The sequence below is a fragment of the Hemibagrus wyckioides genome, linkage group LG04 (assembly GCF_019097595.1).
Source record: "Hemibagrus wyckioides isolate EC202008001 linkage group LG04, SWU_Hwy_1.0, whole genome shotgun sequence".
Lineage (NCBI taxonomy): Eukaryota > Metazoa > Chordata > Actinopteri > Siluriformes > Bagridae > Hemibagrus > Hemibagrus wyckioides.
This window is the reverse complement of record NC_080713.1, coordinates 7,450,032-7,521,298: the sequence shown is the minus strand read 5'-3', so window position 1 is coordinate 7,521,298 and position 71,267 is coordinate 7,450,032. Positions and strand designations below refer to the sequence as shown.

The 71,267-nt window shown below is 40.3% G+C and overlaps 4 protein-coding genes across 10 annotated transcripts in view; all 4 read right to left on the bottom strand.

Annotated features, from left to right (window-relative positions):
• Window positions 1-2,402: 2,402 nt before the first annotated feature.
• Window positions 2,403-27,265, bottom strand: capn12 (calpain 12). Of its 2 annotated transcripts, XM_058387025.1 has the most exons (21): window positions 26,920-27,265; window positions 25,673-25,742; window positions 23,754-23,872; window positions 20,327-20,460; window positions 19,780-19,951; window positions 18,089-18,172; window positions 17,912-17,997; window positions 17,733-17,810; window positions 16,311-16,477; window positions 15,692-15,945; window positions 15,309-15,320; window positions 15,018-15,226; window positions 13,023-13,059; window positions 12,862-12,936; window positions 12,733-12,778; window positions 11,116-11,177; window positions 8,820-8,888; window positions 8,408-8,486; window positions 8,113-8,229; window positions 6,332-6,384; window positions 2,414-4,368 (listed from the first exon to the last, which is right to left on the bottom strand). In XM_058387025.1, exons 1-21 carry the CDS (start codon window positions 27,115-27,117, stop codon window positions 4,342-4,344), a joined length of 2,148 nt encoding a protein of 715 aa, XP_058243008.1. In that variant the 5' UTR covers window positions 27,118-27,265; the 3' UTR covers window positions 2,414-4,341. The 2 variants fall into 2 exon arrangements, with proteins under 2 accessions (XP_058243009.1, XP_058243008.1); XM_058387026.1 differs by lacking the exons at window positions 23,754-23,872; window positions 25,673-25,742; window positions 26,920-27,265 and adding an exon at window positions 20,560-23,673 and having other exon boundaries at window positions 2,403-4,368.
• An 11,738-nt stretch (window positions 27,266-39,003) lies between these two features.
• znf296 (zinc finger protein 296) lies at window positions 39,004-50,529 on the bottom strand. Of its 2 annotated transcripts, XM_058388176.1 has the most exons (4): window positions 50,242-50,529; window positions 47,982-48,070; window positions 46,617-46,934; window positions 39,004-42,143 (listed from the first exon to the last, which is right to left on the bottom strand). In XM_058388176.1, the coding sequence occupies exons 2-4, from the start codon at window positions 48,019-48,021 to the stop codon at window positions 40,588-40,590; spliced, it is 1,914 nt and encodes a 637-aa protein (XP_058244159.1). In that variant the 5' UTR covers window positions 48,022-48,070; window positions 50,242-50,529; the 3' UTR covers window positions 39,004-40,587. The 2 variants fall into 2 exon arrangements, with proteins under 2 accessions (XP_058244159.1, XP_058244158.1); XM_058388175.1 differs by lacking the exon at window positions 47,982-48,070 and having other exon boundaries at window positions 50,242-50,528.
• Window positions 50,530-51,669: 1,140 nt separating this feature from the next.
• clasrp (CLK4-associating serine/arginine rich protein) lies at window positions 51,670-64,863 on the bottom strand. Of its 5 annotated transcripts, none has more exons than XM_058387855.1 (21): window positions 64,704-64,863; window positions 63,470-63,612; window positions 62,333-62,430; window positions 61,614-61,715; window positions 59,652-59,731; window positions 59,463-59,547; window positions 59,207-59,346; window positions 58,605-58,701; window positions 58,295-58,373; window positions 58,086-58,159; window positions 57,949-57,990; window positions 57,672-57,854; window positions 56,518-56,808; window positions 55,706-55,885; window positions 55,506-55,545; window positions 54,575-54,680; window positions 53,415-53,473; window positions 53,282-53,328; window positions 52,546-52,634; window positions 52,436-52,460; window positions 51,670-52,344 (listed from the first exon to the last, which is right to left on the bottom strand). In XM_058387855.1, the coding sequence occupies exons 2-21, from the start codon at window positions 63,566-63,568 to the stop codon at window positions 52,302-52,304; spliced, it is 1,959 nt and encodes a 652-aa protein (XP_058243838.1). In that variant the 5' UTR covers window positions 63,569-63,612; window positions 64,704-64,863; the 3' UTR covers window positions 51,670-52,301. The 5 variants fall into 5 exon arrangements, 3 of the variants coding, with proteins under 3 accessions (XP_058243838.1, XP_058243840.1, XP_058243839.1); XM_058387857.1 differs by having other exon boundaries at window positions 54,575-54,635; XM_058387856.1 differs by having other exon boundaries at window positions 63,470-63,609; window positions 64,704-64,853.
• A 3,850-nt stretch (window positions 64,864-68,713) lies between these two features.
• siae (sialic acid acetylesterase) overlaps window positions 68,714-71,267 on the bottom strand; it is a 7,571-nt gene continuing 5,017 nt past the window's right edge. Inside the window, exons 8-10 of the mRNA XM_058388364.1 lie at window positions 70,912-71,063; window positions 70,218-70,404; window positions 68,714-70,056 (exon numbers count right to left, since the gene is read on the bottom strand). Of these exons, the coding sequence (XP_058244347.1) occupies window positions 69,811-70,056; window positions 70,218-70,404; window positions 70,912-71,063 (585 nt within the window). The 3' untranslated portion in view covers window positions 68,714-69,810. The remainder of the gene's footprint in view (window positions 70,057-70,217; window positions 70,405-70,911; window positions 71,064-71,267) is intronic.

Genomic DNA, 71,267 nt, shown 5'->3' with positions numbered 1-71,267 from the left:
ATTAAGGGGATTTGTAGTTTGTGTGTGACATTGGTCTTAGTAACCTCAGTCATGTACTTTCCTCAGAACAGCATGCCTTTCTTAGCTTTTATGCAGAATAATAAGACAATAATTAGCTGAATATCTAGGGGCAGGTGTAAACCATTCAGAAAGAGTTGCTAGCATTGATCAGAGAGGCATAAGTGAAATGATTATGAAGTATTAACATGGGAGCTCTGAATACTTTATTATATGTAGTCTAATTGCAGTGTAGTTACAGAGTTGACGTAAACTGTTCACAAATGCAGCCGAACATTCAGTGTGGGGGCAAATTGAATTGGAGTGATGCATTAGTCAGTAAGTGATGCCTTCACACCCAAAAAGCTGACATTTTACCCATATTGTTGTTCTCGTTCGTAAGCGCTGACTCCCATACACCCTCTAATGAAAGAGGTCATTTATAGAAAACCGCTACGGGTTTGAGTGACTGCGCTGACTGGTAAATAGCTCCGAGTGTGATGCAAGTTTACGGCACGTAGAGGCGTCGGGTGCATTTCCAGCATCCTTCGTCAAAATATCATGTTATTACCATTCTTGTAAATACATTAAGCCTTGCATCTTTAAATACACCCTGCTGACGACTTGACTAGTATTGTGTTCATCAACATCAACATGCCAGCTCGAGCTATATTTGCATTTGGCAGATTCTTTACACAACTTTCCCCCCCTCCTCCTTAGCTTCTGGTCCCTCTGGATGTATGACTTCCACAGCCCCCCCCCTCCTTTCCCCTCCCTTCAAGGCTGATGAATACACCCCCACACGCTGCACTACAAATCTGGCTCTATTCCTGGAGCCGCCCCCGGTGGAACAGCGCCGAATTACTCTCGCTGGCAGGAACAGGCGCAGTGCCATGTCACTGCGGCCCAGCAACGGCTATGATAAAGGGGGAAAACGGAGTGGGTGGAGGGACAGGAGGATGAGAGAGGGACAAGGAGGACACAGATGGAGGGAGGTGGTTTGGAGGAATCTATTTATTCCCCCCCAGAACGTCTGAATCAGTGAACACCGCAGAAACTCCAGTCCTGCAAAGCTGCAGCGCGGTCGGCTTTCGTAAGGAGAAACGTGGTTTCAAAATAATTAAGGCTTCCTGATTTGGTGTTTTATGGTACATAACATTCAGTATATCACATATATGTATATAATGCTCACTGCACATACATTTGTCAAACACATAGTTAATCTTCCAGCCACAAGAAGCTTCGTCATGCTATGTTAAAGGGCAGTACTAACTTCTGTAAAGGTAAGAACAGACATCTGGCATTCAGATTAATTGCTTAGGAGCTCAGCTATGATTAATGCAAAAGATTAAAACTACTTTAATTAAGTTTCACTTTTCATCTTTCAAGCAACAGCCGGGAGCCAGGATAACTGCAGCAAAGAGTACAGAAAAAGAGTGCAGAACGATTCCGTCAGCCAAAAATGTAACTTCCACAGTTATCACCTTACCTCGAATGTAGTGAATTGAGTGGCTTGAGGCTAATCGAGCTAACAAGTAATGGATGCTAGCATGACTATGCGAACCATGACTGAATCATTACAGTCACTTTAAATCACACTAAGCTGTCTCAGAGTTGCTTATGTGGTTTCCGACAGTGTATGACACACTCCTATCCAGAAACCTACACAAAAGGACATCACAGAGTACGAAAACAGCTGTAGCTGACATCTTAAAGATGAGAATGTTTTCCCCCAGAAAACATGTCAATCTAAGCAAATGTCAGGCTTGGATAGGCGGTGTATCTTTTAGAGATCCAAAGACTGAATTGATATCGATGTAGGATATTTTAGATCACAATATATTTCCACTTTGATTACCTTGGATATTAATGTATTCTGCCCTTTTTTTTTGCTTATTTATGTGCTCATTCTTTTGAGGTGTTGATTTAAGTCAGGAATGTATCCAATCTTATCTTTAAAAGGCTGGTGAGCAAGTTGCTAAATCATAGGCTTAGCTTCCATTAATAACATTAGCCTGGTGGCTCAAGTACAAAACAAAACAATCAGGGAAACAATTACTGTGTTAGATTCCCTCGTTGATATGTTGGGTGGAAAATAGTGAGTGAGAAAAGAAACTCTTACCCTTTTGTTTCAAAGAAGCCAATACCGAAACCTGATCATTATCCCTTATGATTGAAATTCTCCTATTAAACTCCACTGCAACAAGTAATAACAATGTCACCCTATGACATGAGTGCAGCACACAACCACTAACTTCTCACAGGAATAACGGCAACACAGCACCGAACAACAGATTAACAGCAGTCTTTAATGTGTTTCGGGGTGAACAACGGAAATTCTCACATTTCTCTCATGTTTGTGACACACTGATTCACTTCATCTGCTGAAAGCCATTATTTTCCTTCATCTGGCTGGAGTATACAAAACCAGTCTGAATCATCTGAGGTTTTGCAGCTGAATGTAGCTTAAATAGATTTACAGTGCATTTGGTTATATTATATATTTTGTTTATAATACAACAGAATTAGGTTGTTAGTAGTACCTGGCATAAAAGTAAAGATTTGTCAAGGTCACTTAAAGGTGGTGGTGTAGCTAGGGCTTTCGTGTGTGTGTGTGTGTGTGTGTGTGTGTGTGTGTGTGAGAGAGAGAGAGAGAGAGAGACGTTCACTTGTCAGACCCATGCTGGTTGTACAGACTCTGCTGGGGTGTAAGTGTGATGGTATGACCATGGTTTAGAGAGATTTGATCCTGCTCTGTGGGAGGTGTATGTCCCAGGAGATGACAGGAAGTTCCTCAGTGTGTGGCCTGACAACTGAGTAGTGTACAGCTAGACACAGCTTAACTCAAGCCAGATCCACAGACCACAGAGAGAGAGAGCGAGGGTGAGAGAGAGAGAGAGAAAAGGAAGATCCACATGCACATAGATGGACTCAAAAGCGCCTTAAGCTATACGAATAAAAGGATGAAGAAAAAGAAGAGTAAGGGAAGATGCCAAGATGGAGACAGCTGTTTCCAGACTGACAGGTGTTCCTTTCCAGAAATGCTTGGCCTGTTGCCGGGGGCAACCTCTGCTCCGTCTTGCATAAATACACTTCTATAAATAGGGGTTCAGGAAAAAGGACGAGCGTGTATAAAAAGGGTGCGAGTGAGCATGTGCGGCTGTGTGTGAGAGAGAGGGAGAGAGCGAGAGAGGAAAGGGAACAAGGGGAGGAGGCAGCAGATCGAGCCAGTTACTAGAGAGAGCTGGAGGGAGGGAGAGAGGGAGAACGTAGCGGAGGAGGGAGCGATGGCGTGATGACGCGGTACGTGGCGTCAGAGCGACAAGAATAGAGGCGATGCGTGCAGCGCTGCTGAGACATCGCTTTTAATACCAGCAGTCACTCTCACTCCCCTAGACCTTGTGTGTGTGTGTGTATGTGTGTATGTGGAGGTGTATGTATACGTATCCACTATGAAAAGAAAGATCCAGGTTTATATATGGATACTTAGATTTATTTGAAAGATCATTGATTCCCATGCCCACTGGAAGAAAGAACAAAAAGACAAGATGAGGAAAGACACATCTTCATGCTCAGATACCGTTAATAAATTCAGACTGAGGCCTCAGACCAAATAACTGCATTCCAACAGAACATAAGTATTTAATACATAAAATATTTGATAAATGTTCAAAGCAAAATGAATATTATTTCATGCTAATCCCAGGCTTTTGGAGCATTATTTTTGTTGCATTCTTCTCTCTAGATCATTTTGGATGTTTGTATTTTGGTTTTAGTATCTAGAGGATTTGATCTAGTGTCTAATTTGGCAGAACTTGGAAGTGATAATAAACTCTTATGCTTATTTCTGTAGTGTTCTTAACACTGGAATATTTATGATCATTTTTGATATATTTATCCAGTTTATATTATCAGTTAAGAGAGAAGTGTTTAACTGGATAGAATAAAAATATGATAAACATCGCATCAAGCAAATAAACCAAACTTAACTATTAGATAATATATCAGACAGATAGTACAAAAGATAGTATGGTTATTACAAAATATAGTTATCCAGAATATTGGCCTTATTAAGCTTCTATTTTGAAACACAGGGAACAGGGAGCGTGTCTGGACCATAATCAGGAATGACCCATATGACCTGCGTCACATAGAGGGATAGAGGGATGGAGAGACGGAGGGATGGGTGGGTGGAAGCAATCGGAACAAGGCCGAGATAGTGTGATATAAATGAAATGGAACAGGTAGAGTGAGAGAGAGAAATAACGCAAATCCAGGTGGATGACGTCTGCATAGTCCTGGCCGTACAGGTCTGTCCTGCTGAGGTGTCACATCTGAGCGCGCTCACACAGCCAGCAGCCTGAGCAGCCACTGCAGAAAAGGCCAGAGACACGAACCATTACACAGCGTACAGCTATTAATAACCAGCAGCTTCAGAAATATCACAGTTAATATCACCATCCGCTCTGCATTCACCCAAAACGAGGAACAGAATAAATACTACTTTGAGTTCTAATTAAAAATACTATATATCTTTACCTATATAGGCTACAGCATGCTTTACATCAGGGTGAAAAATACTTGAGTAACTGTGCTTCATCCATCCATCCATTTTCTATACCCGCTTTATTGCTAATTAGGGTCACGGGGTTCTCCTGGAACCTATCCCAGCACACATTGTGCCAAAGGCAGGGGTACACCCTGGACGGGTCACTGTCCTTCATTACTTTTCTTAAAATTCATTTTGGCAAATTTATATTTTACTTGAATATTACTGAAAAACTACTTATATATGTAAGTACTCATAACAATTCAAATGTTCATTCAGCCAATAACTGGGTGTTTTATATCAAACAAATGCTCAGTTTACCATCCACCCCCCCCCCCCAGCATCAAACCTAGCTCAATAAAATATTACAATACGTAAAGACTCATGAATAAAGTGGTGTTTCTTTTGCCTTGCTAGAAGACCTGAACTTCATCTAATCTGAAATAAGTATGCTGAGGTCAATTTTGCTTAGTTATCTTTAACTAAGCTTGTTTAGTTGCTAATGCTAGTCAGACTAGCAGAAATGAGCTAGGCAGAAAGTCAAATTCAAAGTAAACACTGGTTATTTACATGATATTTTATTTCCTTTTTTGCTTTACTACATTGTAGAGGTTTCAGACAAAACTACAACGTTGCTTTAAAACAAAATCATCTTCTAACAGTTTTTAGAAAAGTTATTAAAGCTACTTTACACATGGAAACAAGTTGATATCATCACTCAACCACATTAACGTTTTTCTCCTGCTTTTTGACTACACTTGAGTAAATTTCCTAAACATCCTAAATCAAGTCAAGAAGCTTTTATTAACATTTTAAACCATACATAGCTGACGCAGCGAAATGAGACAACATTTCTCCAGGACAATGGTGCTATATAAAACAACACAGAGCTACAAAACAACACAGAGTTAAGGAGGGATGGATACTTACTTTTTTTGGCTGGATACTTACTTCTCTTTTAATCTGAATATCATTCTGACACATTATCAATCCTTTACTGAAGTATAATTTCTCAGTACTCTTTCCCCATCCATGTCGATACATACAAATAAATTCATTATCTATATTATTAACGTTATACAAACTATGTATAGAAGTAGGCACTTCCCAGGCTTACTCTTTTAGCACTGGAATCAGATCCCAAAGCAGGTTCTACGTTATAAACCGGAGTGTTTCACTTTTGAAATCTGAGCATTTGAGCTGCTTTAAATGCTGGTGTAAAATCCTTATTATATAAACACACCTTTTAAACCAATAAAACATTAGACGTCTGTTTTTTAAAAAAAAATCCTCAATCTTTACCTTTTACTTTGCTTAACAGGCTTGATTACATGAGAGAATTATTTACAATTATAATTAAAGATTATTTTTTGAATACTGGATTTTCTCATTTTTTATCATATGAGGTCTGTTTTGTGTTGTGCCTAAGACCACTGTGATAAAATCACTGTAATCCAAACCCTCTCGTGGCTTTTAACATTGTTTCACATGGAAATCTTCTTGACCCGAAGTGAACGAGGGTTAAAAATGAATCAGCCTGGATTCTCTGAGAATTCTGCCTGAGAGTCATTCGGGAAAAATCTCCTCTTTGCTCTTAAAATAACCTAAAACCACGAGCAACCGATTAGAGTTGTACAATACAAAGCTACAATACGAAGTACAATACGAAGCTGTACAATACAAACCATAAAAGTCTAGCCTTCATTTCTTTAGGTCCGGAAGAACTAGAGAAGTAGAAACAGACGAGACGAGCTGAAGAAGAAGAAGAACGAGATCTGAGCTTACCGTGTCTATGCCTCTGCTCTTCACCTCTGGGCTGCTTTCTGACTCAAACAGAGCTGTGGAGAAGTGTGTAACAGTGTGACTCCTTCAATATCTCCAATTAGCACCTCAACACTCGTACATCTGTGTTAATCACGTAAAAGCTATGCAATACCTGATCCTGTTACACTAATTCTCAACAGGTGTATTGACAGCATTACAAAGATCCCAAAATTCATTAACACAACCTTCCTAAGATAGAACTGTTAAATATCTTCGACAAATCTATCTCCACAAACAAGTTTAAATAACTTTCAGTAAAATAAGCTTTTGCTTCATACACCGATCAGCCATAACATTATGATCACCTGCCTAATATTGTGTTGGTCCCAAAACAGCCCTGACTCGTCGAGGAATGGACTCCACTAGATCACTGAAGGTGTGCTGTGGTATCTGGCACCAAGATTTTAGCAGCAGATCCTTTAAGTCCTGTAAGTTATGAGGTGGAGCCTCCATGGATCGGACGTGTTTGTCCAGCACATCCCACAGATGCTCGATTGGACTGAGATCTGGGTCACTTATAACTTTTGATAGATACTGACCACTGCAGACCGGGAACACCCCACAAGAGCTGCAGTTTTGGAGATGCTCTGATCCAGTCGTCTAGCCATCACAATATGGCCCTTCGTCAAACTCGCTCAAATCCTTACGCTTGCCCATTTTTCCTGCTTCTAACACATCAACTTTGAGGACAAAATGTTCACTTGGTGCCTAATATATCCCACCCACTAACAGGTGCCATGATGAGGAGATCATCAGTCTTATTCACTTCACCTCTCAGTGCTCATAATGTTATGGCTGATCGGTTTAAATATATCTAATTAACGTATTAAGAGAGAGAGAGAGAGAAAAAAGGAGAGGCTCGTCAGGCAATGACTGTTTCTAAACAGCTGCTAAAATGAAAGTAGTAACAGGAACTTGTTTCAAGGATGTTAAATGTAACTATAAACAGATAAAAAGTGTGACGTTATGGTAATGCATCACACCACTTTATAAATGATTGGTAAGGGTTTTTTTTTCTATAATGGATAACAGTGTTGTGTTTTATTCCTTCTATAGTGAGTAGAAAGATATCTGGGATGCATCCTGATTGGGGTTTGGGGGATTAAAGACAAATATCCCTACATGAAGACATATTTGAAATGGCACATTATTAGATAGATAGATAGATAGATAGATAGATAGATAGATAGATAGATAGATAGATAGATAGATAGATAGATAGATAGATAGATAGATAGATAGATAGATAGATAAATTGGCAAACAGACAGACAGACAGACAGACAGATAGATAGATAGATAGATAGATAGATAGATAGATAGATAGATAGATAGATAGATAGATAGATAGATAGATAGATAGATAGATTGGCAAACAGACAGACAGACAGACAGACAGACAGATAGATAGATAGATAGATAGATAGATAGATAGATAGATAGATAGATAGATAGATAGATAGATAGATCTCAGTAATACACAACTCAATAATACATCTACTAATACATGTCCACCATTTAGAGTTACACAAGTCCAGGGTCTGTGCTTTTTTTAACTTACATTTTATATCTTTACATCTTACAGCTTATATATGTACAGTATGTATCTAAATTATCTACTGAAAGGTACAGTTAGATTCATACTGTGTGTGTGTGTGTGTGTGTGTGTGCGTGTGTGTGTGTGTGTGTTTAGACTGTGTAATGTAATGCATGTGGGGATTCTGCTGTAATGGAGTTGCTTACCAAAGAGGACTTGAAGTCTGGTAACACATGACACGAAGATGTAGAAAGGCAGCTGCTGCTCTCCAGAGCCGAAGCGCTCCCACAGCATGTGTAGTATGTTATTATCACACTGCACACCTAAGGGATGGGGGGGGGGAAGGAGGGGGAGAGAGAGAGAGAGAGAGCGAGAGAGAGAGGAGGAATGTGGGAATTCATGTTCTGTTAATTTATGGTATCCCCTCGAGTCTTGTACAGGTGTTTGTGTACATTTTTATGTCGTGTGTGTGTTGTGTGTGTGTGTTTTCAAAGCCCATACCTGCTGCTTTAAGAGCTTGACTGAGCTCAAAAGGACTAATGGATCCAGATGAATCCTCGTCATACTCAAGAAAGATTGACTTGAACACAGAAAAAAAGTAAGGTTTGAGAACTGGATATTTACATGTTCAGTAAACAGCAGAACCACAGGAACGAGGAACGGAATGTAAGTCATTCACTACACGCTAGCGCTGGTTTCCAGCTGTGCAGAACAGCAGGTTTGGAGTGTGGATTAACCAAACATACTTTATTAAGCCCGAAAGAATTCAGTTCAGAGAGAGGACAGGGAAACAGAAATATGACAACAATTTCCCCCAAAACTACACCAGCGTCATCTTTATCTGCGGTATTTCTGCTATTTAAGATGTTTACGTTGCCATAGCAAATGAGTTTAGGAGAGGAGGCTCGGGTACCTGCAGACTGCGCAGAGAGGAGAGGAGATTATCGGCTTGATCACGACTCAGCCTGCCTCTACCTTCAGTCTACACATATCCACGAGTCAGGATACAAACCAGCAGAGGTGAAGAAAAAAACAAATACAAAAAAGGACAGGAGGGGGGGTAAAGGAAAACAGAGGAAACAAACGTGGGAAAGAAAGAAAGAAAGAAAGAAAGAAAGAAAGAAAGAAAGAAAGAAAGAAAGAAAGAAAGAAAGAAAGAAAGAAAGAAAGAAAGAAAGAAAGAAAGAAAGAAAGAAAGAAAGAAAGAAAGAAAGAAAAAGAAAGGAGGAATGAAGGAGGGAAGAAAAAGAAAAATAGGAAATAAAGAAAAAAGATGGAGAAATCACATGCAGAATACATAATTAGTGAAAGAAAGAAAGAAAGAAAGAAAGAAAGAAAGAAAGAAAGAAAGAAAGAAAGAAAGAAAGAAAGGAAAACACATTTGCATAAGATATAATTAGAGAAGAGAAGAATAAAACATAATTAGAGAAAGAAAGAAAGAAAGAAAGAAAGGAAAACACATTTGCATAAGATATAATTAGAGAAGAGAAGAGAAGAGAAGAATAAAACATAATTAGAGAAAGAAAGAAAGAAAGAAAGAAAGAAAGAAAGAAAGAAAGAAAGAAAGAAAGAAAGAAAGAAAGAAAGAAAGAAAGAAAGAAAGAAAGGAAAACACATTTGCATAAGATATAATTAGAGAAGAGAAGAGAAGAGAAGAGAAGAGAAGAGAAGAGAAGAGAAGAGAAGAGAAAACAATTAGAGAAAGAAAGAAAGAAAGAAAGAAAGAAAGAAAGAAAGAAAGAAAGAAAGAAAGAACATTGAAGAGAAGAGAAGAATAAAACATAATTAGAGAAAGAAAGAAAGAAAGAAAGAAAGAAAGAAAGAAAGAAAGAAAGAAAGAAAGAAAGAAAGAAAGAAAGAAAGAAAGAAAGGAGGAATGAAGGAGGGAAGAAAAAGAAAAATAGGAAATAAAGAAAAAAGATGGAGAAATCACATGCAGAATACATAATTAGTGAAAGAAAGAAAGAAAGAAAGAAAGAAAGAAAGAAAGAAAGAAAGAAAGAAAGAAAGAAAGAAAGAAAGAAAGAAAGGAAAACACATTTGCATAAGATATAATTAGAGAAGAGAAGAGAAGAGAAGAGAAGAGAAGAGAAGAGAAGAGAAAACAATTAGAGAAAGAAAGAAAGAAAGAAAGAAAGAAAGAACATTGAAGAGAAGAGAAGAATAAAACATAATTAGAGAAAGAAAGAAAGAAAGAAAGAAAGAAAGAAAGAAAGAAAGAAAGAAAGAAAGAAAGAAAGAAAGAAAGAAAGGAAAAAACACTTGCATAAGATATAATTAGAGAAGAGAAGAGAAGAGAAGAGAAGAGAAGAGAAGAGAAGAGAAAACAATTAGAGAAAGAAAGAAAGAAAGAAAGAAAGAAAGAAAGAAAGAAAGAAAGAAAGAAAGAAAGGAAAAAACACTTGCATAAGATATAATTAGAGAAGAGAAGAAAGAGAAGAGAAGAGAAGAGAAGAGAAGAAGAAGAGAAGAGAAGAGAAAGAGAGAAAGAAAGAAAGAAAGAAAGAAAGAAAGAAAGAAAGAAAGAAAGAAAGAAAGAAAGAAAGGAAAAAACACTTGCATAAGATATAATTAGAGAAGAGAAGAGAAGAGAAGAGAAGAGAAGAGAAGAGAAGAGAAGAGAAGAGAAAACAATTAGAGAAAGAAAGAAAGAAAGAAAGAAAGAAAGAAAGAAAGAAAGAAAGAAAGAAAGAAAGAAAGAAAGAAAGAAAGAAAGAAAGAAAGAACATTGAAGAGAAGAGAAGAATAAAACATAATTAGAGAAAGAAAGAAAGAAAGAAAGAAAGAAAGGAAAACACATTTGCATAAGATATAATTAGAGAAGAGAAGAGAAGAGAAGAGAAGAGAAGAGAAGAGAAGAGAAGAGAAAACAATTAGAGAAAGAAAGAAAGAAAGAAAGAAAGAAAGAAAGAAAGAAAGAAAGAAAGAAAGAAAGAACATTGAAGAGAAGAGAAGAATAAAACATAATTAGAGAAAGAAAGAAAGAAAGAAAGAAAGAAAGAACATTGAAGAGAAGAATAAAACATAATTAGAGAAAGAAAGAAAGAAAGAAAGAAAGAAAGAACTTTTTTGGACACATTTTAGAAAAAAAAACACTGTACACACTCTTTACTTTATTATAAGAGAAGAGGAAGACTAACAGGAAGAAAGAGGAAGAGGAGGGGAAATGTGTTGGACTGAGAGAGGAGACATGTCCAGATGAAGGATACGTTTTGTGTGAAAATGAGCTGTCTGCATGTCTCCAGAGGAACATGGTAGTCCTTCTCCAGCACTGCAGGACAAAGAGAGCGTGTGAGGCTTAGTGCGAACACACACACACACACACACACACCACACACACACACACACACACACCACACACACACACACACACACACACCACACACACACACACACACACACCACACACACACACACACCACACACACACACACACACACACCACACACACACACACACACACACACACACACACTCACACACACACCACACACACACACACTCACACACACCACACACACACACACACACACACACACACACACAGCGCTGTGCTGTGTTACAGAGCATGTGCTTGTAATAAGGGAAGTGAGGTTGTTTCAGTTCATGAACCGGCATCTTACACAGAGCAGCTCTGGGTCTGAACACCACCGCCACCTGGTGGACATTACTGGTACTACATTAACCTCATGTCCAAAAAAATATAATCCACGGACCCTCAGAATCTATTTATTTTATAAACATGACTCATTTTTAATGTACAACATTACACACCTATTTATTACAACTATACAGCTTTAAGAAAAATATTTAATATAATTAGAGAAAAGGAAACCCTGAACTAAATCACTCTGCATTGCTCTAATGTGTAACAGTGTAATAATGGAATTTTTTTAGAAAAAAAGAAAGAAAGAAAGAAAGAAAGAAAGAAAACACATGCAGAAGAAAGAAAGAAAGAAAGAAAGAAAGAAAGAAAGAAAACACATGCAGAAGAAAGAAAGAAAGAAAGAAAGAAAGAAAGAAAGTAAGAAAGAAAGAAAGAAAGAAAGAAAGAAACACATGCAGAAGAAAGAAAGAAAGAAAGAAAGAAAGAAAGAAAACATGCAGAAGAAAGAAAGAAAGAAAGAAAACACATGCAGAAGAAAGAAAGAAAGAAAGAAAGAAAGAAAGAAAGAAAGAAAGAAAGAAAGAAAGAAAGAAAGAAAGAAAGAAAGAAAGAAAGAAAGAAAGATTTTATTATATTTATCTGGTGTGACTCAAAATTATCCCTAAGTGTGAATGATTATGAGAATGAATGTGTGAAAGTGTGTTTGTGTGTGTGTGTGTGTGTGTGTGTCTGACTCTGATGCTGGAGATGAAGGTAATGAGTCCTCCTGGTCCTTGATCTCTCATAAGGGATCCTGGGTGCCCATGTGTTCTGCAGGGGGCAGCTGCAAAAACGCACGTAAGTGTATGTGTGTGTGTGTGTGTGTGTTTGTGTGAATGTGTGTGTGTGTTTGTGTGTGTGTGTGTGTGTGTGTGTGTTTGTGTGTTGCACGGTGCTCTAGGATAATCTGGGGCACCATTCCAGGTGTATTCCCATCTCTCAACAAGCTCCGGATTTCTGAAACCCTGCTCAGAATAAAGCTCTTACTGAAGATGAATGAATTTTGGTATTTATACTCATTCATAATCTAAAACAAAAATGATTCATCTTTGCCTCATGTACAGTTATGGAAGCATATCCCAGATTCAGTTTTGGCCAGTGAGCTACAGCTAGAGGGGAAAGTCAGAAAATCATGAATTATTGAATGCATTTTATGTACAGCTTAAAATTCGAGTTTGACCTGAGTTGACCAGCTTCGTAAACTCCAGCGCGTTTAATTTGTCATCCTGAGGAGAGAAAATAAGTGACATCAGTTACTGTTTCTGTTATACACATCATCACACCTCAAGTCAGTTCATCACGTTCTTACCGCTCCGGCTTCCCCGTCAAACCACTTCTGCACCGTTCTCTGATCCTCGGCTGATGGAGGCGTTGACATGACAGTCTTCAGGACAAACATACGCAGTGTAAGATTGTCAGTGTGTGACTTGAGCGGTGTTTATCTTTCATTAGCAACTCGCTCACACTCACCGTAGTAATAGCAGTAGAACAGCTGATCTCACGAACCCTGGAACAGAGGAAGAAGACGATACAGTTTAGATATCATCTGAAAATGGCACAATACTATCAGGCTCAAATTTTTTTACAATGCCAGAGACATCCATGGCTGGGAGTCCAAGAGAGCAGAATTGCTTTGGAGAAAGTAGCAGAAGGGGAAAAAAAGAAACAGAAAAAGGCAATCAGCTTTCTGCAGGAATTAGTGCTAAGACAATAATGAACCCAGAAATTACAATGATCTCTTAGTTGCTGGTGCAGAAAGGACATTATCAACATTTACATTATTAACTGTCCAGAGTCAGCCAGATGAGGATGAGGTTCCCGTCTGAGCCCTAGTTCCTCTCAAAGTTTCTTCCTCATATCATCACAGGGAGTTTTTTTCCTCGCCTCAGGCTTGCTCATTAGGGATAAAATAGTAACTTAACTTTAAACTTTTTCCTGTATTTCTATACTTCTGTAAAGCCGCTTTGAGGCAATGTCCATTGTTAAAAGCGCTATACAAATAAATTGAATTGAATTGAATTGAAAAAGGCAAACAACAACAACAACAAAGAAAAAAGAAAATGGAAAAATATACTATCAAGATATTTGCTTTATATTTAGACAAGAACAAAAGGACTAAAGAGAGAAAATGGGAAAAGACAAGAAAGAGAGAAAAGGAAAGGAAAGAGCAGCAAGAAGAGGAAATGGAAGCATGCAAGAAACAAAGAAAGCCAAAAAGTGAAATTTATTTGTTCTTTGTGGCTGGAGGGATGCCATACTTTCTCTCTCCCTTCTCAGTCACAGCAACGCTAGCTAATTCCCAGTATGTATGCATTCGGAAGAGGGCAGATAGCACTTTCCTATGAGCTGCAGTCGGATAGGATGTGGCTGGCTGTGTTCACATGTCTGAAAGGAAGCATGTGTTAGGCTTCACCCTCACCACTGTAGCTGAAAGGAGAGAGCTGGCTGCTGGGTGAAAACTGGCAGGTGACCAAATTCAGGAGAAAAAATATTAATATATCCAATAAGGGGCATAATTAAAGATAATTTCCAGTCCAAATGCTTTACAGTCAGTATTCAGGACTATCAGCTTGACAATTCCCAGGACGAATTGGATGGCCCAGACTTTTCTTTATTCTTGCATACATTTGTTTCTTAACTACATTGCATGAGATATAAAGGTGATGAGATCATTAAAAAAAGAGAGAGACCCAATTATTAAATTTAACCTAAGTGAAAACTGCTCAACATTCACAGGGAGGCGAAAGGAGCAGAACTAACCGACCAGCCGACTAACAAACCGACCAGGCATAACATTATAACCACCTGACAAATATTGTGTTGGTCCGTCTTTTCTGCCAAAACAACCCTGACCCATCATGCACTGTGTATTCTGACAGCTTTCTATCAGAACCAGCATTAACTTCTTCAGCAGTCTGAGCAACAGTAGCCAGCCTTTACACCCCATGTGCATCAATGAGCCTTAGCTGCCCATGAACCTGTCGCCGGTTCACCACTGTTCATTGCTTGGACCACTTTTGATAGATACTGACCACTGCAGACCGGGAACACCCCACAAGAGCTGCGGTTTTGGAGATGTTCTGATCCAGTCGCCTAGCCATCACAATTTGGCCCTTGTCAAACTCGCTCAAATCCTTATGCTTGTCCATTTGTCCTGCTTCTAACACATCAACAAAATGTTCACTTACTGCCTAATATGTCCCACCCAATAACAGGTGCCATGATGAGAAGATAATCACTCTTATTCACTTCACCTCTCACTGCTCATAATGTTATGCCTGTTCGGTGTATATTGACTTTTTTGTTCTTGTGAGAGTTTTGACTGTAATTTAAAAGCTTACGAAAGTGAAGAGATAGAGGCGTAAAATAAATCCTCATTTATTTCACTAAAAACTTATAAAATGTAATGAAATGCCATGCCAGGATATTTCCTCCCTCCTTTTCTAGTACATCACTCCAGCATACCCCAGTGTGTTGCCTTTCTTGGCGTAGATGCGGAGGAAAAACTCCCCAGGCTGATTGGGCCTCTGTGTGGACGCCACGACGATATAGTGCCCCGGGTCCAAGTGCACCTTCCTCCACACAGCACGCACGTTGCGATACTCTCCAGATCGGCCCACCAGCGGGTTAGCGCCAAAAAACTCCTGGTTGAAAGAACCTGTGTTGTCCTGCAGCTATTGGGATAGATGGAGGAGTGGACAGTGGTTCAGGCTTATGCGATTTAAACAGATCAGTCATATATAAAGTATTACTCACCTCAGGGGGCACCTACAAGACAAACAGGAAGTTCACAGAGAGACAGAAAGAAGTTTCATTAGTATATATTACAGCTGGTAGTTGATAAATCGTTATATACAGCTAGTTATAATAGTTAATAAATCTTATATACAGATATTTAACATTTTCTATCACACAATGTGTATATCAGGGAAAGACAAACAAGACAAACATCTGGATAGGAAGTCAGGTTTATTCTAATGTTGTGAATTAAATTTTTATTATTATTATTACAATTAGTATTTTAGAATTTCTGTATACTTTAACACATTATTTATATTAGTTAGAAATTTTAAACATGGACTATTGCATCTTTTCCTACTGATACGCTTATAAAGTGTAACGGTGCATCAACTTCTCACCTTGTAGATGTGGTAGCCGATGTAAAGGAAGTTGACTTTGTCTTTCAGTCGGCGGTGTTTCTGCAGCAGCTCGATCAGCACCGTGCATTTCTTCATCTTCTCCTTTTGTTTGTCCACACTGCTCTTTGCTGGAGCTGCAGGGCTGGCATCGTCATCATCATCACCGGTATCCAGTTCATCCTCGTCCATTTCCACATCCTCAACGTCCTGCTGCGACAGAACCAAGTGGAACTGAGGGTTCTTACAGAAAGTTCCTGTTGGAAATAAAAAATATATATATATTTTTATAATTTGAAAGAAAACAATTAGAAAACTGAAAATCAGAATGTATTTGGTTGGTTTGTAGTGTAATAATAACATTAAAAACATTTTCTAATAATCTACAAATTAGTATATAATTATATTATTCTTCTTCTTATTATTATTATTATTATTAATAACAACAACAACAATAATAATAATAGTAATGTGTTGTTATTTATTTATTTTATTTTATTTTATTTTTAATACACAATAATTCATACTTCCAGTTTGCTGTCTGCGGTACCTTAGTCATCATTTAAAATTGCCCTCCACAGCACACACACAAACACACACACACACACACACACATACTTACGTGCGTTTTTGCGGCTGCCCCCTGCAGAACACATGGGCACCCAGGATCCCTTATGAGAGATCAAGGACCAGGAGGACTCATTACCTTCATCTCCAGCATCAGAGTCAGGATTCACACTACACAACTCCACTGTGTCATACAGCTTGCAAAAGTCCTGCACCCCAATCCTATGTAATACAAACACACAAATGCACACACACGGCTGGGACTCCACAACTAAATGTAACATTACATGCAAATAGTGTATTGTGTAAGTTTATTTTTCTCTATTATTTACATTGCAGCAGCTATAAAGTCAGTGTGTTAGTGAGGAAACTTCACGAGGTGCAACACTGCATCCCTAAAGCTTCCATTATAAACATTAATTCATAGCAAAGCACATACACTGGAGACTCCTTCCATAAATATAACATAAATGTCCCTTACAGAAAGTTTCACCATACCAATGACCAATTTTGTTTTATCCATTTATCATTTGTCCCTGTGAATGAGCTGTTACCATAGAAACGATAGCATATTAGTAGAAGCTCATTAATATAAAACTATGATTTGCTCTAAAATCCTTAATCTTGTTATTTGACAGTTCCCACACCTCTATCATACGACAGCCATTCCAGATCTGGTGCATCCTCCGAGACATGTGAGGCCAGTGAACTTTTCAAACTATTGCTAATGCTGTGTCAGAGGCCAGTGTAACACATTCAGAGGGAAGCGTACCCTCTTCTGCACATACACACAATTAGCTACAGTCACTGTGATTGACCGGTGAGAGAGTGTATGCCATCCCATCCACCCAGAGACCACAGCCAACAGTGTTCGCAGACCTCGTGCACCTCCTGGCCACGAATAGCTATGGCATTGTCAGAACCTGTACTCGCAATCCCCTGATGATACGATGTGGCCAAAAATATCTAAGCCTCCGTGGTTGAGCATCGGCTCTGGATGAAGAGAAGGCGGGTCAAACCAGTAGGTAACGCGTGATTATTCTCACCGGTGTCTTATTATTAAGTCTACTTATTTGTGTCTCTGAGCTTTCAGGGTGAAAGAGAGAGAGTTATACAGCCTTATAAACAACAGGCTGGTGAACACTTTATACTGTTATGTCTTACTAGACTGCAGTAATGCTTAATTATAAGCTATGGGAAAGTTCTTAGCAATATTTCCTGGTTAATTTTATATGCAGGATTAACAGCATGGAACCCTTCTTACTCCACTAATCATAAACATATGCATGAACTAGTCTGCGTCATGACAAATATTTGAAGGCTGAAATGCCTATGGTAGTTTGTTTTGTTGATATGGTTTGTCAAAGATATAATGTAATCAGAGTCAGAGTAAGAAAACAGGACATATTCGAGTAATCAGGTCTTATTGTTTCAGAAATCATTTATATTTAGTACAAAATTGTTGATGTTTATGTACCAAAATTCTCCATCTTCTTCGATGTTCAATTTGATTCTGGTCTTCTCTGCTTTCTCTATGCCATCCCAGTCTTTACACCTGTCCACACACACACACACACACACACACACACAAACAGCTTAGCAGCAGTTAGGAGGACATCATTTTTAGCGCTGAAATGAGAACTGAGCATTTCTCACTTGTCACTCCACGGACCACAGTACTCCACAAATCCCCAGGGGTTTCTCAGTCTCACCAGTAACACCTCCTCAGTTTTCTTGCACACCTCCACACACATACACACACTAACAAGTTGTAATTTATCAGCTTTTAAAAGATTTGTAACATATACGTGTGTGGGTAGCGAGATGTCCTACCTTATCTGTGGCAGTAATGGCATAGGCATGACCTCTGACCAGCCCCTCTGGAGTCACACTGCCAATCTCTTTCACACTTTTGGCCTGCATTTAGAAGAAGAAAAAAAAAACAGGAACTTTGTTCATTAATCGTCTTAAATGATATGAATGATATGAATTTCAGACAATACTCATAGTGAAGAAATCCAACACTCGAGTCAAATTCCCATAAGGAGACTCTGTTATGTTAGTTAGCAATCATAGAAGGGCATTTGAAGTTTTGAAAACTGATCTGTTTAGTAGAGAACCAAGAAATAAAGCAATGAACTGAGGGCAAGAAGCCTTGAAGCCTTTATTATCGCCACATATACATTACAGCACAGTGGAATTCCCAGCTGAGGAATTTGGGGTCATAGCGCAGGGGCAGCTTTGATACAGCGCCCCTGGAGCAGAAAGGGTTAAGGGCCTTGCTCAGTTGCCCAACAGTGGCAGCTTGGTGGTGCTGGGGCTTGAACCCCTATCCTCAACCCAGAGCTTTAACCACTTGAGCCACCACTGCCCCAATGCTGCATAACACTTCAGGAAGAAATCAGTTTAAACAATGAAATTCATTACAGAATGAATCTTGCAATCCATTGAAGATCACATAATTATAAAGATTAGTATGGAGGGGTGTCTTCAGGGGGGAGTTCTCCTTAAAGTTTGCCTTTAGCCTGTACCCACTGCACTCATTTGGATCAATATGCTATACATACTCTGGGTGTTTGAAACTAACACAACTGATTAGAGCAGATGGGTGTGAGAAAAACTCCTGAGGTGTAGAAGACCAGACTTACTCTTCAGAGATACACCACTACTGCAAGCATTAGAAAGGAAAGGATTATGGCTATACTGTTTAACTTTGTATAGTCAAACCAAACATCTGCTATGAGTCAATGTAAAACTTTGAAAGCAATCTGTGTTTCAATATTTCATATCAATCATGATTAATTAGAAATCCATCTGTCATCTGCTATGGTGCAAATTAACATACTGCACAGATCATGAGAATGTCACATAAACAAGACTTACACAGTTTCTCTCCTTGTAGTTTATCACCACAACATTGAAATTTTCTTCTTTAGTTTTGGGCTAAAGCTATAAGGATGTAGCTAACTGGTAGAATGTAGCTAAATGGACACACTGACACTCAAGACATTATGTGAGTCATTAATACTTTTTATACGTAAACAGGAAATAGGAGAGTTCCACACTATGTGTGAAAGAAGACAGTAGTGGCTAAGATGAGCTGTTGTTAGCCTCAAGTCATTCGGTCAAAGTTGTCTTCGTTCATTCGACAGTGTGAGACAGTTTCAGAAACCACAAAAGCGACTGAACAGTTGAACCTGTGAGGAACGTGTGACTAACTGATTTAGTCATGCAGTTTGCACAGTGCTAGCCTCTTAGCTTCAATTATTTGTTAGCAACATTACATTAGCCTCACAGGTCAAGGCTAGAGGAAGGAAACGTCAGAACATTCACTTCAATTTGCAAAATCTTCGATTTTATTTGTACAACCCTTTTAAGAGCAGATACAAAGAAATCCAGATGTAGATTTAGATTTTAATGATAAGTCAGAAGAGACTAGCATGGAAAAAATTTCTGAGATGAAATGAGGAAGAAACCTTGAAAAGGAAGTGAACTTCCTTGTGTGTATGTGTGTGTGTGTATACCTGTATGAAGCAGCTGAGTAGGCTGCCTCTGGACAGTGCCGCAGTGAGCGTCCTCCACAGGACGGGAGGAGTGCGGGAGGAAACAGGACGAGTGTAAGCAATGCCACCCGTGAAGTCCTCCATCCCCTCAGAAATGTTGCCTCCCTTCAGACTGCTGTAGGATCCAATCAACCTACAAGTGCAAGTAGTACACACATTTCTCTCACTACCCTTGTGAAGACATTCTAAAACATAAATAATAGTTCTACGCATATATTCAGCCCTAATATTGACATTTAATTCACATATATTGTTTCCAACACAAAGTCATTCACTGCAATCTACAAACATAAACCCTGCATTAAATCGGGGCTGAACCCATTTTGATTCGGTCCGCTCATCATCGGGACTCTACTGACGCATGGATACTGAGTAGGATGTCAACAGTCATTTGTTTACACGCAATTAGACTGTAAAAGCGGCCTAAGAGCGGCAGGAAGCTGTGTCACTGATGCTCTTCTATCCCACACGCTCTCACACAGTCATACACACATATGCTGCCACTGACTTGGCGTAAGCTTTCTCCACCAGGGCGCTCCAGAACTCGTTCTTAGTGCGCGAGTAGCTGAAGAGCAGACGGCCTCCTCGCACGGGCAACCTGTCATCAACCACCACCTCCACCCACTCACCATACTGCCAGAACTGAGAGAGAGAGAGAGAGAGAGAGAGAGAGTCAATCACTTCAGATAATCAGGTTAATAGCAGGGCTAATTCTATTTCTAGTATCAGACAATGACTTACATAACTACTAACATACGGCGCAAGGTGGAAATACAGCCTGGAAGGGTTGCCAATCCATCGCAGGACATCACACACATGCAACACACATTTGCATGCTAATTCACACATGAAGGAAATTTGCCAGTTCAATTACCAGCATGTTGTTGAGAAGAGAAAGCAGAGGGAAATCACACAGGGAATGCAAAGATTATGCAGTCAACCATCTAAGACAATTTAGGAACTACGACCAATTTTTTTAGTAACTTCTGTCAAACTAAACTGGACTTTAGCAATCTGTTAGGATTGTGGTTTGAAATATTTTTCTTGATTTCTTAATCTACCCATTTCATACCACTCCATTGTTGCTAAATCAACATGCCCTGCCATATATGATTCCTTTCTCACCATCATCACAATAAATCCACAGTAATCGCCAATAATTACAGTTTTTATTTAATGACAAATGACATGTCACGCTTTTTATTCCTTTATTGTTACGTTTAATGTTGTGAAACATCAGAGAAGCAAGTTGGCTCCTGTTATTACTTGCATTGTAACTAGCACCATTTTTTTCTTCATCTTGACCTAATAATAAAATGCAGTGTGTCATGTAAATGAGAAACCTAATAGCTTAAACCTCTGATGTTATTGTGATTTTCTACACCTTTTGAGGGACCTTGCCTTAAGGACACAGGGGTAGCAGCTTGGAAGTTGAACACTTGACCTTTCAAGCTGTAGTCTAACGTCCTAACCGTATAAAATCCAACCGTTCGATATATATAGTTATAACAGTTCAACATTGCTTTGACAATCTACAAAGTTCTGTAACAGCCTTCCTTATTTTGACCTTTTGCTCTCACACTTTTCGAAAACATGATACAACGGCCATCTTGTCTGTTTTCCACTTATAATACTGCTGTACATAACCTCTTGATCTTTGTGTTTTGTTTTATTTTTTTTCATGCCATAGTTGTCAGCACTCTATCCACTAGCTTCCTGCGCAGGTCAGAGGAGGTCATCGGTAAAAACTTCGACAGAATTACTCGGCTTGTCTGGACCTTGCATGAATGTGGCTGTCTGTGCACAAGTGTGCATCTGTGCATTCATGCCCTTAGGCAATGTCTACATGTCTGAACACTTAAACCATCATACCATAATACCATAAACAACAGACTTGCACCTTCTTTTACCCTTCTTTTTCTTTTCTCGCCCTCCCTCTCACCAAAAGACCACTTACATAATAAGAGGGACCCACGTCTCTCTTGCATTTCCTCGACTATGCTTTGAAGTTCATCTTGCGTTGAAGTTGATTGACTTCACTTTATACAAGGAAACCTGTAAAAATGCATCCACAATTTCTAAGGAAGGAATAACACACTCGCAGGAATGCTGTTGTAGGGGAAAATAGTCACTGATGTGGTTGTGTAATGTGGCATGATGGGAAACTATCATTTTTTACAGCACCGAAGTTGAAAAATGTCCTCTTATACCTGTCTCCTAACAGAAAACCTCACTCTATCAGTGATTATAACTTTTGGTTTTTAAATAACAACACATTATTATCTGTAAATATGATCCCGTTGTTAATGTAGAAACGAAAACATATTAGGATTGATATAATCCTGTGAATTGCTCGGAACGGCTATTATAGAATATTGATCAATTGGCCAATCAGATTGTAGAATTCAATAAGTATAGTCCTAAAGTGGCTATTGTTTTTTCCATCAAGATGGCAGCTTCATAGCCTGTTTTGTCAATAGGTTTAAACCCAGATTATCATTAAGCCTTCAGAAATAACTAGGCTAATACAAAGGCTGTTATCACCTCATGTATTATGATTCTGAAGAATTCCTCAATGATATAAGAACCAAGCAGTTCATGCTTTGGATTCCTACTTCACTGCAAGAACAGTGAGAATTACATAGGAGGCAGGAAATGATCCAAAAAACATTTACAGATTTTTTTTGAGCCTGGTTAATTTAGTTATAGGAGTCTATAGCAGTCTATCTCACTTAACAGCATTTGGAAATGATGAAACATCCAGTTTTTAAGTAATATCACACCGGCTTGCTGATGTGGTTAAGTCATTGTATGACTGTGTATGTCATAGTAAGAGTAATCTAGACAGATCTATACAACGTTAATGTGAACGTGAACAGTGAAGTGTTATGGGGCAGCCAAACATTTGGATTTTTGACCACCAGAATCACCTTTTTAAGGTATAAAGCTGAAAAAAATGATGATAACATAGTGAGTTGCAATAGTTTTGATACCCCTCTTTCCATTCCAGGATAATATGTCCTGCAATGACAACAATCCAAAGGATTAAAATCAAAAGAAAAAAGCATTTCACCATGGCTGTGGTGTGTTTGGAAGTAGTTATAAGGAAAATCACACATTTTTGTGATAAAGTAACTAACACTATCGTTATTGCAGCTATAATAGCAAAATATTTTGTCCTATGGTTATGCAAGCTATAGCACAAAACGTATTTGGGTTAAGTGACAAATTATATAAATGCATATTTCCCTCAAGTATTCATTTAATCCCTTGAAAGAGCATCTAAAGAGTCATCATTTCAGATGTTTACTTATTCCAGCAGGCAGCTCAGTTAAGCAACACATTACTTAGGAAGTCTGTTGTGTTGATATGGCTGCAGGAAAGTGGAACTCAGTGTACTTTCTGCCCCGTCTGCTTCCGTTACCTTTCCCTAAAGCACTTATTTAAGAAAACATGTCAAAAAATATTAACCACCTGGATGCACGTGCAAGACTTGTGCCAAACACACGAGAAACACAATGATACCAAACTGAAGACTGCTCTTGGATGAATAATGATAGCATGTGTGGGAGGTGTGTTGATGGGGGGTAGGGGGATGTGTGTCAGCATGAGTTGATGGGATGTTCAGGGGGAGTGATTTCAGAGGGTATCTGGAACAATCCCCACAATACCCCTGAGAAAGAAGGGCTGGATAATGCTTATTAACACCCCTGTCTAAATCTCACACACACATGAAAAATTAACCTCGATCCTCACTCCAGCTCATAGACGAGGTCCTTTATGTAAATGGATGACTTTTGACACCCTCGTTGTCTATGATTCCATTCATTAATTTTTATCCCTGCATATTCATATGCTAATACACAGCATCTTCTGCATTTAAGAACCGTCTTGTCAGTGGATTTCCACTCATAACTGCCATTCGTCTGTCTTACCCTGAAGCGGAAGATTCCAGCATAGGATGCATCCATGGTTTGTCCGGATGGGACCACTTTCTCAAACAGGGTAGGGTGCATAGTGAGACATGAGAGAGCAGCAAGCAACCAGCAGTTACCTAAAGAACACATGCAGGGAGGTAAAAATTACTGAGAAAAGAAATGCCCATCAAAATGTACTGTCAGGAAAATGACAGCACGTATACGTTTTGGTTGAAAAGACAAGGAAGATAAGTCTGTGTGTGAGGTGTGCACATTTGCACACACACACACACACACATTAACATTCCTGCGTAACAGTAAACAGCTGTTCATTTGCCTAGAAGGGTTTAGAAATGGTTAACAATGTTACTTAATACCACCATGCATCCTCCAGACCCAAACTCAGGATCATTACTCAACTCCCATTTTCCACTTTTACCCAGAAATGCCTTTTCATTTTGTCTGAACATTTTGCACATTGTTTCATTTTGTCCTAATACTGTATACAACCCCTGGCACACTTGTCCACACACACACACACAAAACACACACACACACACACAACACACACACCATTCAGTGTATACACAGTCACTATAGTTTAACGTATATCAGCAATGGGGTGCCATATGGCATCAGAAAGATTTCAGAGACTGTCTGGGCATGACCTAATATCCTAATGAGCGTGTATGATTGACATTTCATTGTCCAAGATTCTCAAGCAAAACTAACCATAATGACAACAGCCTACATGCATGAATCTACCCAATTAGAGTACTATCAAATATGTATCAGTAATTTTGTACTGCTGTTATGAAATCATGCATGCTTCGTAGTTTGCCTTCATATAGCAAGCAAAACTCTTTGACTTTGACTAAAATGCACTCTTAGTCTATTTACTTCTAGTCTTTCCACCACTCTTTTCTTAATGTTTCTTTCACATGCTGTTGTATTTCATGTCCTTCTTCTCAGTCACTCTTGATCGAGTTAGAGATGTGTCAGAGAAGTGGGCTTGAATAAATGATCCCTATTGGAGATCAAAATGTATTGCCTGGTTCACTCTGATACACTCGGTGGATCTATAGTCTCAGCTAGAAAGAAATCAGCTGCAGCTTCTCCTTCACATCCGAAGTAGGGAAATTCTCAGGGAGTATATATAGATATTGGAAATATATCTACTTTTCACCAAATATTGTGCCTGGAGACTTAATCATTAACCTAATTAGAATGAAATATAAGTGCTTCGTCATACATGAGGTCGAGAGAAACAGGCTGGTTGTGTGTTGAGTGCATTTGAAGACCAGTAGCACTGACCTTTGTGGACATTTTGACCAACAACAACAACTCTTCATATCTCAGCTCTCAATAGAGAGTATGGAAAAATGTTGCAAATATTCTGCAGGATTTTCAGAGCTTGCATGCTTACCAGCAATCAAAACCAGACTGCGAGCGAGTGGGGGATGAGTGAGTGCGAGAAAGAGAAAAGAGGGCAAAATAATTGTCAAAGTTGAAATGGGAGGAGGGAAGGGAGCATATGCATGCCAACCCATCCCTCCCTTGCCTCCCCTTCCTTTCTAGTTTTGATGTGAAGGCCCCGAGGCAGCTCTGTTTTACAGCTCTCAGCGGGGTGTCTTCAGAACTGGAGACCTGCATAAGCCTCACAGCTAGAGGGGGAAAACGGGAATGGGATATTAAACATTATAACGGGGATCAAGCGAAGATGAGGAGAGAAAGAAATGAGCGAGAGCAAAGGACGAGAGAAAATCTGCATGATAAGAGGAAGACCAGATACGAGATTCTCGCCAGGGCAGATGTCTCTCTGATTGTGTTCATGCCCACAGGCCATTCTTCAGTGATCTTTTCCTTCCTAGGATGTGACCAAGCCTTATCCCATTAGACTTAGGTTTAAAATCTCAAAAACTTGTGCAGTGACTCACCCAGCTGGCCCTGGCAGATATCAGTAGTGCCCGTGGTTCCTTCCACAAAGACAGCATTGCTGCTGATTTCCTGAACAGAGTAAAAAGAAAAATGTGTCATATATACATAAATATATAACGTAAATGAAGACAGGCATGAGGAAACCAAACAGAATTAAACAAAACAGAATTTTATTTACACACACACATATATACACACAGAGAATATATATATATATATATATATATATACATGTACCCAGATGTACATGTATGTACATGTTATGTACCCAGATGTGGGGCATGTGAACTATTTGGCCAATGAGGGTTCACTCTAACCCTCACTGCTTCCTTCTACAGTCTGCCAGAGTTATATACATGTTTTATAGATTAACCGAAGAGTGCAAACCAGTGTAGGGTCAGCACAGAGACACACCAAACTGACCAGAAATGCCCATACCTTTAAAATATAATAACCCTTAAGACTGTCGCAATTGTCTTAAAACAACCCATAGGGCATACATATACACTTTTGGTCAATATTACACTTGACATCTTGTATAAAACCACAATAGTTGAAATGACATCAGAATCTAGATGTGGTACTAATGTAAGGTAAGAGTGTCATTTGAGGCTTTCAGAACTTTTTTATGTATTATAGCTGATTATCAAAACATGAACACAAGATAGTTTATCAGTTAATGTCCAGGTTCTAATAATGTGTTAGAGCAGATAAAATGACTAAACTGTATAAGGTAGGGTACTAAACTTTCCCTTTCCCTGATGCTGGGATCTTTGGTATCTTTTGTAGCTTTAGTATGCACTCTAAAATTTACTCTAAAATGTATACCTTTATGCTTTTTAAAGGTGCTCTATATCCACATTTCCAGGTCAAAGATGTATTCATCTTAAGAGTGGATAAAATAAGGTAAGATAAGATACGGTAAGCATATCACCCCAGCAAACAGATTAGTACCTATTTTTTTAAGAGTGTGTATGCTAGACTATGTCACTGCTGCTCTAAAATAATAATAAAAATAAGAACCAATTTATACGTTCAACAAATTCTGGTCTTTTTTTTCTGACCACCATTTCATCCTTATTGGTTCTGTGTCCGTTCTAATCACACCTAGGCAAGATTACAGAAAAGACACTGCCAGGATCAGGTATGTTGGAACTTGTGATTGCTCCTTTCCACAGAATTCAGATCCTGAGGCTATGGAAGAACCAGTTGGATTAAACACGCAATGTGTATAGATTGGGTATACCTTGGGTCTCAGCCACTTGATGACCATTTTGGGGTCCGGATCTGCCGGCATGCCGATCGAGTTCTGATCAGCAGGGAAGCTCGGGTCCAAGAAGAGCTTACCGGATTTGCGAAATTCAGCACACAGAGACTCGAAGTCCTGGTTCTTAAACTTCACCGGATTGGTAATGGAGCCTGGATCAGAGGTGCTGTCCGACATGTTTCGGCAGGAGCTCAGTCAGCTAGGTGAGGATTTTCCAGTGAAGTTTTGAGTGTGTCTAAGGAAAGAAAGTTTAAGTGAAGTTTAAGTGTCCCACCCTGCCTCTGGTGTCCGCCCAGTTCTGCGCAGGACTGATACTGAAATCCTGTTGTGCCATAAAAAAGTGCCCTAAGCGCATGCACCGCATCATGCGTTTAATTCCCATACAGTGACTTTTTACGCAACACATAGCCTACAGTTCCATTATTAGAAAGAAGAAATCACCATCTTTACCGTGAAAAAGAGAACATTTGTGTATTTTAGGTTTCCGAAGGTCTAAAACTGAATTTTAACAATCCATTAACATAGACAGTGTGTTAACATAACCCTCAATCCATTAAAACTGACCACATAAAGAACTCAAGGTGGTAGAGTAGAAAATGGACATAAATACACATTACAGTGAAAAAGTCAATATCAGTACAGACTGTACCAACTCTATACTTTCTTAAATAAATGAATAGGCAGTATTAGGCACAGACTGAATTTTTATACAGATTTATAAGGAAAAGTAGTGCATTATGTAATGTAACATTGTTTATTGGAATTTATTTATTTATTTATTTGAAATTGTTTTGGACATGACTTGGACATGTTTTGGACATGACTTTTTTCTTTTGTTTTTCACTCAATAATGCAGAAGTCATAAAATAAACATTTCCCACTGAATTTCCACAAAGAATAAGACATTTGCACAGAACTAAATAATCAAAATAAATCTTTTTTTCCCCCAAGATTAGGTTTATTAGGTTTGAATTAAGAAAGGTGTATTATTTTTTTTTTTTTATTCTGGCCCAAATTACAGGAAATTACAGGAGCAAAACAAACAGTCTTTATATCATAATTTTATTCAACTTCAACCATTTCCTTTCTTTAAAACACTGAACAGATGTTTGACACAATTCCACCACTAGATGTCACTAAACTGTTAAAATCTGCAGCAGCCCCGCCATAATAACTGTCGTGTTTGTTTGTGTAAGGGGGATAAAAAAATATTTATTACTGATATATAGAAGCAGAATGAATTTATATAGAAACACAATCAGAATTGAGTTTAGTCTGATCTCACTTCACATAAAAAAAACAAGCAGGAAAAAAATAAACAAATACACAATCAATAAAAAAAATAAAAAAAATCAATACTGACTTCCCAGAGTCAAAAACTGCTCAAGTGCCCAAGCTAAATTATTTAAGTGATGGACTAGCCTCAGTGTCAGATACTTAGGGGACAGTGATGGGTCTTCAAGACCGACCACAATTAATTGGATTTAATTAATTGGATTGATTGACAAGAGTTCGCCCTGGCAGCTTGAGTCTTCAAGGACAAACTTGTGTAATTGGGAGACAGATCTAAACGCGCCTAATCGTCCCAACTGAACTCTATTATTGCTCTCTCTATTATCTCTGTATGGCCTTTTGAATTAAGGGATTACTCAGGGAATTGTGCAGTGGGACGACAAAGGTCGTTGAAACCGCCCCTGACACTCCTTCAGGACTCCACTACTCCAATGACCTCATGACCTTTAGGCTGGGGCCAGCACACCAGCATCAATTAATGCCTGCAGGTTCCCAGGCCAGGAAAGGCTGAATGGAGGTCAGATACTAAATGGAGACTTACTGGTCTTGTTTGTTTGACCATCACATAACATTCCCTTTTTCCTCCATCCTCTTTGTCCCACACGATTTCTTTTTAGCCCAGAAGGGAATGGCGAAACATGTCCATGATTTTAATTATTATAATGTGAATAAGTCCAGTCACTGTGTGTGGCAACTGCTAAGCTTTTCTACACACTCTCTAAAGACATGTGTAGTATTGTTTGCCCTTGAAATCTGCACAGTTTAGACTTTCACTGCCTAGTTTAGACTTTAACTTGAAATTCCATTGTACACTCATGTTATCAGTTAGATCTAAAGCCATTTACAAGCTGAATGAACTGGAATTGTAAACAACAACAGTTATGTTATTCCTTGGTGCCTTTAAATCAACTGTTCACTGAAAAACACGCGCACACACACACACAATTTACTCACTTTCCCCATAGACCAAAGGAAGGTAGCCAGTGAGTTAAGACATTTTTATGCCAGAAGTTTGCTTCTTCTTCTTCTTTTTTTTTTGCTCGTGATACAAAGCTATGATATGATGTATTATTTGGAATGAATAGATAACATGTTCTAAACAGACACAAATATCTCAACATGATAAAATGCTTGCAACAGGTTGAGATTGGGTTCTGTGGAACACAACACAAAAAAAAGTCAGATACGAAGCTTAGGGGTGCAAGTTAGCGGTCAGATACAAACCTTGAGCCACTGTATTATGTAGTGTATAGTGTATAGTATACAGTGTATAGTATATAGTGTATAGTGTGTACAGTGTGCATTCATTCATCCTTAGTAACTGCCTGGTGAGGGTCATAGTGGATTAAATTAGACAAGTAAATTCATTAGGAAACACTCCAGGTTCATACACTATATTGCCAGAATTTTTTGGGACAATGCTCAAAATCATTGAATTCAGGTGTTGTTTTTCAAGGATTGGGCTTGGCCCCTTAGTTCCAGTGAAAGGAACTCTTAATGCTTGTTTGGTTATGGCCTCTTCCTGTTCCGACATGACTGCACACCAGTGCACGCAGCAAGGTCCATAAAGACATGGATGAGCGAGTTTGGCGTGGAGGAACTTGACTGGCCTGCACTGAGTCCTGACCTCAACCCGATAGAACACCTTTGGGATGAATTAGAGCGGAGACTGCGAGCCAGACCTTCTCGTCTAACATCAGTGCCTGACCTCACAAATGCGCTTTTTGTGGAATGGTCAAAAATTCCCATAAACACACTCCTAAACCTTGTGGAAAGCCTTTCCTAGAAAAGTTGAAGCTGTAATAACTGCCAAGTGCGGGCAAACTCCATATTAAATTCATTTGCATGTAAAGGCAGACGTCCCAGTTTTGGCCTGGGTCACAGTCTCCGCTCGAATTCATCCCAAAGGTGTTCTATCGGGTTGAGGTCAGGCCAAGTTCCTCCACACCAAACTCACTCATCCATGTCTTTATGGACCTTGCTTTGTGCACTTTGTGCAGTCATGTTAAAACAGGAAGGGGTCATCCCCAAACTGTTCCCACAAAGTTGGGAGCATGAAATTGTCCAAAATGTCTTGGTATGTTGAAGCATTAAGAGTTCCTTTCACTGGAACTAAGGGGCCGAGCCCTTTTTGAGATTTGGAGGGGTGTCCCAAAACTTTTGGCAATATAGTGTAGATAAGAACTGTGTTAACAGGATTAAAAAAACATTCCCATACATGATCAATTATTCAACTCAATTTTATTTATATAACTCATGATATTGTCACGTAGCAGCTTTACAGGAATCCAGATATAAAATTTAAATTTAGTTTATATTTTTATCATAAATATATTAAAATATAAACTGGAGTGATGTAGCTGAGGTTGAGGAACTGTCAAAACCAGAATTCACATATTAAGTGTTGTCGTGCTTTACACCTGAGGATGGTGACAAATAATGAAAGCATTTTCACTGAAAAAAAAATCACCTGATATATTCTGGTAAAAGCATTGCATCATATGAGTGAGACCAGTAATATATCTCTTTTGAGCATTCACTAATTTACTATGGTTTCCTTGGAAAATTACCATATTTTGACTGTGGTGCTTCATGGTAATTATCGTTGGTATATGTCAGATCACAATACCACCATGGCTTCACTAATGGTACTCATGTTAACTGTGTATGTAGTCTCATATATATCTCTAACAGTCACTATATGTTTGAAGGACACATACTTTATGGCCAAAAGTTTCAGTTTCAAAAGTTTCAGTAAAACCTGAACGTCACACTTTCCACTCCAAAATGTTGCCACCGATATGAAGATATTATTTGGAACGGACAGATGTGTTCTAACGTGTTCTAAACAGGCACAAATGAAATGCTTGCATCAGTTTGAGGTTGGGTAGGGACACATCAAAAAAAGTCATGTAATTGGTCAGACATGAAGCTTTCACTATGACAAGAAGCTTTTATGGTTCTTCATGGTTTCACTGTGATACTCACATAGTCTCGTGACACTCTGGTGACAAATAAGCAGCACACAATTTTCAAAATCTCATTATAAATTCTCTTCACTGGAACTAAGGGACTCGTGTTCTAGCATGATGATGCCCCTCTGAAAACGTGGAGTGTTAAGGTTGGCATGGAAGAACCTGAGTGTCCCTGACTTAACCCTACTGAGCACCCTTGGGATAAACTGGAATGCCGACTGCACCTCAGGATTCCTCACCCAGCATCAGAACCTGACCTCACTAATGCTCTTGAAAGAGAAATTCTTAACACTTATATCCAAAGCATTAAAGCAGCCAAGATAAGACTAAAAAAAAAATGTATGACATTCTACAGGGCATGAACTGAAAAGAAAGAAAAAGTTTGGCTTGAGCAAGATGAAAGAAGCTGCTCTTGAGTTGATTTAATAATTAAATCTGATGTCAGCATCAGTACGGCACGCTAAGTATAAGATACTTGGTTCAACAGAGTGTTAAAGTTCCTGAACAAATGGTTGTTGTTTCAAACATTCATCCATTTTCTGTACTGCTTTGTCTAGGCAGGCATTCAGAGAACATGTCTTTGGACTCGGGGAGGAAACCAGAATACCAGGAGGGAAACCCCTGAAGCACAAGGAGACGAATCCCCAACCCCAGAGGTATGAGACAAGGTCACCGTACCCACTGCAATAACAATAAGAACCTTGGTTTGTCTGATTTTTTAACATTTATGTAATGAGCATTTATTCAAAGTTATTACATAGTTCATTTTACTTCACTCATATGCAAAATATTAAATGAAGAGGTAAATTAGTACAGTTTAAAACAACAATAACCCCCTGTTCCTCACAGGGACCAATGAGGAAGGTTTTTAGATCTAAACTTTTTAGTAACTGGACATCATGCATAAATAAGTATTCATATGAAATTCTTTCTTTCCTTATTTTCTTGCCAATGGAAATGTGTCAGTGACGCTTTAACCAGAGTAGCAGTAATAAACATGAGCATAAATAGAACTACGGTTATGCCAGTATGACATCTGAAAGAGCCTTAATGCCAGTTTAACCAGTTCTGTTGTCCCACAAGAGCGAGGCCCCCTGCTGAAAAGGCTGTTTCCTTCCTGCAACGTGGAGAGCTATAACTCACCAGTGCCGGTTAGTGCTATAGGGCAGGTCATGGCATGTGGGCATAGCTGCGGTCTGCGTGCTCTGTATTGAGACAAGGCCAGTTGAACCAGTCTGTCCGTCCATTGCTGGGAACCTGGAGTGAGTTATGCGTTTGTGTGTGTGTGTGTGTGTGTGATGATAGATTTGGAGGGCACCATATGCTGTGCGAACATATTTTGTTGTTTTTGTCACTTCCTCTCTGCAGGATAACAGTTCTTTTTGTTGCAGTTGTAAAGGAGTGACACCTAATGCCAAGGTTTGTGGCGATTGTAAAGGTGTGAGGGTTTCATTTAGACGGTTTTATCAATTTAGTGTATGTGTTTGTGCTGGCTCGAATTGTTTGCGCTGGCTTAAGCCTGTTATTTCTTTTAAGCATGTAGCTGTGTAGTCTCACAAAAGGTGCAAAAGCTTGTTCTCACCTTTGCAGCGATATATCTGGCGGCACAAGCAGCTAGAGAAATCATGACATTAGTTGGTGAGAAAACAAGTCAGTGACTGCAGGGAAGCAGGATGTGTGTCAAGGACTTCATGAATATTCAAATATGTCAAAGAATCAAAACAATGCTCATTTGTTAATCACAAATCTCATGGATTATGCCACCTTTGTCGTAGTGCTCCATTTTTAAAACCTGATTTCTAGTGGATGTTCAGTTACAAGGTCCTCGTGGAGATCTGTACAAAGCAGCGTAGCTTTTGACCACACCATGTGCGGCCCCCTAGGAATGCAAGCATCTTGGAGTGCAAGCCACAACAGGTTTAACCCACATCGCCCCGTCATCTGTGGTAAGAATGAATCATTGTATAAACCCAGATCTGCCTTTATCTCTACACCTCTGTGGCATGGTTGTCTATGTGTAGTCCAGCGTTAGGCAGCTGGACCGTTGTGTTTCCCTCCCGTGGGGGAGAAGGGGGGTAATTTTAGGCTTCAGATTTCTCTCTGTGGTCTCGGTAAAGAACCAGGGTGGGATTTCAGGTTTTGGGATGAAGGATAAAAAAGCATTAGAAAACCTTTCTGTGGTTTAGCCCTTTAACATGTCCTTCCTGTGCTTTCCCTCTTTCTTTCTCTTCTCTTGCACTATCCACAGCCCATGTCCCAGGAGAACGAAGAGGGATGACGAAACCAACAATGGACGTCCATGCATCGTTAAGAAATGCAATTAAGGATGTTTAATTTCTGGTTTTTTTTTTTTCCTTCTGATGTAAGCACATAAATCGGAGCGTGCAATCCGGCTCGCGTTAAAGATCATCCGTCACATTTGTTTAGTCACAGAAAGTGCTGTGCGTGCAGATTCGGGGCACGAGCTTTCTTGTAACTTAATAATTTTGAGCTTTTAATTACACACAAATACTGATTTGATGGAACCCTCATGTCACTACGTGCATTATTTGTTATCGAAATGGCTCGAGTAAGTTGAGCTCAGCAGTAGGTCAGCGAGGTTTTAATTACACGATGAATTATTATCCGTATTAAAATTGCCAATATGAGCACAGATGAACCATGATGAACACATTTAGTGTTGCTGGTTCATCTGCTACACCTATCATACAGATCACTCTCTAGGTGAACAGTTACTGCCTATAGGCCATCTGTTGAATTCTATGTAGAATTTGTCCGCCTGCTTCTACACTGTCTATCACTTGTGACACTGACCTGACAGTGTGTGACACCGGTATGAGTATACCTAATAAACAGTCTAGTGAGTGTATACCATCAATTCTAGGAAAAATGATCCTAATTCTTTGTTGTGGCTTAGCAAGCACTGTGTAAGGTTGATCGTTTATTAAAGAACATTATATATATATAATAACTTTTGCACTAGCCTACTGTTATGGTCTTTATAAACACATAAAATAAATATTGGGTTAAAAAATATTATTTAAAGATATTGGTTGTAGGCTAAGCCTCGGCTCACACATTTCAGTTAATTTGTTGTGCACTTTTAACAAAGATTTATAGAAATGTGCAATCCAGATGGGTCAGGGACGAGGAAAAACTCACTGAGACACCCTGAGACCTTGAAATGAACCAAAACAAGTTCACAAAGGAATCCATCCTCTTCCAGGTGACACTGGATAGTGGGAGAGTATTTTATGGTTAAAAGTTATAAGCAAAGATAAACGGTCCTATTGTGTGGAAAGGATATTTGATATGAGAATATTGTGATGAACACAAGACAGGATTTACGATCACATTATTAAGAAGTACAAATATACAGATGATCTCTGGAGCTTTCTTCAAGTCTCATGCTACAAATTTGCCACACCTGGATCCATTATCACCCTGACCAGGCAGTAACTAAAGATAAACGAATGAATAAATCTTTTTGGAAACCTACTTTTGCTTAAACTGACATTTTTAGAACTGTCTTAGCTGAACACATTTACATGTGGGTAAATTTATGAGCCCATCTTTGAAGTTCGTTGAGAATTATTACCTGACTGAGCCAACTGCGTTGCTGACCTTTAGCCTTTAACTGAAAACAAAAGACCGCAGTGCAAAACAAACGACGAAAACAAGTGAAAATATCTTGTACGGCGTTCTTTTTTTCCTATCATAATATTAAAATAAACCGTTACATTTTTACAAATGATTAAATCTGCTATATATTTTTATTTAATTAATTTGAATAATTTCTATTTATTTATCAAATATTTATTTATTTGTCGAAAAAACCCGAAAAACAACAACAACAAAAAAAATATATATAACATTTGGTTCATGCTAATCTTATAAAAGGAAACACTAGATAAATTTGACTTATATTTAAACCTGAATTCAAATCTAAAATATTTTCACTTGATGTAATTTTGTTGCGATGTTGAAGCATATGTAAAATAAAAGTGATACAGTATACAATAACACTGCAGATTTACAGCAGATCTATACAGTAAGTAGTTTTTTTTAAATATAAATTTTCATTAAAAAGATAATTCCATAGCCTTGACTGAATGTATGCTTTAAATGAAGTGTTATTTATACAAAGCAGTGACCAGAATATAGGGGGTTGTCCCAAAAACATGGACTGTAATATTCCACTAAACTTCATAAATAAATAATCACATATAAAAGAAAAGTATTTCATTTAAATATTTTGGACTGAGAATGTATTTTGACCTGCTGTTTCAGGAAAATATGCTTTTATCCTAAGACTTGGATCATTTTTGTTCAGAAAGCCAGGCTAAAAAGCCTTGGGTTATTTAAACATAGCTGCCTTTCAGACATTCTCTTGACATTCAGACGACAACAGTGTGTCTGAGTGTGACCTGTACACCTGCGGAGGCCTCACCCGCCGGATCAAACAAAGGCCTGTGGACTGTGTAGTCACTCGCAGGCATGTTGCTCAAAGTCCACACAACACACACACACACACACAACACACACACACACACACATATACACCTGCAGTTTAGTCAGGGGAGCTCAGGGCAGAGAGGTGCGGCCTTTAGATTAGTCAGTGAGATGAGTGCTGGCCAGTCTCAGCTCTGCTGAGCTTGCTGCCTTTGTGACGGTGTTGAGATGTGGCCCAGCCTAGACAAAGGGCACCTGGGATGATTTGGAAGCCCCACCAGGGGCTATCTCCATTCTCACATTCTCACATTACATTATGTAATTAGGTCTGTGTGGTCACCAAATGGTGTTGTATGAACTGTGCGGCTTTCAACGAACTGTGTGTGTGTGTGTGTGTGTGTGTGGAGTTGGAGGGTGTTGATGGGGAAGCAGGGGTAGTGCAGGTCCCAGGATGCTCACCTGTAATTCTCCCTCCCCTGAAGAGAGCCAGTGAAAGGAATTTGGTTAAACTGGAGGGGTATAAATGACACGGTTTGGTGCTCGCCCAACGCCTCCCCCTCTGTAGTTGTTCTGACGCAGTGATAATTGGGCATCGGGGTGAGAGCTACATATGGTCCCTGCTACTCAGCCTTCCCCCAGTCCAGGCTGAAAGCTCATTAAAAAGCCTGCTTGTTAATGAGCTATAGGGATCATAGAGCAGCACTATCATTAGATGGAGAATGGGGTGGGGTGGGGGTTTTGGTTTGAAGATGCTGTCGTGGTGGTTTTGTCCCATTACAAAGGAGACGGCCATTATCGTAACTCGCACCAGTACCCTGTCCAGACTGACTCTCCCACAACCCTGGGATATTGGTTTAGTCACACCACAGTAATCTCCCAGCTTGACCTGTAAATGAATTAATGCCCATTCCGCCAGGCATCACATCTTACTCTATCCTCTGAACAGGTTACAGTTCAGTTAGATTGTTTTCCTCTAGACTAGTGCAGGTCAATATCTCTTTTTTGCTCAATGGCCATTTTATGAGGTAGCTATACTGACCAATTTGTAGCTCCTCCCTACTCTATCCATCAGAGGAAAGGCACCACAACAACAGGACCAATGCTGGATTGGGGAACGGTCCACCAACCATAAACCAGTGGTGTTGTGGTTGCAAACTGACACTGATGAAGCCCTAAAGGACAATAAACACACCCTGTGCATGGTCTGTCTGATACAGAGCCTAGTATGAACCAGAAGGTTTCCATGACGGAACTCCAGAGGTCCTGCAAAAGTGGACAAATCCTACATTTACTAGCAATTCCACAGACCAGTTAAAAGCTCCAGTGTGTGCTTTGTTTTACTTGCCCAGAAAAGCTATGGAGTGCCAGCTAAATTAATGTGATAACATACACTATGGTGAGCTACCTAATGAGTTAATACAGGAACAAATTTATCATCATTATCCGCATCTAGGAAAGCTTCTTATATAGCACATCATGTGTGTACCTTCAATATAAAGTCAACATGTCTTTGGCAAATGTTCTGTGGTTCCATCCAAGTTTGAAATCTTTGGCCTGAATGCCAAGTGTTACATAAACAGATCATAACACAAGTGATCTGAACCTCAGAACCTAGGTCCAAATTTAACCTTCATGTGACTGAAACACACCGAGACATCAACGGCTTCAGGACGTGTCGGTGAACATCCTTAAATGGTCTAGACATATCTTTACCCTAACACAGTTGTATATTTCTTGGAAGACCTGCAGGTTCTACAAAGAGGACAAAGAATATCACTGAATCCAGGTGTGCCAAGCTCATAGCATCAGATTTAAAAAGACTGTAATTACTGTCAAAGGTGGTTTAACAATGGATAGAGTAAAGAGCCTGACTTTTTTTTGCAGATTTATGAGGGAAAAATGAATGTAATCCATTTCAGAGAAAATTGTAAAGATGTGTGTACCGTACACAACAGCTGCAGAAGTGCTTTGCTTTGCACCACAGCCGATGAAGGACTTTTGTTTGAAATATCTTGTTTCTCTGGAAACACTGTGTACTGAACTGAACTTTTACTTTTTCATGTACTGACAGGGATATGTAACATCTTTGCTATAGCTCTATAGCTTTGTCCAATATATATATATATATATATATATATATATATATATATATATATATATACACACTATATTGCCAAAAGTTTTGGGACACCCCTCTAAATCATTGAATTCAAGTGTTTTAGGGGTTAGGGTTGGTCCCTTAGTTCCAGTGAAAGGAACACTTAATGCTTCAGCATACCAAGATATTTTGGACAATTTCATTCTCCCAACTTTGTGGGAACAGTTTGGGGATGACCCCTTCTTGTTCCAACATGACTGCTCACCAGTGTACAAAGCAAGGTCCATAAAGACATGGATGAGCGAGTTTGGTGTGGAGGAACTTGACTGGCCTGCACAGAGTCCTGACCTCAACCCGATAGAACACCTTTGGGATGAATTAGAGCAGAGACTGTGAGCCAGGCCAAAACTGGGACGGCTGCTTTTACATGCACATGAATGTAATATGGAGTTGGCCTGCCCTTTGCAGCTATAACAACTTCAACTCTTCTGGGAAAGGCTTTCCACAAGGTTTAGGGGAATTTTTGACCATTCCACTAGAAGCGCATTTATGAGGTCAGGCACTGATGTTGGACGTGAAGGCCTGGCTCGCAGTCTCTGCTCTAATTCATCCCAAAGGTGTTCTATGGGGTTGAGGTCAGGACTCTGTGAAGTTCCTCCACACCGAACTAGCTGTTCCATGTCTTTATGGACCTTGCTTTGTGCACTGGTGAGCAGAAATGTTGAACAGGAAAGGACCATCCTCATATAAATTTATAAAAATATATTCATTATTATTATTTATTTATTTATTAAGATATTGCATGACCTGAAGTGGAAAGTACATTTAAAAACAAAAACTAGCATCTACTTATTCTTCCCACTCACTGTATATGTATATAATCTATAACCAATACACACTCTAATGTGTTATTGCTGTTCTATGAGCTATCATGTAGGCATATCTAATAAACCGGCTACTGATTATAATACATTTAAACAGCTTAGTCAAACTTTGAGTAGAAAGTTAACAAGTTGGTGCTGATTCTCCTCACAGCCCACTGTTTATCATCAGCGGAAAAGTATGCTTATTGGAACACACGCAAATACAGGTGTAGCCTTTCTGAATGACCTTTGAGTCCGAACACAATTCAAAGGAAGTAAGCTGGGAGAAGAGCTCTCCAGTCCAAACATGGATGAATTCTTGATGTACTCTCAAACAAGTAGCGGCAGGTTCCATTCCATTGCAAACACACACACACTGACGATTTTGACTTTGCATCAGTCTTTTTAATATTCACCTGCACAGGCACAGAATAACAAAATAACAAAGGCATGTGCTTCCCATGGAATGCTAGGGGAACATATTACACATACATAACAGATATAAATGAAATCAATCCAAATGAAGCAAACAAAGTGGATCATCAATATTAGGGAGGGTGAAGATCTCTATGTACAGCGTGTCGTTCCCTGAAGTGGTGGACACTGTCGTGCCCAACAGCCTTTCACATTTGTCTATATTCAAATAGTCAGAACTGTATTTTTTACGTAAAAGAAAACAAACAGTTCCCTGACAGATTACAGACAGACATAGATAATTGGAGAAAATAAACTAATAAAACTTTTCTGCATACATACAATAAGACATGTTTCAACCCATATGTATATTTACACACACACACACACACACACACACACACACACACACACACACGCAAGTGCTCACACAGCAGGTTCTCCAGGCAACAGGTCAGTGCTGTTCCCCACCCAGTCATTCCTCTGAAGCGAGGTTTTTCGTTTGTGCACTCACACAACATGCAGCACCCAAGAAAAAGACACAGGGCTAAAGAAAAGCTTAACAGTTCATGGCATGCAGTTAAACAAACATAACCTGTAAACAGAACATTCATCTGTAAACAGCAATACAGACTACATAGCGTAGAGACACCCGTTTCTTTTGAGATATAAAATGAAGCTTTATGCATAGAAGAGCAGCTAGAGGTTTCGAGACAAATAGGTTACAATGCACAGAACGTGTAAGCGCTGACTTCAGATACATTTACAAAAAGATCCCTAAGACATTGCCATGCATGCTCGAGAACACAGGAATCTGTGTTATGATTGTTGATGCTCATTGCCACATACCCAAACTGTGCTATTTATAAACAATATCCCAAAAATTAAGGTCCAGTGTTCAGGACACAGATTAAACTTCCAAGTTTAAAAAGAATTTTTTAGCTGAAACCAACAACAACAACAAAAATCAAAACACAACAACAACAAAAAAACCCATTGCCAGTATATTTCAAAAACGGTGGGGAAAGAGAGCATTACAAAAATGTTACTTCCCACATCAATTTCACTTTAAGAGCCATTAAAATTGAGTGTGTAATCTCTCGTAACAAACAGAGCTCTTTACAAATAACCAACATCTAAGAATCTTATAACAAAAAAACTAATAAGAACCATATACAGACAATTTTGATCTTTCGTGGTTATTGATGCTTTAGGCTGATACACCTGTCTTCTTCTATAGTCCTGGACAGACTGGACAATCACGAGTCAAATCACTCACCGTAATGAGTGCAAAACAATTCAAAATATCATACAGAGTCCTGAATCCTTACAGGAATGGTCACAGTTGTCTACATGTAGGCACTTGACTGTTATCTGATCTAGGATAGCTGATCAACTACATGCCCCAGAACGTGGCTCGTGTTCACCAACAGATGAGTTTCGGTGTGTCAGTTACTGAGGGAGTTGCTGACCAGGGGCAGGGTAGAATCAGATACGAGTGTCTGGTGTGCTGGCAGTGGTCAGTATGAATCCTGAAGGATTCCTCAAATGTTCAGGCAGTGCTTGGAGCAAGACTCAACTCTATGTTATGGCTGGCATCTTCAGGACTGGGTGAGGGAGCACCATCAGTGGTGACCATCATTTCGGAATCCTCTTCTTTGAGAGTTTCGGACAACTCTTTGCTGGTTTGGACTGGGCCATCGGAGTGCTCGATAGTGGGATCATCTTCCATTTTAATGGCAAGGTTGGTATATCCAAGTGGAGGGCTTAAAGAGTGTGTGTTCTGGCTGTAGGCTCCGACCGTGGCATGGCTAATACCATGTGTCTTCTTCAGGTGCTTCTCCAGTGTAGCATAGACGGTGAAGGGCACAGAGCAGAGCTGGCACTGGAAGGGGGCACGGGTGCCACGGGTGCCATGGGTCTTCATGTGGCGGGTCAGCTTGCTGCTCTGGGCACAAGCATAACTGCACAATCCGCAACGGTAAGGCCGTTCACCTGTGTGGCTCCTTCGATGCACAGTCAGGTTGCTGCTGTTGCGGAATCGTTTACCGCAGTATTCACATGCCTCTTCTTTCTTTTTGCGACCGGCAGACTGCCGTCTTTCGTTGTCCTGTGGCCAATCTTGCACAACATCCACGCATTCCACTTCTGCCTCCACCTCACCCTCTCTCTCGTTGTCACGCTCAGGCCTCTTGGGAGTACAGTTTCCGCTGGCGATGCCGCTCTCGCCAGTCTCTCCGCTGTCCAGAGAGCCCTCTGAGGGGCTGCCATAGGGTGAAGGATGCTGCGGCTCTACCTGTACCTCCTCGTCTACCTCGGCTTGAAGGGGATAGTACCTTGGAAAGTTGCGGTTGACTCCTCCCGGCTGGGATGCCAACAAGATCAAACCTGTGCCTGCAGGGTCACCTTCCTGATGCACACTATCCCCATATCCCTGCTGAGAAAACCTGATTGGGATTTTCCTCTCCTCGTTTGCGGTGGCAGCGACAAGATGTGGCAGTCTTAATGAGCTTTCTGACACTTTAAATGAACTTTCCGCAGCTTTTCGGTGGCTCCTCATGTGTCGAGCTAGCTCTCCACTTTGGCCAAATGATAGCTGGCACACAGCACAATGGTAAGGCTTCTCAGTGGCATGTGTGCGCCGATGAGCAGAGAGGCTGCGCAAGGACTGGAAATTCTGGCCACAGACCTCACAGGAGAAGGCGCCTAGCAATGGAGGGGTAGAGTGAGGAAAAGGAGAAGCGGCGGGTGGCGATGGAGAGGGCGAGGGCACGACTCCTCCATTCCCAACGCTCACCTCTGCCAGCCGTTGCAGACACAGTGAGAAGTTCAGGCTCTGAAGATCTCGTTGTCCTGACATTGGGGCATGGCTCTGGGGCTGATGGGAGCGTGGTAAACGTTTCATGGCAGCGGAAGCGTGGAAGGCGGAGGCCAGTGTGGCACCCAGGTGGCGTGGATCCATCATGGCCGCTGTTTTGGGCTTTTGGGGGTGACCGGTCTCGACTTGGTAGAGACTCAGGGAATGTGTGTACTGGGCGTGTTGGAGTAGAGCCCATGCACTAGGCAACACACACTCACACACCAGGCAGGTAAAACTGGATGGCTCATCTGCAACAGAAATTACACAGAGATTATTTGAATAGAGTTGGTTTTAAGGTCACCCTACACGTTAGAAAAGTCTGAAATCATCACTGCAGAGGGTTTGACGTAAGGAACGGAGATCCGAGTTTGCACTGACCGTGCGTTAATCCGTCATAAAATCCGAGAGCTAATTAAATTTCAACCAACAAATGCAGGATATACAAGACCCCTCAACCAAAGGCGACAGTTATGGTGTGTAGAGTTGGGGGATCATTTTTCATTTGTATTTGAACCGTCCATATTCACAGATCCCTTTTTTGCAGACGCACCATGTCTGGAAATTTTTAAAAACAGACTGTTTAATGTTTACCTTTTTTCTCGTCTGTCTATCTGTATTTAGTTCTTCTAAGTTCGAGTGCTAAGAACTTTAAATTATCCAAAGCACAAATTCAAATTTACACTGAACTCTGGCATACAGGTAAAATGAAATAAAATGAAAATGCAAAACAGGGGCCACCAGAACAGGCATGGCTAGTCCAGTAAGAAAATGACATCCCTTTCTGCCTAAGGTCATGTACGAGAATGTATTGTGATAATGCACGAGACAGTTTGCAGCATGAAAATGAAAGGACGTCAGAAGAAGCCGCCCATAACTCGCAGAATGTAATGTAATTTCGTTTGTGCAGGGCAGAAACAGGTTTAACGGCAAACGTGAAAAGTAGGGCATGCTACAGCCAGAGCTATAATAATTGAAATGGTATGTATGTGTGACAGCGAGTCTTTACTTTAAAAAATAAGAGAGAGAGAGAGAGAGAAACAGGGAAAAACTAAATCACGTATACAGTTTCGTCTTTGTAGGTTGGAGACAGAGGCAAAGAGGACACACTTAGGCAAAGCGTCAGTAACCTTGCCAGGGTCAAGGTTGCTAGGTGTGCCCACAGGAGAGTGTGACAAGGACAAAGACTGAAGCTAGCAGAAAAGAGGTCTGAGGATATCTTCGAATATATGGTGCGCTTTGTCTCTTTTTCATGAGAGCCACTCACCAATTAAGCAGCAAATTGCTAATTAGCGGAACGAGGCGAAACGAAGGCTTTATGCAAATGAACCCTGAGTCAGCCTGCTTGATAAATGGGGCCTCTCTGCATAAATCAAAATGGGGAAACAGGATCCCAAAAATTGAAGGAAAAAAAAATAAAATAATGCATTTAATTTTTTTTTTGGCTGCCAAAGGGCTCAAGGCTGAATGGTATAAGCCTCTTTCATGTCTCCTCAAGTCAAAATCCTTCTGTATTTTATTGGGAGGGGGGTTGAGGGGTGAGAAGATTAAGAAGTGTCTCTCCCTCTGCCCTCTGTCTAAGGCTCAAGGCCTAGAGAGGAGAGAGCTTAGAGGAGAAGACATGCCTTTGAGCCTTAGGGAAGGAGGTTAAAAGGAGTGGTGGAAAAAAAAAAATATATATATATAAGTTTGACTTAAGAACAAAGAGAGAAAGCCCTACATGACATTAAGCAACCTAGAAAAAACATCACTTCAACGAGTGCACCTTGAAACCCTCCGTGCGAGTCCCCTTCTGCCTCCAAATCTCTCCCTTGGGTGGGGGAGACAGAGGAGGGGTGCAGGAAGGGAAGGGGGGGGTCTTTTGTCTCGAGGTCCTGGAGTGAAACACAATACCCAACCCGTGTCTCTCTCTCTTTCTCTCTCTCTCTCTCTCTCTCTCTCTCTCTCTCTCTCTCTTTCTCTCTCTCTCCCCCTTTTTTTCCTCCCTCTTCTTCACTCTTTTTGTAAGGATTCCCATTTGGCCCAGGGTAGCACTTGCATATTAAGCAGAAGCAATAACTGCTAATTAAAAATGCAGATTGGCTGGGAGCTCTAACGAGCAGCAGGCGGAATCTTCTCTCCCTCGGGAATGGAAGAAGAAAAGAGAAGGTGGGAGAGAGAGAGAGAGAGAGAGAGAGAGAGAGAGAGAGAGAGAGAGAGAGAGGGGAAGAATAATGAGAGCACGAGAATGAAGGAGAATGGGGAAGATAGGGTATCAATGTATTGTCTGAATGATCCATAACATGGCACCGGTTACTTACACACACACACACACACACACACACACAGGTCAAGGCGTGTGGTAAAATCACACGCTTGCACTTGGCAGAGGGACACCAAACTGTTGTGGGGTAACTGAATTTTCGGTGGATGAGTCAGAGTGAAAGAACAGATCGTCCTGCTGTCCCTCACTCATCCGCTCACCCAGACTTACACTTACACACCATCACTGAGAGCCACTCACTAGATCACTATAATAGTCTAAACTTCTGAACTTATTCCTGCCTCAACACCTTAACATACTTACTAACGCTTACTAACATACAGGCATACACACGTGAAAGAAGAGGGACTCAACCCTGTGGCACACAGAGACATAAAGCCATGGACAGACAGAGGCAGAGCTGTCTGTCCCTTGAGCTCCACACAAAGGAAGGAAGTGCAAACATGTGCGCGTCAGTGTGCATGTGTGCGTGCGCTGTAGATAATGATCAGTCATAACCACCGAGTCCCTCGGCGAACACTTGTCACCTTTAATAAACTGCCACGTTAGCTTAGCTTAGCAAAGGACGGTAGCAGCAGATCTCGATTTGGGTTGCTGCAGCCGAGGTGCAACTGAAGTCACAGGAAGTCACAGTTCACTAGGCGGACAAATAAAGAGCAACAGTTGCACCTGCGCAGACTAGTGACCCTACCAGATTACTGTCGAACCACCCACACACACACACAGTAGAAGGACATCATCATCATCATCATCATCATCTCAATCCTCTGATTTCTTTTTTCTAGTAAGCTTTGAGTAATGCAGCTAACTGAGTGCAAGAACTGACAGAAAATTGTTAATGATTATAGATGAAATGTTCATTACTGTCGTTATGATGTGGGGAAAAAAAAGAAGACGAAGAAGAAGAAGTAGGGAACATCAGCAAACAAGGCACTGAGTATAAGGCTGCAGAAATGTTTGAACTTTACTTAATCCTCTTTGATTGGACAGCATGACTCAAGCCGAGCAAAAGAATCTCTCGTGCTGGAAGGCGCAAAACAAGTTGGCCAACATCTGGGTTTTGCAGAATGATGGAGAATATGCAAATTCAGACCCGTCAGTTGTTCTAGGATTGACAGATTTTTATTACTTGGGTCGGTTAAGGTTGCCAAAAGAATTTTCATCTAAAGGGCCAGTTCAGCAAAATGCTCTCCTTTACCTCAGATGCAGACGAGCAGCCTGGACATGTTTGCTGTCTGAAGTTCATTTCCTTAATTTTTGCCCTAAGAGTTCTGAGTCTGATGCAAAAAAAAAAAATCCTCCTCTATTTATTCATTCATTTTCATTATTAACTGCTGAAGCATAACTTCGCAAGCACATCACAAGGCACCACACACAGACAGAAAGAAACACACACACACACACTGACAGGCCGACACAGAGATACACAGACACACAAACACACACACAGAAAGACTCTTTTGCACCTTGGAGCAACTAAATGTAGCCAATCCACATACTAGGGGAAGACCGGTGGAAACCGGAGAACTGGGAAAAGAGCCACATGGACACGGGGACAACATGTAAAAACACTAATCCGTGTCCTTTCCAGTTCCTCAATGTCACACAGACCTGTAGTATTTAACACAAGGTATGACCTACAACAAAGCAAAATTAAACAAAACCTCAGCCTGTGGATAAACGCATGCAGTTCATCCATCTTGGACAACTAGAATTTTTTAGCCTTAGCACAATCGGGTATCATTCCACCTTCCAGGCAACACCTTGAACAGGTAAACCAGGAAGCTGAAAAATTTAAATGTAACTCTATATGTAATTTAGAAAATATGAACTATGAACCTCCTACTGTACAGAAGCTTTTATTTAAGCCTTCAGACTAGTGTAGTTCAAGATAAAGTTTTGAGCAAGTATGTAATGATTTGGGCATGGATATATAGAGATAAAACATTTGGGAAAGATAGACTGCCATTAAAAAATAAAGAAATTAAATCTGGACACCAAATTGGCTTTGGCTAAATGTGGAAAAAATGTGTAAATTACATGTTTTTTTGTCACCAAACCACTCATTTAAGTGCCATATTACTGCTGAACAGTCTTAAGTGGGAGCTCTGTGTGTGTGTGTGTGTGTGTGTGTACACTACTTTGGGACTTGTGCTGTTGCATGGCCTGGCTGCTCTCTGTTTACCTGGACATTTCACCTGAGAGACCGAGCCAAGGAGATGCTCAGGTGTGCGCCGCTTTCCCTTTACCCCCTGGGTGTGTACAAACGTGCGTGTGTGTTTATGCAAGAGAGAGTGTGTAGCCCTACTGCCTATCCCTTCCATACAATTAGCGTCAGCGTCTCTAACTCACAGAGGCCTCAGCGCCGCAGCAACGGTGACCTAATGAGACGGACTGGGGGCATGTTCGTTAAACGGGAGGACAATAAAAAGATTGACATTAATTAACACCCAGACCTCACCTGATCGGTTAGGCTCCGCCTTCACACCTGGTTCTTCTTCCCAACGCCTGCCTGTTGTCCTCTTCAGCTCCACGTAGTCTGTCTTCAGCTGCACGCCTGGGCCATGTCGGAATGCGTGATTGGCTGGAGACTGAGGCGTGTGGTCCAGCGGGCCGGCCCTGGTGCGGCTACATCCTCCCTGCTTGTGCTGGATGAAGGTGAGGATGTGTGCCAGAGGGAAAGCCTGACCACACTGACCGCATGTCAGTAGATCGCTGCCTTCAGCGACGTGATCAGGAGAGCAGGGTGAGCTCGGAGTCACGCTGGGCTCTGGATCATCTGAAGGACAGATCACAAGCACAAATACAGGTCATTTTAAACGGGTCATTGTTTCCCCTTATCCTACACACCACTTTACTGCTAACACAACCTAATAGTTGAGTCCTAGACAGGAACTGAACACTTTTGTTCCCTAGGCCATTCAACTTACCCCCTACTTCCCTTGGCACTGTCACCTACAATCATCATGACTCAATAGGTGCATCTGTTTTAACAGGACAAAACAGCTGCACTAATTCAGTGGTTAAGAAATTATTTCAATCCATGTGTCGTTTGTATTGCTCACATATTTCACGTACTGTATATTTATTATTAGCACTAAATACCTATTACTGTCTTACTCTTATACGGAAATGTAATACAAGCAGTGGTGTTTTTTTTCCCCCTCACAGTGCGCATCTCTTTCACACTTTCACGTTTTCATTTTTACACTGACTCTGCCCCATCAAGTGTCTCTGTGCTGTCAAGGCAGATTGATCAGCAATGCTTCTGAGTCCTGCCCAAAACAAACTTCTTGGCTATTTGTAGTCTGTCCATCAAACAAGGCAGACGAGAAAGAGGAACTAGTTACAGGTGAAGGCACACCTTCATACATTACTTTTAGCGAACTGCATGGGTGATAATGCAAAACTGCATGAAGACTTGAGCTGTCACTAGAGTTTAAATTAGCACTGAACAAGTAGAAAGAGATGATAGGTTAAAAAAACATTCATGCTTATGTCTATTTATCGAAGACTGATGTTGTAGTTCTGACCCACAACACTCTCAGAAACCTGCACTGTGACTTCTGATACTGAGACCACATACAGCCCTATAGGTGAACGGCTGCAGTGGTGGTCATAACTCACGTGACTTATGATGTGCCTCGTAAACCCCCTACACGAATGTGTTTTCCCCCAGGTTCCAAAACATGTTTGAAAGAAACCATAAAACAGGCCTAATTTCTAGTAAAGGAGGTGTGGCTTCTATGACCTGTCAGTCCAAATAAAAGAGGCATGGCTTTGATGCCTGTTAGTGACAATAATGGAGGCATGGCTATTGTCAGACCTGTCAGTCCATGTAAATGAGGTGTGGCTTCTCTGCCCATCGGTACCACCAAATCTGGTGTCGCTTCCTACTTCTCAGGGCCGACGTTTCTGTTAAGAGTGAGCAGTTTGCACAATCACACATTCTCTGTATCTATTTATGTAAGTATCAAAACAACTCTATGTTGATCATATTGAATTGCCGGCTGCTCTGAATGCACCAATCGAGGTACAAAACTCTATTAAACATGGTCAAGTGACCTAATGACAATATTAACTATAGAATAGATCAATAAAGTCCTTAAGAACTTTCAGCAAACAGCCACTGTCTCCCTCACATTACAGTCACATGTATACCCCTGCAGCTCAGAATGACCTGCTTAAGCCTTTTCAGCTTAACCCATCTTTCAAATAGCTCTTAACTTGAATGTTTGTGTCTAATCAAGTGTTACTTTCGCTTCTCTACAAGCCCATGGAGTGTGCTTATCTGGCACCCTCAGTCGGACACTGTCTGGTCAGCAGATGCTGGCCACTTCCTGCGTCTCCGCCACTCGGCCTGCTTTCAGACAGGAAACACTCTCACTCAGCTACTGCACACAGCAACGACACTTACCAACCGCTTCAACACATTGACACTTTACACATAGTGCACGCTCAAGTCACCTTTTGCATGTTCTCACAAGTTCTCTGTGTTTACTAAGGTGGCTTTCAGGCTCATGCGCAACACAAGAGCACTGTTAATTTGTCACGAAAGCCAAAGTGTTAGCAGAATCAAGTAGGGCTCACTGTGCGACACTGTAATTAGACCACGCTGGCAACTGGCAATTGGAAATAGTTACAGAAGTTGGTGAGCAGATGTATGCTCCAGATCCAGAGGCACCTTTGCTGATGAGGAGCAAGAAATCAAACTGAAATACAGTTAATAAATAAACCTCAGCTCAGCTCATATCACCTTGCCACATGCTGTAACCACAGTGAATATGCATACAAACTTCTAAAAAATAACTGTCTTTGCAGTGCGAGGAACATCTCTAATCTCTGTCCTTGATGGAGGATGGATGCAGGTGACACTTAAGCAAGAGTTCTTGCCTCTCACAGATCTGGACATAATGCCCCTTGCCTGATGCCATCTGCAGGCCTAGACAGCATCGAGGATGGGCAGGACCGTACTCGTGGTTACCCAGAAATGTCACCTTTCCTGTTTCTGCTGCTGCTGCTTTTGCGCACAAGGCGCGGCTGCACCGTCCTGCGGTCAGGTAAAGGCGCGCGAAGTTGCCAGATTGACTTTGATTCCCCGTTGGTCTGTTTTTCTCGCTCTAGATTGCGGAACATGTACATTGGGTACAAATGAAGAAGTTACAGTGGTTGAAGCCTGGGTTATTATTTTTGTTGCGATAGTCTATAAAAACAACAACAAAAAAACGTGGATTTGCGGGCTCAATCTGGCAACCATTTCTATTATTATCACCTTTTATTAGTTTGTCCGGGCAAAAATAAAAATAAAAAACAAAAAAAACTTATTCCAGTTGACTAAGTGCCATTTTTTCTCAACACAATCACGTCCGAATTAAAGCGTCTTTATTTTTATTTATTAATTCATTTTTTTTAATGAAGCACCGACTCACTTGTGTCTTTCCTGAGGTAAAAATAATAAACATTTTAAACGCACCACTGTCTACAAAAATCTAAAAAAAAAAAAAAACCTCATGCAATTTAATGTAATAATATCTTAATGAACTGCAACTACTACACAGAGGTAAAGGGGAAAATAATGAAAGTCGGGAAGATGCAATAAGGAAGTAAAGTGAGGCGTGTTGGTTCTCCACACTGGACGAAAACTGACCAAGGTCCAGAGTTAATACTATCCAGCATAATGATCAGAAATACCAGCTATAAAGATGCTTTACTTCAACCATCTCAAAACAGTTAAGGGTTTGTCATCTTTCCTCATGCCAAGTTTCTGACACTTGTCATGTGTGTGATAAATCATTTAGACATCACTCTTCCACGCAAAGGTTCAGTAGTAATGTAGCCTGTAGGAATCACAGTGAATACGAGGCGGTAAGACTTATCTTGACTAGTTTTCGCTGCAGCAGAAAACCGCATATTAGCTTGGTGTCGTTACAAAAATAGCATGTCAACAGTGTATGTGTTTACAATCGTACTCTACAGGGCTTTTTAGCATCGTACACGTGTCTACCGCTATTGGAGATTTACTAACGTGTAGCAGTTTGAGACGTGGCCAAAGTTTTGTTGTTGTTTTTTTTTCCCCCCAAGCTTACCTTGAATCACGCTCAGGTGCTGCGGTCGGCTTCCAAGTTTGCGCCTGGACATTATCAGCTTTTTGTGCACACGGCTTTTTTCTTCTTTTTGTCGGTGTTAATTACCTATACGATGTCCTGAATGACTGAACAATACCGGTGACGTAAAACGAATACAGCAAACAAGCAAGCAAGCAAGCAAGCAAGCAAACAAACTCAACACAGTCGACCTCCGGATTTATCTCCGCCGGCTGTGGTCACGGTCGCAGCCTTCTCTAGCCGTCAGTGTTCAAGTTCAGGCAGCTAGTCGCCCCAAAGAAGGAGGCGGGGTCAACAATTATCATCCGACACGCCCAGTAGTACTTAACCACGCCCCCCCCCGTTTCTCGCTATACGTTTAACTTTACGCGAAATTAACCTCCCACAGCCTGGCGTCCACATACGTGGACATCACTTTTTTTTTGGTTGTGTGCACCATAACACTTAATTCTTTGTACCTGGAACCTGTTGTACACAAAAGAAGTGGCTTCATGTTCAAAAATATCTGGTTATTGGTTCCTCCAAATAGCTAGAAGAAATCTAAAATGCAAGCCAAACCAAAGCTTGGGTCTTAGGAGGTTAAATCAGGGGCGTCGGAATAACAAAACTTTGGGTGTGATGCTGATTCGTGTTATAATTGCAGATGATTATGATCACAATTCATTTCAATTGGCGAACTAAACAAGTTCTGAATACTAAAAAAAGAAAAGAAAACAACACTTGAGACCTTCTGGGGTCTTATAAACCCCGCCCCTTTAAACGGTGCAAATGGTTTAGTCTAGAATCGCACGTGGACCTGTTGCTAAAGATCGTCTTATCATTATCCATCATTGAAACACAAAAAAAACCATTCAACTTTATGTTGACAATAGTACTTATTTATTTGTGTCACTCAAATCGATTCAAACACGTAGCTGTATCGTTATCTGTATTGCATAAACAAAACTAATGGTTGTTTTGATGAAGCACAGCAGCACTTACACCAATAAAATGCTTCTACTGGCTAAAGGATGTGGGTGAGGAGGAAGTGGGTTTATCGAGGTCGCCTAAAGACAGGTGTGTGCGTGTATAAGCTGTTTTTTTTACTGTCCGCCTGATTTCGAAACCAAACCGGTACGACTTTTACTTATTTGTTTAAACCACACGTTTACATCTTTACTTTGAAATAAAGTTAGATTTGGTGAAGCTAAAAAAAATGTATACAACGGTATCACGGACCTTGGTTTAGTAAGGCAGTTTAATAAGGCAATGTTTTGCATGCTGAACAGCGCCATCTGGTGGAAAAATAATGAAGCAATTTAAGCCTTGGCTAAAGGGCACAATTTCCTGTATTAATAATAATAATAATAAAGCAATAAATAAATACAGGCACAATTTAACAGTACAATGACAGTCTTCAGATAGAGGTCATAACTTTGGAAGCATTTTATTTGAGCATTTCAGACTTGAGCATATTGCAGTCTATTCGGAGTAAAACAGCACTCTTTATGGCAGACTGATATTTACAGTGTGAGTGAATTGTTTCCCACCACAGGTTTGAAGTGTTCGTGCATTTGAAGTGTTTGTGACATTCTTAGATGAATACATTATATACAAAGGTGAGTCTGGGTCTTTCATATGCGTTTTTTTGTTCCTTTTCGAGACGAATCTCATTTCTGTGATGGGAAGAGTCAGTCGGAGATATACAAAATGACCACACAGACCAGACTGAATTAATCCTATATACAGCTTATCTCTCTGCAAAAGCAATTCACATTCGTAAATGGACTTTTCTTCCATTCTTAAAGTTAAGGTATCTCTCTACCTCTGTATTCTCTGTTAAACAGGGTGAGGGAGGAAAATGTGTTTTCGTTTTTTTTTTTTAATCAGACATTCACCTATACCACAGGGTATTTCTGACCTTTAAGTAGAGAATGCAAGGTCAGGAGCCTAGATTACTCCTAACTACCCTTCAGTTTTCTTTTCATATATGTGCCTTAAATAGTCTGCTTGTTTGCTTCTTCCTAAATCCACTGTCCTCTCACAGTGATGGGCTTTGGTGGTCAGTACCGATAATATGGACTCCTTGATCTGGAACGGGACCTTCTGTGGGAAAAATAAAAAAAGCAGATTTTAGCTCATAAAAAATAAATAACTCAACTTTTATACATTTAAATCTGAGCACAAGTTCGCCTACCTTCTGTATGAGCCATAATCCCGACCTGTAAAGAGATTTATTATTAGAAGCAGAGTCGCACAATATTCTGAAATTATGGCCGCAGTTAGCGGGTGTGTGGAATTACTTACTGTATTTTGAATTGGGCGAAGGCGAGCGACTCTGGCGGCCGTACTGCCTTTCCCACTCGTCCCTCTCCTTCTCTCTCCGCTCTCGCTCCCTACATCACAAAATGCTCATCAGATTACACATGCCTATTTCAAATGCTGAATCTAAACCTATGTTCACACTAGTAATGTGACAAGCAACCATTTTCTATGTATAAAGATGAACCCACAATATCAGTAATAGCAAATTATTTCTGACATGATGAAAAAAAAAAAAAAGTCATTTACTCAAATAATTAATCAGATTAATTATACTGCATGTGGCCTGATGTTTTATTCAATTCCCCACTTGACTAGTTCCCACCTGCAGTTAAATGACCTATAACCATGGTTTCTCAATCGGTTATATATGAACGCTCATTACATGTGTACAGAGACATTACAAAGAACAAAGCTTGAAAGGAAGTAGCAGAGCTCTGACACATTCTCACACATTTATTTAGCTAGTAGAGTTAGACTGCTTTTCTAATCTGCCAATGAAGTCAATATGATATCGAACACATAATATGAAAATCAAAAACATTTTTCACTGACTGGTGTATTCATTACAGTTTAACTAGCCATACAAACTATATATTGGTAATACTGACCAAATAGTTTATTTAGCCATTATTTGCACAGTAGTTAAACAGCAAGAGAGTGGCCTGTTACTTGATAGTGTGAATGCAGGATCACGCATTTTTCAACAAAGATATCTTACTTCATGCGAATCTTGCGTGCCATTGCTCTCAGCACTCCTTCTCGTTCCTAAGCAGAGAGAAAATCTTTAGTGTGTGATAAAAAAACCGCCAGTCTCGGAGTCCTTCAGTGAGATCCACGAAACAGATACTCACCTGCCGCTTGTGCTCCTGCTGCTGGATTTTAACCTGTGCTGCCTTCTTATCCGCCTTGCCTGCAGAGTTAAAACAGTATGACAGCTTAAGACACTCAATGTTGACCACTATACAGTCTTTAGTATTAGAAATGTGGTAATAGTATGCACACACCCTACAGACCAAATATGGTAAATGTAAACAGAAAAAAAAAGGAAAACCTGAACATGCATTATACGGAAAATGTACCGAGACACTGAAATGTAATCCGTTTTTTAGCATGTGCAAAAGGTCTGTTTTGTCTCCCTTCTACACATCTCAAAGATATCCTAATAAATAAATGTTAGAATTCTAGGACAGTGGTCCCAGACCCATAAAGTGAGGGACACGGCAGACTGCATGCCTGAAATCACCACACATTCACCTCAAACCTGAGCTACAGCATGCATGCATGCATATGTGGTTTCTGACACTGTATGAACAAATCTCCAAAATTAGAAGGTAAAGGATGCTGCAACCCTTGTTACAATCACTTTCTACTTTAGCACAGAGTTGGAGAACCTCTCCACTTTAGCACACTCTGGTCAGAAGCCCCAAGTTTTGAGGAATTGTACGAATGGAGAGGTCTGTATAAAATTTTAGACTGAATTAGATTTTCTTTTTTTGCACTTTACAGTAGCCAATCCACCCACTGAAACCTGTTATAACACGTGGGAATGCACACAGACAGTAAACTCAGCTCAGAATTAAGCTGGGGTCCCAGGACCTGTGACATAGACGTCACCTATTTTTGTCACTGTGCCTCATCTGAATGGTCTATCATTTTCTTGAACACTTTATGAACTAATTTTATTGCTCCGTGTCAAATGATGACATTGAAGCAGTGAATGCATGATAATTTAGACATGTGGTTTACACACCGCTGACATGGAGACGATGTGTTTCATTAACTGGTTAGTTACATTAGTCTAAACACTTCAGTGCAAACTAACTAAGCTTATTATGGTCACCAAATATGTCTTGGATGATTTCTTGAGAAAGGCAAATACAATCGTTAAGCACATATTGAATTTTTAATCCTAAGTGATTCAACAGATTGCATTTTCTACATTTGAATTTAGAAATCAGCATGGTCTCATAACCTGTGTGTCTCGACACAAAATAAAGGGTGCAAGACTCACACTGCTTGTTGAGGGCCTTTTGCATGCGCAGCTTCAGCTTCTCTTGGGGGGTCAACTTGGGCTGTAAGGGACATGCTGATATAAGAACACGATGCCAGAGAACATCCTGAGAAAAGCAGGGGGATTTGTAAATAGTATAACAGGGCTTACAGAAAGGCACAGATATGTAGACGTTAACCACAAGCTGCATGTTTTCTACTCAGATTTGGTTATTAACACAGTAGGAGATAGGTGTTTGTCACGCACCGTACATGTAAAAGAATAGCAGAAGATAATTTACAACAGCACTGGACTTCTTTTTGCCTCTGGTATGTTGGCGGTGTGGGTGTGTAAGGGAGTGGCTGATTTTGCCTTTTCTTTCTTTCACGTTAGTGGTCAACATCTTTATCTTTTTGCTGCCATCATACAGTTTAACTTCAGAAACAAGGACAGTGTGAGCGTGTGTATGCATGCATGTAAGTAAGTACTGTTGCACTGCCTGTCCCAGCATGCCCTGCTGCTGAGGCCAAAGAACATGGATTTTCTCATATAGCTGTTTAAAAAAAGCAAACACCTTTCTTTCCACATTTTTACACAGTTTGAGAACACACACAAATACTTTTTTTTTTCCTGTGTCCGCTCTTACTCTTTCACGCTCTCATATTGTATATAATGAGGGTTAAGACAGGTTCAGAAATAGGTGCCCTTGAAAAGACCACTGTGTTCTGGGAACAGAGGGCACTGTGGTCGTTGGGCGCACTGGCAGAGCTGATCACCATGGAGACAGCTAATCTAATGACATTTCAAATGAGATCGGAAGCTCTCTCAGGAGCCAGGGATTGAATGAGATGGGTGGGTGCCTCAGAACTGATTGTCAACTGTATCAGCCTGTGAGGAGTGAGGGAGGCGTAGTCTTTAGCAACAAAATGAGCCATATCAAATTCTTACTGACTTTGGCAGCTCCCGTCTCTTTACCACCCGGAGTTTCAGGCCTGCAAGTAAGAGAGATAAAGAGATTTTGTGAAGGCTATGCATATATGTTTTCCAAAAAAACAAAATTCTGTCCACTATTAATAGAGTGATGAATATATAATTAGCATATTTAATAAAGATATTACATTAGACAGAGGCTGTACTACAGATATGACTCACTTTCTCTGTTTGTCCGGTAAAGCAGTGGCGGCAGGATGGGCAGAGCGAGAGGAAGGGGAGGGGCTGTGACTGGCAGGAAGTGAGCGAGATGGGCTTCGGCTACTGCTGGCACCTCTCTTGTACCCAGAACTCCGGCCACCACGGCGACCACGATCACCTGAGCGAGAGCGAGACCGGGACCTACAAAGGCAACATTAGGGACGTTTTTGTGGAAGAAAAAGACAGTGACCTTATTTTGCTAAAAAGGTTAAATGAGTAGGTCAAAACTGCTTTCTGGGGAATTAAAGTGATAGAACAGCTTCCACTGGTGATCATTTCTGGTGCACAAATGAATGTCAGAGTTATACAATGCTGACTAATAAAAATAATCCAATCTTCACATCTTATGTTGCATAAACTGTCACATAACAGTATTGTACAATTAGATTAAAGCGATTTTATGGATTTTTATCAGTTATTTAATCTCTTTCTTCCACATTATTTTTCAAAACACATTTTCACATTATGTACGAAAAATGGATAGTGAATAAAGGAGTGTGTTTACTGGCAAGCTACAAAAAAGCAGTATGATAATGTGTAGATCTGGTGTTTTCCCATTTTAAGATAAGTGCTATTATCATGATTCTAATACTCAAGTTGTTTATTTGCTCATTTAATTTGCATGTGTAAATGTAAAGGATGTAATCATGCAGTGAATAAGAATGAGTGTGTGCATTTTTTAATATTTTGGTTTAGTTTTATCTTATGTAAAGTCTTATTCGGCGTACAAAACCACTTTTACGCCAAGTCGATCTATCAGCAATTCTGCTTACCTTGTTCTTCTCCGTGATGTGTAGTGCCTTCCTCTATCCCTGTCCCGGTCTGTGGAGCGAGAGCGTGTTCTCTCGTACCGTCTCCTAGAGCTGCTTCCTCGTCCTCCGCGTTGCCATGACCGAGAGTGTGAGCGGTGGCGGGAGTGTGAACGGGAGCGGGAACGACGTCCATCTCTATCACGGCCTCCACGTGTACGCCTACCACGCCGGGACCGTGAAGAAGAACGAGATGAGCGGCGTGATGAAGAACGTGAGGAGGAGGATGATCGGCTGGAGGAGGAGCGTCTTCTTCTGGACAGACGTAAAAACACCGACATGCAAAGTTATTATAGACCTCTTTGGCAGTGTATAAAAACATGTACTGTGTGCCATGGTAAATGCTATACACTGGCATCTCAGGAACAGATTAAGTGATTAGGATTATAGTGCTATTTAAGCACTATTTTATTATATTTTTAGTGTAGCTTAATATGGGATAATAAAACTAGCTTACAGATACACAATACAGGCATAAGTATTTGAACACCTGACCATTCACACCCATATGCACTTTTTTAACATCCCATTCCTGATTTTATCCCCGATTTTGCTGTAATAACCGCCTCCACCCTTATGAGAAGTCTTACAACTACATGTTAGAGTGCTGTGGTAAATGCCCAGTCACTCAGAAAGGAATTCGGCATTCCAGTTCATCCCAGAGGTGTTCAGTGGGATTGAGGTCAGGCCTCTTGAGTTCTTCCACTCCAACCTTGGCATCCTTTGTGCATGGAGCATTGCCATAGTAGATCATGTTTAGGCCACTTAGTTCCAGTGAAGGGAAATCATAAAACTACAGCATACTAACACATTCTGGACAATTGTGCTCTTTAGACTTTGGGGAAGCAAATTGGGGAAGGTCCACAAATGGGTGTGGTGATCAAGTGCCCACATATTTTTGGCCATATAGTGTATGTGTGCTATAGCCTCAGAAACTGTTCTGTCTGTTCTTACACACAATTTAGCTGTGTATGTATGAGCCAAACAGTATGCACTAAGTTTGTGACCTGACCTTAACAAAACCACCCAAAGTATATCACAGAGCAACACACATAAAACTGACAGGAGAAAACATCCAACAGAAAGCCAGGGGGAAACAGTAAAGGGAAGTTACCGACCGGGAGCCCCTGCTATGACCTGCAGGGTTGGAAGGAGCGTGGGTTGACTGGGCAGTAGGTGGGGCTTGTGCAGCTGCAGCGCCCTCGTCGTCACTGCCCCCGAAACTGGTGATAAAGGTGATCTTCTCAGTGCCTGGGGAACGCGAGCGAGAGCGTGACTCTGAGCTTGACTCAGACTGGGGCCTGCCACGGGTGAGAGAGGGAAAATAAAAGGAAGAAATAAGAGTAGTTCTGCAATGCCTGTCCTGTAGGTGAATAAACACATCCTTACACTCACCGCTTGTAGGGGTCATAGGTCGGACTGTCTCGTCTGGCATAACTGCAATTAAGCAGGAAATGTGAGAGAATAGTGGTACAAACGGGTGACGGTGTCATAGCTTTGATGTTGATGAAGCAATACTTCTACTGGCTTACCTCGGAGGGCTGATTTGTCTGCCTTTCATATACTTTTCTCTGAATTCTCTCCTCTGTCTGCGTGAGCGCCGACCCTGACACATACAAGCACACATGTTTAAAGATCACCTAAGCAACACACGTTGGCTACATGCCAGATGTACATATGTCCAAAAATACTAAAAGGGCCTCCCAAGTCATACTAACAGAATAACTGGTTTCACTCTTACCGAGTACATAGCCTTCTCTGCCTCCAGCGCTTTGGCATGCTTTATGGCCTCCACTTCCTCCTTGTCCTTTCTCAACATCCTGCCACAAAAGCATGTCGGTTATTCGCCCTGCCATATGTACACCATTCCGTTTCTTTGTCATATCTTATCAATAACTCCACCAAGGAGCTAAGGCATCGGCATAGATTGGCTTTTCCCAGCTCAACCACTGACCAAGGGTGTCTTAAGGTAATGGATTTGCATCAGGTGTGTTGAAACAGGGAAATTGGCACGCGCCAAAATAAAAATAAAATGTCAACAACAAACAGACCAGACAAAGTCTCCATCCGCCATGCCATAAGGAGTGGCCATCTTGTTCAGCTCCATCACCTGCTCTGGGTTTAGTTCGTCCACATCCACCTCAACATCTAGTAAACAAGAGTACAAACGCACGTCAGCATTCCTGAACATAATACTCCAGATCAAACTACACATTTACTGAATGTTCAACCACCAAACATTTAACAACAACAACAAAAAAAGGAATAAGTTGGCAAGGCAAGACCAAATAACTCAGTCTTTCAGTCCGCATAATTGGCTTAGAAAACCACATCATGTGGGAAATTCAAGTTGTGTGCCTGTTTGTTTGCCATTCAAAACCGGAAGCACTGAGTCAACCAAAACCAATGCTAAGACAAATGGCAAAGCTAGTGCAATGCCTTCGCAAAACATTTTGCTTGAGACAGGAATTTATAGGTTGAGAAAAACTCAATTCAGGTTCATATTTGTACAATGCTTTAAAAACAACCCCAACAAATAAATAAAAGGAAAGTTCACTGTTTCGTGAAATTCAGCTAATTCTTTTTTTTTTTTTGCAACTTTTGGTACAACTGTGGTCTTAAAACTTATAAGCGCAATTAAAACGAGACACACCAATATCGGGAATGACTTCATCCTCTTCAGACTCGCTATTCTCAGAGTTTTCCTCATCCCCTTTATCTGACCGTGCGTCGGTTTCTGTGACTGTACTGTCCTCGTACGTGTAGCCGATCTGAGCCTTCTTTTCAGCAAGCCTTAGAGGTAAATAAAAAAAACAAAACACATGAATGAACAAAGAAGAATTTCCATCCAATTTAAATATGTACAACATTAAATCTCCCATCGGTCAGCTGTGCTAAGGTGGACGTACTTCTTCTTTTCGTCCTCGTTTGGTTTCTGCAGGCCACCGTACAGCTCGTCCACATATATCTGATACAAACACTGCTCCTCAGAGACTACAAAAAAAAAACAGACAGCATTAACTTAAACATACAGTTCCTACAAAACTCTATTGTTAAACATATGAGTTATGCTCAAGCTCATAGAAAGTCTCACTCACTGCTAGCGAAGTCATTCTGCACCAAGCCTCTGTAACGTTCATAATTACACTTCCTCTCCTCACTCTCCTGCTCTGGAGTCCTGCAACCAACAACACTTATTAACTCAGCTGAAAATATTTAAAGAAAGATGGTAAAACTCAACAGTGATTACAGCTAGAATAACTTCACAATTCTATATTTAGTATACACCAAGCAAGCATAACATTATGACCACTAACAGGTATGTTCATGGCACCTGTTAGTGGGTCGGATATATTAGGCAGCAAGTGAACATTTTTGTCCTAAGTCAATGTGTTAGAAGCAGGAAAAATGGGCAAGAGTAAGGATTTGAGCGAGTTTGATGAAGGGCCAAATTGTGATGGCTAGACGACTGGATCAGAACATCTCCAAAACTGCAGCTCTTGTGGGGTGTTCCCGGTCTGCAGTGGTCAGTATCTATCAAAAGTGGTCCAAGGAAAGAACAGTGGTGAACCGGCGACAGGGTCATGGGCGGTCAAGGCTCATTGATGCACATGGGAGTGAAGGCTGGCCCGTGTGATCCGATCCAACAGACGAGACACTGTTGTAGGGATGCCACAATACTCAATATAATATTGAACCGTTCGGTACGACCTCCACGGTTCAATACACATATGCAAACCACGTTTTTTTTTTTCTTTAAAACAATAATAACCATGTGGTTTAAAAAAAAATTGTTGTTTTTTTTCTCCTTCATGTGCTCTATTACTCTCTGTACCTCCTGTGTGTGTTTGCCTGCATGGTATGTCTACATGCTGAGACAGACACGCCTCCCCACGAGTAAATATCCAATCAGTGAGTGCTAAAGTTAGGGGCGGTGACCATGCTTGTGATGCTGGTGTCAGATTTCACTCTAACCCTGGAGAGCGGTGAAGTGAGACAGAAACACGAGGAAGTGGCGCCGTGATTCAGATCTGTGGTGTGGGGACATTTGTTGTTGACCATGATGCCGATGAAACAAAAACGGTAAACAAAAAACGACTGTGTTTAAGCAGTGTTCCACACGAGTTAGATACTGACATGGAAATACTTCCAACATGACCACACATCTACAGCTCCATCACCCCGCGATATCACTGTGTGGAATCAGGAGCCTTTTTTTCCCCGGCCTCTACGAAAAAACGTGGAAAAAAATGAAAATGCTTTGGTTAAAGCACAAAGTCTTGCTCTGATAACAGATAGTTGGACCTCGCGGCTAACAGAGAGTTATCTCACAGTGACTGGTCATTACAGAGAGTTATCTCACAGTGACTGGTCATTACAGAGCAGATTGGGAAAGAGCGCCGTCCTCCAAACCCGTCTCCTGTAATAAAGTCATACAAGCGCTAATTTTTATACCTCACTATTATCAGTACACTTCCATTGTTAGGTGATTTTTGCATTTAAGTAAAATAAGGAGAATTGCAACTAAAACCAGTTTTTTTCTTCTTAACATACTTACTGTTCCTGTCACCTAAACAAAGAATAATGGAAAAAAACCTTTAATTTGCCAAGCCATCCAAACCAAACCGAACCGAAAACCGTGGGTAAAAACCGCAGTACGTATTGAACCGTGGGTTAACTGTATTGTTGCATCCCTACACTGTTGCTCAAATTGCTGAACAAGTTAATGCTGGTTCTGATAGAAAGGTGTCAGAATACACAGTGCAGGACGGGTCACGGCTGTTGTGGCAGCAAAAGGGGGACCAACACAATATTAGGCAGGTGGTCATGATGTTATGCTCGTTCGGTGTATTTACAACACTTTTCAATTAAAGCACTAAACAGCTCAAAGGGAAATAACACAGTTTCAGTATGAATACAAATTTGATAACCAAATTGGCTGAGTTCAAGTCATTCAAAAAAAATTTGCAATGCTTTGTGATGTTTATTTAGTTTAAGGAACTGGGGCCAGACTTGAATATAATGTATGAAACGACTCTTAAATGTGTTGTGAGACTTACGTGGTGCTCATAAGAGTAGGCGTATAAGTAGGAATGTAGTCCAAGTGTGCTCTCACATCAAACCTGTCAATCATATTGTTGGTGTCCCCCTGCCACGGCATCCTGAAGAGAAAATCAAATAAAAAAAGTGATTCCAACAACATCCTTAGATTCTGCAGCAGAACAAACTATACAGGTTTGGATAAACAGCTAAATTTATTAGCCAAAATATGTATGCTATCCAGTTCCATGCTTTGGTTGCCCTGAAAAGTAACTGGATAGGCTAGCTAACATGATGTAATAAGTTATGACCAAGTTAAGTGCATTAATACAGACAGACGGCTATATAAATCATTTGTAGGACACGACTTGGTCACATTTATTATCCTTTTTAACAGAGTCTTAAAACACTACGTTCCCACAAGACAAGTCAGGAAGTCGTGGGCCACTATACTGGCTAGGAGCTGTGGTGTTCTCTCCTTGGATAAATATATATGTTTAACCATGAGTTGAAAATGCATTGCACTAAGAGGACGTTATACAGCATTACAACTAGCACTCAAAATTCCCATAAAGTAGCACTACTAGTATTGTCTTCTCTTTAATAAATCTTTTTGCTTGTATTTCCTCACTCGTAAAAGTGTCCAGAATTCTAACTTGTCGACTGGGCAACTGATTTGTCCATTCCTGCTATAAACGTGAAATTAAAATGAACATAATACAAAGTCCAAGTAACTCACATGTTGGCTGGACTCTCAGCAGCCAAAGCTACAGCCGGATCAAGGTGGATTTTATAGGCACGGCCATGAACCTGCAGGAACTGGGCCGGGTCCTTTTTCTGCACAGGGAAAATGTAAAAATGTGAATAAACGCAACAAACAGCTCCTTTTACATTTCTTTTCCAGATCATCTACTGGGTCCAGTGATGGATGAGAAGACATACCAGCAGCCTCTTTTACAGCACTGCATGTTAAAAAAGCTGACAAATGTTATGGACTTGATCCTTTATGATTGTTTCTTGTTTGATGTTTGGATTTCAACATATTTGGAAGATTATTTCAGAATATACACTATATTGCCAAAGGTTTTGGGACACCACTCCAAATCATTAAATTCAAGTGTTCCAATCACTTCCATGACCACAGGTGTATAAAATCATGCACACAGGCATGCAGACTGCTTCTACAAACATTTGTGAAAGAATGGGTTGCTCTCAGGAGCTCAGTGAATTTCCTCACTACTAAATATTCCCCAGTCAACTGTTAGTGATATTTTAACAGTGTTTTTCAGGGGTTGGGCTTGGCCCCTTAGTTCCAGTGAAAGGAACTCTTAATGCTTCAGCATACCAAGCCATTTTGGACAATTTCATGCTCCCATCTTTGTGGGAACAGCTTGGGGATGACCCCTTCCTGTTCCAAAGCAAGGTCCATAAAGACATGGATGAGTGAGTTTGGCGTGGAGGAACTTGACTGGCCTGCACAGAGTCCTGACCTCAACCCGATAGAACACCTTTGGGATGAATTAGAGCAGAGACAGCGAGCCAGGCCTTCTCGTCCAACATCAGTGCCTGACCTCAGAAATGTGCTTCTAGAGGAATGGTCAAAAATTCCCATAAACCTTGTGGAAAGCCTTCCCAGAAGAGTTGAAGCTGTTATAGCTGCAAAGGGCAGGCCAACTCCATATTAAAGCATACAGATTAAGAATGGGAAGTCATTAAATATCATTTGCATGTAAAGGCAGACATCCCAAAACTTTTGGCAATATAGTGTATCATCAAGTGAGAAACTATTGATGGAAGGAACCAAATTAAATTATAAACAAAAAGACAAGATGGTGTGTTCAGGATAGTGATGAGTTAGAGCAGGATCTTTGCCTACAATTTTCTCGTAGTATTCTCGCCGTCGTTCCCCACGGCGCTTGTAGTCCACCATCATCCCGCGCAACTTGCGCTCATGTTTGCGGGCCTCCTGCCACATGACAGCTCCGCTGGGGGTTGACGCGCGGCGGGGCACGGCTGCTGCTGTGGCACACAGAGAGAAACACATTCATCGACCTACCACCTACATATCTATCAACTTCCTTAACTACAGCTTCAGCTTCAAGTCCAACAGTTTGTGTACTCTTACTACAAAAAAAAAAAAAAAATCATATCACAATGTTAAGCATAGCTCAAGAGTATCCGTTTCTGCATGTTATATCCTCTTTGTACACCTTGCACTTTTCTATAACTATGTCTGATCTCTTTCAGATCATCTGCCCAGCTTCCGGACACAAATTACGTCTGAGGATTCAAGTTAATGGACACCTTACTGGATCACTGGACATTTTTCTCTGCTGATTTTTGCCTTACAATTCAGATCCATGACATATTGCAAGTCACCAACATTAATTTGTAATTTTTTCTTTTGGCAGTTATAGTCTTCGAAGGACACGTCTCACTTTCACACAATCAAAGAAATTCATCTCTATATTTATCTGTTTAAGGTTTAGTAAGGAAAATCTGATTATGCACGGAATCAATGACATCAAATGAATGAAATATTAACAGCTATAACCAGGCATGCAGCATTTATTAAAATACCAGCCTTTTATTATAACAAGAAAAAGTAATTTCTGCTGCAAATGACTAGATTTTAACAATTAGTACATTAGTATTCTAAAAAGCACAGTTTGTGGACAATTAACTGAGCTAGCTCTTTCTGAATGCTGGGTTGTGTACTGCTAAACTAACTCAGCTAATACACCCAGTATATAAATTCATCATTATTTGGCTAGCAAGTTAGCTATTATGATGCGTTTCAATGTAATTTCAGCTAGTTTAGTTGGCCTGCTCAATTTTTTTTTTTAGCTCAAAAGCTAATTATTACATTACGATATATTTATGACCAGCTGCTTGCTAAGCACGACAGTAAACATGATCAAATCCAAATACGACCATACAAGCGTGTGTTCAGAGTTAACGTTAGCTAATGTAATGGCAAGCCGCCTGCTATGCTAGCTGCTTTGCTAAGCCTGAGGAGCTAGCTAGCTAAAAAATTTCCGACTACACACAACCCAGCTGCTACGCAACACTCATTTGCTTGATTTTGTGCGATGTGAGCGTTTGGTTACCTGTTGTTTCTTTTACTTATAGAAAGAAATAAATTAAGTATTCCCTCCCCCCAAGTGTGCATATAAGAAAGACGCCGGAGCTAAAAGTTATGACACCGCTTTGCCTGCGCATATAGTGCCTGCAATTGTGCTAGCTGTAGCTTTTACAGCTATAGAGCGCACCCCTCTACAACACAAGTGGTTCATTCCAACTGACTGGAGGCCAACGTTCTGAAGGTCACTTCTATTCCGCCTCCTATGCTTGTTGTAGGGGTGTTCAAATCTCGGTTTTGCACATATTCGCCTGTTGCTAATAAGAGCCACTGAATGCGTTAAGCTGATTTATTATAACATACTCAAATACATAAATAAATATATGAAGATTTATTTATTTACAAAAAAAAATCCGGATTTGTCTTTTAGTTAATCATGGGGTGAATAAAAGCTGACCCACCCACCACGTGCAATCAATGGATCGTCCCTAGTGGACATGGCTACAGGTGTCCTGAGAGAGAATTTGCATTTAATCGTCTAGTTTAGAGCATATACACTATATTGCCAAATGTTTTGGGACACCTCTCCAAATCATTGAAAATGTCCTGGTATGCTGAAGCATTAAGAGTTCCTTTCACTGCAACTAAGGGGCCCGAGCCCAACCCCTGAAAAACAACACCTGAATTCAATGATTTGGAGGGGTGTCCCAAAACTTTTGGAAATATAGTGTATATAAAGTTAATGGACATGACACCCACATGAGCATGTTCCACAAACTGTTGCAATCAAGTTGAAAGAACACAATTGTACGGGATATCTTCATGCTGCAGCTTTAAGATTTCTCTTCACTGCAATGAAAGAGCCCCCAAAATGACCCAGCACGGCAATATCCCAGTGTACAAAGCAAGCTCCATAAATAAATGGTATACCAAGGTTAGTATGGAAGAACAGGCACGGTCTAGAGACCTGATCTTAACCCTGACCTTACTAATGCTTGGGAGATGGGCATAGGTAAGCTATTTGCCAAAGCCATTGTCCAAAATCTATGATGAGTGGAGACTATAATTGATTAATTATCATTTCTTTTTCTTCACAAAAGATTACCATATCTATGCCTTGTCCATTAAAATACCATTAGCTTACCATATCTATACCTTGTCCATAGACCACCACAGACTAAATGTTATTTGGGGGTTTCACCATTTGCATCAATTATAATGACATAGTAGTGCTAGAAAGGTTTGTTACCCAGGTAGTCGATTGAGCTTAGTAATCATAAACATGATGTATCTGTGCCCCTCTACCACTCCTGTGTATAAATGTATAGGGACTGCCAAAGGACCACACTGCCCATATATTATTTGGAAGCATGGCAATGATAATGATATGTGAGTGTTGCAGTGAATTGGAATTTATTAGTCACACTTTCCTGTATTTCTGTAGCACAATTTTATTTAAACAGCATTCTTCCCTGTTCCTTGAAGTGAGAAATGACAACACTATGATTGCCAAATCAACATGTGAATGGAGACATACCAGGAATCAGTTATTTCAAATGGAATTACCAATCTGAACTTTAATTCCTCTTATATCTAAGCAATTTGCCAACTATTACATTTTTTTATTTGTTGAAAAACAACACGCCCTGTGATGGACTGGTGACCTGTCCAAGGTGTATTCAAGATTCAAGATTCAAGATTCAAGAAGCTTTATTGTCATTTCAACCACATAAAGCTGACGCAATACATGGTGAAATGAAACAACGTTTCTCCAGGACCTGGTGCTACATAAACATACAACAACAAGTTCAGCACAAAACAACACCACAGAGCTAGGACAGAAGTTTGTGTACCCCTGCCTTTCGCCCAATGTGCGCTGGGATAGGCTCCAGCAGACCCCCGTGACCCTAATTAGGAGTAAAGCGGGTACAAACAATAGATGGAAGGATGAAAAACAACTCATCATACTTTTTAACCATACATTTTTACATTTAGTACTGTGGAAGTTAGTTCTTGTGATCACTTACATATCATATTCAAATTTTATTTGTATACAAAACTATACTGTACACAATATGGCATGCAGTGAACTGCTTTTGCCAACGGTTATGAATAATGGATCATAAAAATAGACTATAAATACACTTATATAGTAACAATCAAAAACAGAATTTAACTATAGATGTAAAAAGGGGGAAATATATAGAAAATATTCAAAAGTACTGTGGCAGAATAGTATGACTTTTCTTTATGAATAAAGAAAAGAAAAGATGTATGCAGTCTGAGTGCAATATATGCAATATATTCTGTTGAGGTAGTGAGTGTTGTGCAGACAAGTCCAGAAAAGTCCACGTTCAATGTGTTGTCCTGGTTGAGGGCCTGAATGGCCTGAGGGAAGAAGCCTTTTCTTATTCTCTATGTTCACCCTCAGGGAGCAAAAGCGCTTTCCTGGCTGTAACAGAGAGAAGAGTCTCTCATTGTTTGGATGGTTTTTCTAAAGTTTTTCAGTCTTCTTGGACTTGGTCCAGCACTGCTTGCTGTAAATAGTCTGTAGGTCAGGGAGCTCAGTAAGGATGGTAGGTTCAGCTGATTGTACAACCCTCTAGAGAGAGAGAGATCTCTTATCCTGCTTGGTGCTGTTCCCATTCCAGGTGGTAGCCTATGAAGGTGCAGGTGTAAAAGTTCCTTAGCACCATAGAGGGCAATTTAGTTCAGAAGTGCATCTAAGCATCTAAGTTGGTAAAGATGCTGACAGACTCACCAGGGTGTGCCATGACATGACCTGCATAATGTGAACATCGAGGTATCTATGAGCTCTCTCCTTTGGGGTAAGCAGTGGTTCCATAGCCAGCCTCTCTTTTTTTCTCTCTCAAAGATGAAAAACTACAGCTTTTTAAATAAATGCAACGTGCATAACTCTCATCGTGAATACTCTCTCATGACATAAAACCTAAAGGATCAGCTTTATCTCAAAGCGCTGACACAGACTGAAGTCTTCTTTCATAACAGTTAAGTTTCAGAATGCCTCACCAGAGCAATATTTCTCATTGACAGATGAAATCAATTGTTGTTAGGCTTAAATTGTGACCAATACACAAATCATAGATGCTTTTTTTTTTTATAGTAAATGAACCTAAATTCAATTCAATTCTGACTAATCAGATTCAAGATAAAGGTAAAATACTAGGACTGACTCGCATACAGTTCAACTGGTCACTGATTTCTAAACATGCTCCTCTAACAACTTTTTACTTTTTACGATTAAAAGAAGTCTCTTTCTATCTTCAGAGGTCACATGCTGTCCAACCTGTACAGCCAATGAGGAGCCAGTTTTAATGCGCTGCCACTGTAGGATTTGCATTATTTGTCAGCAGATTATGAACATCCTGTCCAAAATGCATATCAGCAAATGTCTGAATGCTTTGTGGTTTGGGCTCATGAGAACTGCAAGGTGAGACAAGATAGGCTATGAAAGCGGTTTAAGCAGAGCACAAACACTAAGCCAAACCATACAGAAATGTGTACCTTTGGGCAGGAGGATCATTTGGGAGGCTAGAGGTGGACTAAAAAAGGACCCAGAGAAGAACATGGCTCAATATCATCTAGCTCTCTTTATCCTCAAGCTGGATGTTTCATATCAGTGTGACAGAACCTGATGAGAATCAAAATGATCAAAGTGCACAAATCTGATACTTTTCAAGGAATCTCCATGAATATTTCAAGATGATTTGTGTTGGATCGTGTTCAGTTTTCATGCAGGACTCAACAAGACCATGCACAATCTCCTGTTTCAGGGTGTATGTCAGTTTATAATGCAGGGAGGGGTACGAATAACAGGAGATGCTGTTGTACAGTCCCTCGGCGTCATTGCGGTCACTCAGGAGGACTTCCTAGGACACGATTCCCTCACCTCGGCTCAGTATTTAGATTCCCTGTCCAGGGAGTAAGAGGGTCTCACTGGACGTGCATGAGCTCTGCCCTAACCTAAAGCTCATGAGTAAAGAACTGAGTGTACGTTAAAAAACAACACAATCTCTTCAGTAAATCTTAACACTTTACTGTGGTTTGTTCATCGGAGTGAAAAGCAAGTCAACATGATACAGATGTCATAACAAATCTATCCGATTTAATTGGTTTAATAAACATATTTTGCAGTCAATTATATTTATACATTTACTTATTGCCTTCATACTGCAAATGAAGAAAAATAATGAGTGCAAATAAATTAACACTCGCATTTCATAACCTTTAGAAAATTCAGACACGTAACCTTGTCTGCATGCTTTGACAATATTCCCACCTGCTGGTTGATCATGGAGTAGCAGCTTAGACACATAAAGTGCATCATTTGGCTTTTTTGGGTCTGACTGAGCTTGCATACATATTATGATGCCATGACCTCGATTTGGCAGCTTGTGGTTTTGTAGTTTCATAAAATTTGTTTGTAAATTGTCGGCTGAAAATCTAAAAAAAAATCATCAAGTGCTATTTTATAAGCTTCTCAATAAAGAGGGTGGGAGATGTTTAGCTTAATGCTTGGCATCTTGTCATTCATATATATTTTTTATTTTATTTATCATTCTATATTTTTTAAAAATGAACGTTACGTTGTACGTGCATTTCAGCAAAAAGGATAAACGCAAGTTCCTTCTTCATTCTGCATGTGCTTGTGTTTCATGATACTGGTTTAGATGCTATTGAAAACCCCCCCACCTTAAACATGTCTACCTAAGAGAAATCTGGCAATCATGCAGACAAACTCTGAAAATGTGTAATTTTTTCACAGCATAAATACTTCTGGAACAAAATCGTTGACTACTGCCTATTATCTGCAGCCATATTTGGTACTAGTACCTAATAAACTCAGTATTTCTTCACACATTCAAATTTCTTGTATATCTTTTCTAACCTGCTGTTTTTCCCCTCAGTCTTGTCATACCAATTCCTACCCACTACCTAGTTCACCCTATACATCAGTTCCGGGATTTAATCTCATAACCCTCTCTGTATCTTAATCCCTGATCTGTAGAAAAATATCCAGCATTGACCAAGACATGCATTAGTGTGATCAACCATGCAGCATGTCTTGAAAGTATTTCACATGTGCAGAGGGAAAGTTTCTTGATTGTGCATCATCAGCTCTCTGCTGGCCAGCGGTTAAGGATGAACAGTGGTGCAGGTAAGACTCCGTCTGCGCTGTAGATGGGACATGCTTTAAAAGCACACGGCCAGTCACTCCATGCGTAACGCAAAGCAGCTACGTTGTCAAGGGGACACTTAGCTATTGTTACCAAGACGTAATCACTTCCCTGTTCCTTCATTGGGACAGGAATCCAATGGGAACACGAGCTACACTGTTTCTTCTCCTCAGAGCAGCAGATCTGTTATTGAGGCAACACACAAGTAATCAGATGATGGAAAATGACTCCACTTTAAGCTTAATTTGTGTATCATCATCATCATCACAGAGAAAGCCCTGACATTTTACTTGCAAATAAAAATAATAAATAATACCTGATGATAAATAAAATAAAACCAGTACCTCGAAAATGTCAGTGGAAAGTGTGGCTCTGATTTTTTGATCATAAGTGATGATAATGGTGTTGTTGTCAATCAAGACTTGGTTGGGAAAAGGACCCTGGAAGGACACCCCTGTTTCCTCATAGGCTACAGCTCGTGCACCGAGCACCAGCCTGTTCGCCACATCCTGTTTATATCGTGGGTGAATGCTACACAGACACACACACACACAATTTTACACCCAATTATTTCCTGTTCTTTCAGTTTTTTATGGCAGACAATACACCCGTAAGACATATGATTTTCCCTTTTACAAATAAAATTATCCATTCATCCATTGTCAATACCCACTTTATTCCTAATTAGGGTCACGGGGATCTGCTGGAGTCTACCCCAGGACACATTGGGCGAAAGGCAGGGGTACACCCTGGACAGGTCGCCAGTCCATCACAGGGCCACACATATAGACAGACAAGCACAAACACTCACACTCACTCCTATGGGCAATTTAGAATTACCAAATCAACCTAATGTACATGTTTTTTGGGCTGTGAGAGGAAACCGGAGTACCAGGAGTAAACCCATGTAGGCACGGGGAGAACATACAAATAAAATAATTATTTTTTAATTTATACATTATTGCCTATAAAACACACTCACAATTGCAGGGTATTTGTGTATATTTATCTACAAACACAGACACACACATACAGTACCTGCCCCAGGGTGAAAAAATGTCTGGCAAGTCCACAGCGACAGCCATGAAAGTTTTCTTCATGCGCTCATTTGGAACAAAGCCGTAGTCTGCTGTCTGGTGCCATCGAATCTCTGGGAAACCATCATTATGGACCTTCCTATAGGTGCTCAGCTGGGAAGAGCCAAATCATCAGAAGTTGAGGACAAAATATATGCATTTTTACTCATGCTGTTTTTTTGTTAGATCCTATTCACATTTAATTACCTTAACAATCGACGCAGCTGCCATTTTTGCGGACATGTTTATTTCTAATGTAATATAAGATGCGGTCAGATCATATCCTAGGTTTAATCCTGTTTGATTGCAACTTGGATA

What these genes read in the sequence shown, in the direction of transcription:
- capn12 (XM_058387025.1), bottom strand. Translation starts at nt 27,117, where the DNA reads ATGTCGGACAGCACCTCTGATCCAGGCTCCATTACCAATCCGGTGAAG. An exon ending in GTGGAGAAAGCTTACGCCAA is followed by an intron (nt 19,952 to 20,326) that starts GTCAGTGGCAGC and finishes TTGCACTTGTAG; the next exon opens with GTTGATTGGATCCTACAGCA. An exon ending in TACTCAGCTGCTTCATACAG is followed by an intron (nt 18,173 to 19,779) that starts GTATACACACAC and finishes TTCTAAATGCAG; the next exon opens with GCCAAAAGTGTGAAAGAGAT.
- znf296 (XM_058388175.1), bottom strand. Translation starts at nt 50,293, where the DNA reads ATGTCCAGGCGCAAACTTGGAAGCCGACCGCAGCACCTGAGCGTGATT. An exon ending in GCACCTGAGCGTGATTCAAG is followed by an intron (nt 46,935 to 50,241) that starts GTAAGCTTGGGG and finishes TCTGTCCTTCAG; the next exon opens with ATGATCCAGAGCCCAGCGTG. An exon ending in GGCGGAGCCTAACCGATCAG is followed by an intron (nt 42,144 to 46,616) that starts GTGAGGTCTGGG and finishes TTTCTGTTGCAG; the next exon opens with ATGAGCCATCCAGTTTTACC.
- clasrp (XM_058387855.1), bottom strand. Translation starts at nt 63,568, where the DNA reads ATGTGGCAGGAGGCCCGCAAACATGAGCGCAAGTTGCGCGGGATGATG. An exon ending in GCTGAGAGTCCAGCCAACAT is followed by an intron (nt 61,716 to 62,332) that starts GTGAGTTACTTG and finishes TTTTCTCTTCAG; the next exon opens with GATGCCGTGGCAGGGGGACA. An exon ending in GGTCATAGCAGGGGCTCCCG is followed by an intron (nt 56,809 to 57,671) that starts GTCGGTAACTTC and finishes ACGTCTGTCCAG; the next exon opens with AAGAAGACGCTCCTCCTCCA.